At 46.0% G+C, this 72,089-nt stretch overlaps 1 protein-coding gene and 2 long non-coding RNA genes across 3 annotated transcripts; 2 read left to right on the forward strand and 1 right to left on the reverse strand.

The window, feature by feature from the left end:
* Positions 1–2,340: 2,340 nt before the first annotated feature.
* Snm1 (DNA cross-link repair protein snm1) lies at positions 2,341–11,930 on the reverse strand. Its single transcript, XM_065452568.1, has one exon. It carries the CDS (start codon positions 11,829–11,831, stop codon positions 10,599–10,601), a length of 1,233 nt encoding a protein of 410 aa, XP_065308640.1. The 5' UTR covers positions 11,832–11,930; the 3' UTR covers positions 2,341–10,598.
* A 386-nt stretch (positions 11,931–12,316) lies between these two features.
* LOC135918868 (uncharacterized) lies at positions 12,317–30,760 on the forward strand. The gene is made up of 3 exons (XR_010569807.2): positions 12,317–12,601; positions 19,468–19,587; positions 30,601–30,760. It is a non-coding gene; the product is annotated as an uncharacterized lncRNA (long non-coding RNA).
* A 9,811-nt stretch (positions 30,761–40,571) lies between these two features.
* LOC135918861 (uncharacterized) lies at positions 40,572–42,108 on the forward strand. Its single transcript, XR_010569804.2, has 2 exons — positions 40,572–40,730; positions 40,795–42,108. It is a non-coding gene; the product is annotated as an uncharacterized lncRNA (long non-coding RNA).
* The last annotated feature ends 29,981 nt before the right edge of the window (positions 42,109–72,089 follow it).

A 72,089-nucleotide genomic window follows, 5' to 3' on the forward strand; every position in this document is an offset into this window, starting at 1 on the left:
CTCCAGATCGACCAGTGAAAAACGCCATAGACTAACATCAGCAGGCTACCCGACAAGCGTTTTGTGCAGTGCTGCTGGTGACCTTATAAAAGAGTTAACGAACGCCGGAAAGCAAACTTTGCAGTCACCGCCTTCCAGATCTAGGCTTGCCGTCATTCCTTATGTACACCGTGTTTCCCATATAGCATTATGAAAATTGCGGCGAAGGCAGGAGTGAGGGTGGTGTGCAATACCGCTAATAAACTGAGCGGGTTCTGCAAAATAGTCAATAGGGAGGATACTGTCGCGTGCAAAAGCTGCTAAAAGAATCATGTTCGCGGCTTTATTAACTGTGCAACCCAGGTCTATAAAATGCCGCTTGATTGTGAACATTGCTATATCAGGCAAACGGGGAGATGCATTAATGATCGCCTGCATGAGCATGCCGCTTCATTAAAAGGAAACCCGTACAGTCATCTAGCTGCGCACTATAAGACGTGTGGTTGCACCCGATCTTTAACAAGTGCGAAATAATCGGCAGATATAGTGAAAAGGGCGCGCGGGAAATCTTTGAAGCATTTCGCATATTCAAAAGTGGCGACGCGTGCGTCAGCTCTGCGTCCCTCACAATCTCAACAAAAGAAATTGATTATCTTCGTGGCTGGCACTTATCCTTCTTATCCTTATTTTTTATTCTTTATGTCACCTTCATGATGTATGTATATGCTGCTTCTGCAAATAAAGCATTTGGTTGCAAGTCAGCGCTCTGTCCTGTTTAGTCGCTCGTCCTGTGTTGCGCTGTTCCCGTTTTTATTCTAAATATGTAAATTGTATAGGTTGTGTAAAAGCTTCCGTCGCTGTGTTTCAAAGTGTGGACATGTTATAAGGATGTGTATTACTGTAAGAGGTTCATTGCATTTTTCGCATGTCGACGGGTTTTCTTTTCGGAGGAGAAAGTTGTGTGTTAAATGTGTGTGTCCAATCTGAAGTCGACACAGGATCACGTCAAAAAACTGTTGCTGGTGAGTGCACGTTTTCCACTCACTAATTATGGGTTTAGTAAGATGTAGCTTGTTGCTTATACAATGGTCCCATTCTTGTTGCCATTTTGATATCAAGGCCTTTCTAATCGCAGCGATACTATCCTTATATGGAAGCGTTGTGTTTGTTATGTATTTGGGCGCTGCCATTGATGCACACCTATCAGCTGCTTCATTACCCGGTATACCAACATGGCTTGGTACCCAGCAAAACCTAACTGACCTGCCATATCTGTTTAATGTTATTATGTTTAAAATATCCCCTATCAGGGGTTCACATTCGGATTTCATGTGAAGAGCCTTAAGCGTGCTTAATGAATCAGTGTATATATGATTGTATCTTCGTGTTTTTCAGTGATCTTTTTAACGACAGTCCATATTGCATAGACTTCAGCTGTGTAGACAAAGGCATGCTGTGGCAAACAAATACTTCTTTCCCAATGTTCCGTTGCGGCCCCCACACCCACGTGTACTTTTGTTTTAGAGCCATCAGTGTAAAATTCCATGTAATTTTTATGTTTGTCCTGAAGAGCACGGAATTCTTGTATAATGTGTTTGTGTGGGGTGTCTTTCTTCTTTAAATGTGTCAATGTCCAGTCACATAACAGTGCGAAGTCATACCATGGGGGCAACCGTTGTGGTTTTTTGGCAATCTGGAGGACTTCGTGAGGAATGTCATAGTCACGACAATATTGCTCATACTGCAGGACAAGTGGCCTAATCATGTTTGGTTTATTTGTATAGTGTAAGCGTGAGTTGCACTGTGTGAGGATGTTGTGGCATATGTGTTGCAATAATGACTGAATCTTGAGTGCGTAAGAAAAAGTGAGTAACGCTCTGCGCTGCTGTAAGGAGGATTCATTACACTCAGCGTATAAACTTTGAATAGGTAGTGTTCTGTAGACACCACTTGCCAGTCGCAGTCCCAGGTTATGTACTGGATCAAGTCGTTTGATGTAGGACTGTCCGGCTGAGCCATAAACCACGGAGCCGTAGTCTAAAAGGCTACACAAAAGAGACAGGTAAACTCATAAAAGACACGTTCGGTCGAAACCCCAGTGCTTACGAGATAAAACTTTGAGGATATTCAATGCTTTATTTGCCTTAACCTTTAGCGTTTTAATGTGGGCAAGGGAGTTTAGCTTTTTGTCAAAGATTACTCCCAAGAATTTATATTCTTGTTTTCCCAGCAGTGCGACATCATTCAATTTTAAATCCAGGTCTAAGTACAACCCTCGTTTTTGCGAGAACATCACTATAACAGTTTTTTTACTTGATAAGCAGAAGCCATTTTTCTCAGCCCACTCCATTAGTTTATTTATGTAATCAGGAGCTGCCTTTCACATGTTGGTAAGGTTGAGGCGCGGCACGCAATTTGCAGATCATCGACGTATATGGCATGCACAACAGAGGTGGGAATGACTTTGTTGATGGAGTTCATTTTTACTATAAAGAGTGTTGTGCTAAGTACGCAACCTTGTGGCACGCCGTTTTCTTGGATAAATGTGCGCAAGAGCACAGTGCCTAGACGGGTTTGGAATGTTCTGTTGGACATAAAATCAGCGAGACAGTTTAGCATTTTGCCATGGATTCCTAACACAGCGAGGTCACATAAGATTATAATCTCCACATGGTGTCATACGCTTTATTTAGATCGAAGAACACTGCCAGGCAGTGCTGTTTGTGTAAGAATGCTTCACGTATTTCGTGTTCAAGTCGGACGAGGTGGTCCGTCGTTGAACACCCTTTTTTATAGCCGCACTGGTAAAAATCGATGGAGTTCCGTATATCAAGCATGAAAGTTAATCTCCCATTTACGACACTTTCGTACGATTTCGCCAAACAGCTTGTAAGGCAATGGGTCGAAAGATGCTTCGGGATGTAGGGGATTTACCTTTTTTTAAAAAAGGCACAACTATTACGTTTTTCCAACCTTTTGGTATGATTCCTGATTCAAATACATTGTTGAAAAATTTAAGGAGAGAATCTACGGATGCTGGGGAGAGGTGTGCAAGCATGGAATAATGGACCCGTCAGGACCTACTGCAGTTTTTTTGCCAGCACAGAGAACCCCGTTAAGTTCTTGTAACGTAAATGGAGCCTTGTATTTGTCCCTTGACATACAAGCAGTTGGTAGTTTCTCCTTTTCTTCCAACAGTTTGTATTTTAAGAATGTGTTTCAATAATTAGCCGAGCTAGATACATTATAGATATGTTCCCCAAGTATTGTCGCTTGTTCTTGTAGTGTTGTCTGAGTGCCTGAAGGTGTAAGTATGGGTATCGTGTATGACGAGTAGTCCGCCTTAAACTTCCTGACTCGTTCCCACATCCTTTTGGATGTGACGGTGCTATTAACTGTAGATATATATTTCTGCCATGACAATTTTTCTGCCTGTCTCCGAATATATCGAGCTCTCGCTTTGGCCTATTTTAAATTGAGAAAGTTGTTATGTGTTGAGTATCTGCGTAAGATTCCCCAGGCCTTATTTTGCTGCTTTTTTGCTACGGTGCGTTCATGTGTCCACCAAGGATTCAGCTTTTTCCGAACAACGCCAGAAGATTGCGGAATGGCCTTTTCAGGGGCAGAAATAATGCAGTTAATAAATTTTTCACTAGTTTCATCAATGCTTAGATCTGTTAAAATAAGCTCCTCCAGGCTGGCACTTTCTGTGAGAAAAGACAAGTCTGCCATTTGTAACTTCCAGTGGCATGCTTTGTGGAATATAATGGGTAGTGCTGATGTAAGGTGGGTTATAGCAGGATCACTGACATATGAAGTCTCCAGTACGTCCCATTTAAAACCGGTAAAAATATCGCGAGAGTAAAATGCTAAATCGAGGCAGCTAAAATTAAGTGAACTCGGTGAAAAATGTGTTGCCGTGCCTGAATTCAAAAGACAGATGTCTGTCAAAATAAAACCTTCTATATAAGTTGTCATTTTTGGTCATTCTTATCGCTGCCCCAAAGAGTGCAATGAGCATTAAAATCTCCTAAAACAAAAGGCTCCGGCAGCTGGCCAATTGCATTTTCCATGTCTCGAGTTGTGAAATGGCTATGGGGAGGGATGTACAACGAACAGATGGTGACAGTCTTGAAAGATAAAACGGCGACAGCTACTGCCTTGTACGGAGTATTTAATGAAATGTTCCGTGTGGGGATGCAGACTTTGACGACAATAGCGCCACCTCCTAATAGACGGCTGGAGTGCTCGCAGTCCTTTCTTATGACAGTAAAACGTTTAAGAAAATGTGTATGTTTGGGTCCTAGGTTCGTTTCTTGAAGGCAGAATGTTACTGGTGATAACTTATTTATAATGTCTTTGATGTCACCTAGATTGTGAATTAGGCCTCTGCAATTCCAATGAATGATGAGAGCCATCTTAATGGAATAGAAAAAAAAATACTTATGTGTGTGAGCTTACAAGTTGTAGGTGACATGTATTTAAAAGCTGATTACTCTTATGAAAGGCCATAACCATTCAGGGAGATGGCAATTCAAGACAATGAGCAAAATGAGAATAAGGTAAAGCAGGAGCCAACGTTTCGACAGGTGTACTTGTATTTTTCAAGGTATGATATAGCTTCCTCGACACAGTATATATACAGGTAAGGTTCTTCTGAAGGGGAAGGGGTAAACGATTCAATGGCATAAACATTTCAAAGGGGGCTCTGGAATCTATTTGATATGCCAAATTTCAAACTATAGGCAGCAGCACTTAGTTATATTTCAGTTGGTTTTTTATTGTTTTCTTTTGTTGCCTTGTTGTTCTTTTATTTATATATTTATTCCATTTGTTATTTTTTCCACGAGCACCATTTTCTGCTGCTTCATTTATTCTCTCTTGCAGAGAGATAATAGTTCACTGACCTTCAGCAGATAATCCCCCCCCCCCTTGTAGTTCAGTCCCCTTCCACGAACAAAGGAACCTACAGCGACACACGGCGCTGTAGGTTCCGTGTAGGTTCCGACACACGGTGCTGACACACGGCGCTACTTCACATTTCTACATTGATGTTAAACAGCACACCTTTCTTTTCAATTCTACAACCTCGCCGCTAACACACCCTCGGTCGTTGCCTCGCCCATCCACGTTACCCGTCTCCCCTTTAGAACCCTACCTCTACATATTGTGTCAAGGAAAGCGGCGCATGTTCCCTTGAAAAAGACATCGAAACATTGGCTCCTGCTTTTACCTTCTTTTGTTTTGCTCATCATATATGCCAGGAAGCAGCGCCACTATCTTTCTCACCGTACTACAAGCACTACTCACTCATGCAGACGCAAGTCCTTTTCTTGGAGGTTAGCGCTAAAATGCTAGAGGATTAGTCTATCTTCTTTTTATCCTCGAGAAAAGCTGTGCATCATGAAGGGTCAGCAAGACAAGCATTCCTTACTTAGTAGTGGTTCGTGGACTTGGCCACAAAGATTTATTCCATTCCTTATTAGGCCAGTCACTAGTTTTGCAGCCAACTACTGCACTCATATTCCCTTAACCGTTCTACATTCTGCAGCATGAGTGGAGCACAGCACGTTAGCAAACACCCAGTTGTATTTCCGACAATTGCACAGCAACAGGGCAGAAGCAGTTTCATATTTGTCTGCTTTCATTGAGGCAATGTACAGTGCGCTGCCGAAAGTGCCACCTTGTACCTTTAGGGCAAGCTACTTCATAAAAAGGGTCAGTACTTGGTTGCAGCTTAGGAGGATTTCATAAACGATATTTCTTGTGCACTGCATGTACTGCACTGCATGTTTCTGAGAGCAAGGGTGCGATTTCGTTTTGGTCACCATCGAGTATATCTTGGCTAATTTACACGGCGCACAGAAGACATTACTAACACTATGCCTTTGTGCGACCTTCTTGAGGTTGTGCGAATATGGGATCAGATGTAGGTACTTTCCTCTTATCACCCGATCTTTCTTTCTTAACTCCCTCCCTTATTTGTTTAAGCTTTTGGAAAAGCTTATCACAAAAGCTAGAAACTAAAGATGATGGAAAACCGGCTTTGCTCAGCCTTCTAACCTGGATATTAAACATGGTTTATACTTGAAGAAAAGAGAGCTACGAAGACGCAGAGTAGAAGAAGTTGTACAATGGACAGGCGCTGTTCATCGTACATGTTCTTCTTTTAGTCCACGTCCTTGTAGCGCTCTTTTCTTTCCTTCAAGTAGGTCAAACCAACTCGCCCACATCAAGCTTCTGCTGCTTCAGATGGTTTCTACTTAGTGAACACAAGATTTATTTAGTGCTTCTTTTAGACATGTCATAGCTACACCACTTTTACGAATTTAGAGTGGGCACTGTCACACGTAATCAGATGCTTGCTCACCCATGACTGGTCCTCCCAACATCCATGCGTGCTCAATAATGTGAGCTTCAAATCCAAGAAACGGATGCAATTGTCACTTGGCCACTCGCACATGAATTTTAAAACGTTCGACACATTTCTAAAGGTGTTAATTACCATTTCTACTGTGTCGTCTACTAGTCTCAACTGTAGTACTTCATTAACGACTACTAGGTAGTCATCTATGTACCCAGTACAGTCCTAATCATCATCATCAGCCTGGCTACGCCCACTGCAGGGCAAAGGCCTCTCCCATACTTCTCCAACTACCCCCGATCTTGTGCTAATTGTGGCCATGTTGTCCCTGCAAACTTCTTAATTCATCCGCCTACCTAACTTTCTGCCACCGCCTGCTACGCTTCCCTTCTCTTAGAATCCAGTCCATAACCCTTAATGAGCATTGGTTACCTTCCCTCCTAATTACATGACCTCATTTCTTTTTCTCGATTTCAACTAAGATGTCATTAACTCGCATTTGTTCCCTCACCGAATCTGCTCTCTTCTCATCCCTTAATGTTATGCCCATCATTCTTCTTTTCATAGCCCGTTGTGCCGTCCTCAATTTAAGTAGAACCCTCTTCACAAACCTCCAGGTTTCTGCCCCGTCGGCAAGTACTGGTAATACACAGCCATTATACACTTTTCTCTTGAGGGATAACGGCAACCTGCTGTTCATGATCTGAGAATACCTGCCAAACGCACCTCTGCCCATTCTTATTATTCTGATTATTTCAGTCTCATGATCCGGATCCGCAGTCGCTACGTGCCCTAGGTAGGTGTATTCTCTTACCACTTCCAGTGCCTCGCTACCTATCGTAAACTGCTGTTCTCTTCCGAGACTGTTAAACATTACTTTAGTTTTCTGCAGGTTAATTTTTAGACCCACCCTTCTGCTTTGCCTCTCCAGGTCAGTGAGCATGCAATGCAATTGGTCCCCTGAGTTACTAAGCAAGGCAATATCATCAGCGAATCGCAAGTCACTAAGGTATTCTCCATTAACTCTTATCCCCAATTCTTCCCAATCCAGGTATCTGAATACCTCCTGTAAACACGCTGTGAATAGCATTGGAGAAGTTTTATCTCGCTGCCTGACGCCTTTCTATATTAGGATTTTGTTGCTTTTCTTATGGAGGACTACGGCGGCTGTGGAGCCGCTATAGATATATTTCACTATTTTTACATACGGCTCGTCTACACCCTGAATTCGTAATGCCTCCATGACTGCTGAGGTTTCAACTGAATCAAACGCTTTCTCCTAATCAATGAAAGCTATATAAATGTACATAAGGGTTGTTTATATTCCCCACATTTTTCTATCACCTGGCTGATTGTGCGAATATGGTCTATTGTTGAGTAGCCTTTACGAAATCCTGCCTGGTCTCTTGGCTGACAGAAATCTAAGCTGTTCCCAATTCTATTTCCGATTACCTTAGTAAATACTTTGGAGGCAATGGGCAGTAAGCTGTTCGGTCCATAATTTTTAGTCTTTGGCGTTCCCTCTCTTATGGATTATGTTGGCATTCTTCCAAGATTCTAGTATGTTTGAGATCATGACCATCCGTCAACAAATCCACTGTTACCTGGTCCTCCCCAGCTGCCTTCCCCCTTTGAATAGCTCCGAAGGCTTTCTTTACTTCTTCCGGCGTTACTTGTCGGATGTCAAATTGCTCTAGACTATTTTCTCTTCCGTTAACGTAGTGGGTGCCACTAGTACTGTATAAATCTCTATAGAACTCCTCAGCCACTTGAACTATCTTATCAATATCAGTAATATTGCCGGCTTTGTCTTTTAACACATACATCTGATTCTTGCCGATTCCTAGTTTCTTCACTGCTTTTAGGCTTCCTCCATTCCTGAGAGCATGCTTAATTCTATACATATTAGATATGTACTTCCTTATGTCAGCTATCTAACGCTTGTTGAATAACTTCGAAAGTTCTGCCAGTTCTATTCTAGCTGTAGGATTAGAGGCTTTCACACATTGGCATTTCTTAATCAGATCTTTCGTCTCCTGCGATAGCTTACCGGTCGGTATCCTGTCTAACGAAGTTACCACAGACTCCTATTGCACACTCCTTAATGATTCCCCTAAGGTTTTCGTTTGTTGCTTTAACACTAAGGTCCTCTTCCTGAGTTAAAGCTACCTGTTCTGTAGCTTGATCTGGAATTCCTCTATTTTCCCTCTTACTGTTAACTCATTGATCAGCTTGTTATGTACCAGTTTCTTCCGTTCCCTCCTCAAGACTAGGCTAATTCGAGATCTTACCATCCTATGGTCACTACAGCACACCAGGCATGGTAAAAGCACACAACTTATCAAGAATGCTGTTTACAGGTTTTCAAAAGTGCTAAGATAACCATCCGATAGAATGGTGTGATCAAAGATTCCTTGCATTGCACATAATGCTGGTTTTCTAAACTAACGACGGTGGACTGAAGGCAAAATTCAATAGTTCTAAAAACTCCTCAATATTTACTCTAGTCGCAAAAATTAACTTAACCTCACTCTAGTTTCTAACATTTGTGATAAGCTTCTCTAAAAGCTCAAACAGATAAGGAAGGGAGTTAGCAAAGAAAAAAGTTAGAGCCATTCCACTCTGTGAAGATGATCAGCGGTGTTGTATATAACTATAAAGAAAATAAAATAAAGCAACAAAACAATATAACACAAATATGCATGTTGTTATGTTTGTTTGCATTTACGTTTATCTCTTTACCACAGTAATTAGCTTTATGGTCGCTATAATAAATGGTTATGGGTGCTGTGATGACAGTGGAAATGTTCTTAGTGAATGTTAGGTCTATGCACAACTGTTGGTACGTCATGGAGACATTGGTCTTGGTGTAACTTTGAAGGCCAAACCTTTCCGTGAGAAACGCCAAGAACCACTTTCCGTCAGGACACGACAAATTGAAGAAGTCACCTACAATGATGACGGGATTGTGGTCCACCAAGAGGATCCACTCAAATGTGTTGATCATAAAGTATTCAAGGTCCCTCCTCTTTGACATTTCGGGATGAACGTATATGGTGACAATTTTGTCCCCAGTGTGTACGGCGCATGCATCGCCATACTCTGCGGCAAGGCTTGTGCCCATTGTAATGCATAGGGTGCAACGGCCGCGCTGTCATTGCTTGCATAGGTCGCAACACATCAAACGATCATCCATCACCGATTTTGACACATCTGGCCTCAAATGGAGCTGGGACACATATGCTGCTACGATTCTGCCTTATGCTTAGGCTATTTTAGCTCTATAAACGCCGCCATAACTTTCGCCTAAGCACATCCCGAAATGCTAGAAACAAGCCTAAGACAGCTCCGCTGTAAAACCAAGTGATAGAAGGAAGGTACATGCGATACCGTATTGGCACAACCTCAAGAAAGTTGTGCAAAGGCATAATATTAACATTGTCTCCAGTGAGCTGTGTAAATTGGCCAAGATATGCCCCATAGTGACCAAAGCAAAATCAGACCCTTGCTCTAAGAAACATGCAGTGCAGTACATGCAGTACAGAAGAAAGGTTGTCTATGAAATTCTCCTAAGCTGCAACCAGGTATATATTGGGCAAATGGCGTTCTTACAATGAAGGGGCACGAAAGCCCAAAAGGGTCGTAAGTAATATGCAAGTGGGCATTTGGCTGATCATTGCAAGCATTGCAAATTCCGTCCAAACCTCAATCATACTGAGTTTCTGGCATCTTTTGGAGATGGACTAGAAAGGGAGATACTGGGTACTTTTTATACTGCGAGGGTCAACGGCACATGCATTAGCTGCCCATCAGTGGCAAGTGCCAACAAAGAGATCGCCTTTCTGATGTGATAGAGAGTTCATGATGTAATGTTGGCACAATTTGTTTTTCATGTATAAAAAGAAACTTTGTTTCTTCCAATAAAGATTTGGAAGTTTGGAATAAAGGTTTGAAAGCACTCGCCCGTTGTACCCGTCTTCTTTTTCTCTCTTCTATTTTGTGCTGTTTCTCTTTACATATGTTATACCAACTTGCCCACATTAAACTCCTGCTGCAACCAGCTGAAACAAAAGCTCTGCTAGAACAATGCAGATAACAGTACAAGCATCACTGACAGCGCGTACATAGACAGAGGGACCAAAATAACGACGAAGACAAGCCCTATCTATGTACGCGCCGTAAGTGATGTTTGCAAAGGAATACCAACTAGCCCGTACCCAGACGGTACAAGAACGACTGACGGACCACATGAACACTACAGCAATGCATCGATCATACTCGACACTGGATACGGCGCTGGTCGAACAGCCGTCCGTGGCCAACGACTGAGCACCGTCGTCGTACGAGAAGGAAGTTTATCTGCGGCGTCCGTGATTCCAGAAGGTTCGTCGTCATCCGGGCCCCAGAAGTTCCATGCGGGCTCTTGGGCTCGGCTGCCACTGGCGACACCCAGGAGGGTTGCGACGTCCACACCACGCAGGCAAACGTTAGCCCGCACCGTACGCGGCTGCAAATAGCGCACGAAATCGCGCACCTCGGCAAGTGACGCGTGCGTCGAGTAACAAAGTCGATGGACGCCGTCGGCAACTCTTTCGATCAGACGACTCGGTGCCACACGATGAGCGAACCACATAGCCGACGGCTTGACCGTTACGCAGTTTGGCCCCACGTCGCACTTGCAGTCCGCGTGGATCCGGGTCGTCTCCGCATCAAGAGTCAGAGATTCCACCACGTCGACGATACCGGCGTAGCGAGACATCTGACCCCTCGATACATGAACCTTCATGCCGAACGCTAATGCGAGCGACGTGAACAACGTCTCGTAGCCCAGCTTAGCGCCGGGCAGCGCCAGTCGTAGGGCTCCGCCTAACCTGAACTTTGGTTCAAAGAAATCCACCAAGGCTCGCTCGCTATCTTGCCGGGTGGGGACGTAGGCTGCGTCGGGGCGACACAGCGTCGTGTCAACGTAGGCCGCGTCGATGGGCTTCAAGCGGCCGGCGTCGCAGTGGAGCGACGCCAGGTTCGATGCGCTGCCGACGTCGAGCCTGAAGTCGCCTGTGTAGAGGACGGTCCCGCGTTCGCCTTCCAAGAGGAACATCACAGAGCCGGCGCAGTGATTTGCGGGAATGGCGGTGACGACGACTGTGTAGCTGCCCGCGCCGTCGGCCGGCACAGTTAGCGTCGTAGGTGCATCCAGCGGCAGCGCTGTCAGTCGGCGGCGTAGCCAGGCGTACTTGAGTTCGTTGAGCAGCAGTCGACACGACACCGCGGACGCGTACAGCTTCAGATCGCCTCTGCTCCGCAGTCGTTTTCGGAACGCGCCGCCGTCAATACCCTGCATGTGATCGCGGTGGCAGTGTGACAGCAAGAAGGCGGTCGAGTTGACGTTGTGTCCATCAAAACGATCGATGGACAGTCGTTCGTATTCCACCAACGTCCCACTAAACGTGCTCATGTTTCTTAGCAAGGCAAACACCGCCTGCGGCATCCACAATTTCGCGCAAGTCCTTTCAAGCCCGTTTCACATTATTTATATAGGTGTTCTGGAGTGCGCATGGCGAAATCAGAGTTTCCTACTTTTGTAGGAATCTCTATGAGCGAAAGGGTGGATGAGTGGATGGATGTTATGAACGCTTCCTTTGGAACGGGACGGCGGGCTGCGCCACCAAGCGCTTGCTGCTGTAGGTTAAAAAAGAAAAAAAACATGATGAACTTTCACAATTAAATTTGCTGATCCCCTATTGCGAACTTTGCTTTTGTACGTCTTCATTTTTTGTCGTTTCCCTACTTTTCTTCCACCAATCTTCCAATCGCTTTACTTTTCCTCTGCTCTCACTGAACCGATGTTGAATAATGCTAAACCCATAGAGTTTCTCACTGAAGTGAGAAACTCTATGGCTGAACCACGGCTGCTGGATTAATGCTATAAAAAAAAAAATAGGAGGGGGAGTAAAAGGCTAGGTGACGCCAGCTGCCGCCCGTTACAAAGGGTGTAACCGCCATCCATCAATCCATCCAGTTGTTTGGAAGTTGCGCGGTTTCGAACATAGAAAAGTAGTTCTTTATTCTATGGTGTTACTATTGGTTTCGAACGCTCAAGACGCGAATGTAGTACATACCAGCCGTTCCCCGTACTGCATATAAAGTATGGTACCGTGGCAGCACGGAAACGCCTCCTGCGTGATGCCAGTTATCCGAGAGGCATACGAAGCCAAATGTACGATGACATGCGGAGTGTCCGAGGAAGCTGCCGTGTGGGTAAGTCGTCGGAAATCCACTTTTGCGCCCGATTTCCTATTCGATAAACGTAAATTGGCCGTGTGATCTGCGTGGATAATTAAGCAACTCGCGTTGCCCCGGTATTATAGCGGCTGCACTGCAGCGTCCCCAAGCCAAAGTTTAAGTGGTTCCAGTCGGAATGGCTTACGAAACACATTAGCTGGGTGGACAAAGTTGAGACTGCGGTCCCGGTAGCCATAAGCTCTACGTTGTAGCGATTCAATTTTCTTCCATTTCTAGGTGCTCGGAAGCTCACAGAGTGTCTAAAGGTACGTCGGACGTGCCTGCTTTGCCTCCGGTTTGCTAGCTCCGTGGCACCCGCCTACCGATTTTTGCAAGGACATTTAGTCAATTCCTAGGGGAGCATTAATGCTTTTGAAAAGCAACGGAGAGCAGCGTACGAAAAGCATGGCACGAGCGACGATACTGCTCCAGGAGAGCAGGCCCGGTCTTTGCTACGGCCCCTCCTGCTCCCCCGGGAAAATCAGTGATGCTATTTTGAAGGTATAGCCTGTGGTAGAGCGCCGTAATGCGCGACAGAGGTATAATCCGGCATGACCAACTCAGCACGAGCGCCGCAAACGCGGGAAAGTTAATTCTTGACGTCCGACGTACCTTTAGGCACAACTTTTTTTTATATATACAGCAGAGATTTACCGGTATCAGTGAATCCCCGCACCAGTATTCTATGATGATTCATCTGTATCGGCCGGTCGTGTATGATAAGAGAGAGAAAAAATTAGCGAGCGAGCCAGAATTCGCCGCTGCATGCATTAACAGAGCTGATGGCAAATGGCTCACGCTGGTACTTGTCCGCTAAACCAAAACTGTTCAGTACCTTATTTACGTACTGAAGCTTGCGAAGACGTACTTGCATTAAAAAATGCATTTCCGTGGCGCAGCACTGTAACTTAAGCACTGCACCAGCAGAGATGAACGAGCTTGCTCAACACTGATACCTGTAGGAAAAGCATTCGGCTGAAAGCTCTGGCCAAACTTGGCCAAACTTTACTCCTGTACACTTCATCATGCAATGCCATATTGAAGCAGCAATGACGAGCATTCACAGAAACTGTCTCCGGCTACCACCACTCCTCCCCCCCCCCCTCTCTCTCTCTCTCTCTCTCTCTCTCTGTATATATATATTGCATAGATTGTACCCAAACACTCCTAACACTCCCTGGAGGAGCATGCTTTATCAATGACGATGCACATTTTTACATTTCCAAAACGCTATGCTTAACTTCTGACAAAAGTGTTTCATTGTTTCAGCATGCAGCCAGTTCAAAATATGCTATCACCGTTATGCTCTTTTTTCCCATAAGCAGTAGCCAATATCCCTGTACAGCCTGTCCTATCATATAAGTGCTTACGTGTCACCTTGTCTAATGATTATCCTGGGCCACACACAATACTAATGTAATTTTGCCTGCTAATAAGACGCTTGGATTCTTCTGTCATCACCTCCGCCATGCCCCTCAACACGTAAAATTACTAGCATACAAAACTTGTTATATCGAAGTTAGAATATGCATCACCCATTTGGAACCTGCATCATGCCTATGTTATTAATGCGCTTTAATCACTTCAAAATGGAGCAGCCAGATTTATTAACTCTTCATATTCATATGACCTCAGTGTATCATCCTTGAAAGCAGAATCGGGTTTATTGCAACTTTCACTCCATCGCCATATTGCCAGTCTGATTTCACAAGTTTTTCCACAGTTCACTATGCTATGCACCCTACATTCTCCCGCCAGCCCGCATATTTCACTGCACACATCATCCATTTCAAATTTCTCGGCCAGGTGTCCGCACTGTCACTTCTTCCGCCTCATTTTTTTCCTGTGTTGCAGCATATTGGAATGACCTATGCAATAACATCGCTGCCATTACTCCCTCATCCATTTTTTTGGAAATAATTACAAACCACTTTTCATTGTATTGAACACTAAGTCATCCGAGTGTTTGTTCCCATCTCTTATGTAACGCCCCTCGTGGGTCTTTAAGGTAATTAAATTAAATGAAAAGACAACAAACTTGTACTTTTGCAGATGGTTATAAAAATCTGCCAACTATCCGCTTTCCATGAAAGGAAAAAGGACTGCCATTTTCTTCAGCCATTACTTGATGCAGATAAAGTAATGAAAAAGAAAAGGCCTTGGAAAGAAAGGCAAAGGAAAAAAGAGACCTGTTGCAGCCCAGGTATAACAATGGAGATGAGCATTGTTTTCCAACCAGATCTTCTAGTGAGTGGTTGAGCCATGGCTATGTATGGAAGAGGGCAGCCACTACTTTGCAAGTCTCCTATTACTTACTCCTCCTGCACTATGCCCATGCTATATTCTTCTGCATTTAAAACACAGGAATGAGCCTCTGTGCTAGAGCTTCGATAGTATAGGATGCAAGTTTCATTCACTTTCGGTGACCTGCTGTTTGACTTGTTTGAAAAGATGTTTTGAGGGAACTTGAGATTATGGCCTTTTGGTCTTTATCACGCAACAAATATTGTTATTTGATTACACTCAGGAATCAAGGAGGCAGACACTCCATAGCCGGACTTCTTTCTGTGTTCGAAGCTTTCGCCAAAATTACAGCATCCGTAGTTCACTGTAAAATAAGGGTTAGCAGCTCCGAGAGATATTAAAGTGTTCCATCTCCTGACAACCAGCTGTTTTGAAGACTACAAAGATGTTTCATTAGTATGGGCTCTCAGCAGCAATCAGCACATGTTATGACAGGGTAGGTTAACCACGGCTAGGTGACTGGCCACAGCCACCTAGTCTCGAGGAATCGGGCAGTGATAAGACACTCTTCTTGCTTCCCTAATTATTTGCCACCTTTGTTTTTGGTGCCCCCCTCCTCGTATCCCTTATCTCACTCCCCTCTTCAAAATTCTCTTCCGTCCATCACTGTCATACTCTTCAACATTCACCTGGTTGTTGAATGGAACGGCGGTCCCTAACATTCCTATGTTTAAATTTTCAAGGCGGCACCACAGCATGAACATCACGATTTCCCCTTCTACCTGTTTGTTGTGGTTGTTTCTTGGCTTCCCTGGCCCTGTACCCCCCTCTTTAATATATCTTGCCATGTGCACATCAGTTATGTCTTTCTTTCTTGCCCCGCTTTTTGCGCTGTTCTCATTCTGAACATGTACCAACTATCCCAACAGCTAGCTTTCCTTAAGGTTATTTACATAATGAAAGTCAGGCACGAGGGAAAGAAAGTAACAATGGGGGGCGGGGGGGGAGGGGTGCTCATACATTTCCTAGAAAGGCAAGTCACAATATTATTGAAAAGCTTTTATTCTGCATCAACAATGTGTGCGTGATCGACGATTTGGACACTGCCAGAAATGAGTTCTTCGATGACATGAAGGCCTGGCAGGGAGCAACAATGCCCCAAGTTTTAAGCAGGCGCTTGTCCCATTTTTCTACTTGTGTGTCTAACTTTTAGCGCTGGTTCCCTCTGAATAGTTGTGGTTAACACGATCCACAATAAGCTAGAGGTGAACCTTGGGTGAGGCTGCAGCGTTTTACCTGCTACGGGTGCTGGACAGCACCTTTCTCCTACTTTTCTCTTCGGAAGTGGCACACTCCTTGTGCCCATTTGGCACAGAGACAGTGGTCGTAAACAAAGCGGTCCTAAACATTGGATTCAGGGGAAGAAACATTGTATAGGAGAAAAAAATTTTTTCGTCACCTGCCTGTTTATACCTCAAATATGTTTGCAAGCAGCAAGGTCGTGGTGTCAGGCTGCACATCTCTTATCCACAGAGGATCTCACTTGAGGTACACTTTGTGTGTGCAACTGGTGATAGGCACAAAGCAAAGGCTGGTTGTTCTCCAGAAAATAGTGATCATTCTTTCAACAAAGGAAAATATGTAGTTGCTTCAGACAGCGTTTTGCTTGCTTGTCAATTTTCCTTCCAATAAAGTGTTTCTCTCTATCCACTCTCGTGATCGCTATGTGCCCGTCATAGGCAGACGTGCCTTGAGGGAATGGCGACGCTGAAGAACTTAGGTGTTCATTTTGAAAATGCCTAGACACTGGCCGTGAACAACACTATGTCCCCCGAAAATTTCGGGGATCTTCTACATACAATGGCTCATCAGCAAAAAAGGGGTCAGGCATGCAGACAGGACACAAGAGTAGAGAAGTGGTCAACATGAATGCCACGTCTGCACGCCTCACCTCTTTTTGCATAATGAATCCTTACCAACTAGCTCAGCTATCTGTCGTTCTTAGGCCCATCAGCTTGTGCCTTTTGAAATGCGCAGTCTTAATTGTCTGCTTGCCTTAGTCATGCCCACTAGCTGGTGTGTCTCCTACCGGCGAGGCGAAATGTTGTAGTAAATTGCTCTAATATTCACTATTGTCAACATTGTGATTATTGGAAATAGGCCCTCTGTACTTTTTTGCACCCCATTATGTGCTTTCTCTAATTCTGTTCTCTCTTTATTGCACCGCTCCCCCCCCCCCTTTATGTCCAATGTTCAGGTGTCGGCCATAGCCAGTGTGACCAGCGCCTCGGTTTTCCTTCTTTATTCCAACAAGCACAAATTTAGTTAATTTTTTTTCCACAATCAGGCGCAGGCAGGTAGTAAGTTGCACCTTTAGCCATTTTTTTTTCATAGCTCGACAGCAAAGACATTTTGTGCGTGTGCATTGGAAAGAAAATTGCCCCCACTCCCTTTTGACCGCCACTATTCCTTGATTTGCTTTCACATTCAACCTTTCCCATACATCCATGTCGGTTTTTCTGAGCCCACCTCTTAAAACATTTCATTCTGTGAGAAAAGGAAGGGGGGCCAGAGTTGTCTGAAAATTTCAGGTTGGGGGTTGATGTCCCCCGCCCCTAGCTAAACCAATGGTGTTGATACATTATTATACCTTTCAGGGTCGATTTTTTTCGCCATATGCGACCGCCGAGGGTCGATTTTTTTTTATTGCAGATTCCAATTTTCCTGAGGGGCCTATTTAAAAAAAAATTTACTGTAATTTTTCTAGGGTGACCATAAAGTGAGAAAAAAACATTTTTTCGTTGCTCTTTATTCATGAATAACAATAAAAAAAGGAAATAAACTTTTAAGAATTAAAAATTTGATGCATTCTTATAGTTCAAAGCTTAGAACATGGGCACACGAAAATATTTTGCAAGTCGCAAACGTTCCTTCTCTTGCAGTAATATTTACGTCCATAGCACAATCGAACTGCATAGGTGAGTGCACTGAAGAAAACTGTATAGTTGTACGCCTGTCAAAAAAAGCAAAGCATGTGACAAACTTCCGCTTATCTTCATCTTATCGCCAACCAGAGGCAATTATATTCGCGAGTCTGCCTCCCCCCCCCAAAAAAAAAGAAAAGGAAACACATGCATGGTGGCATCCTTCCTATGCTCACTCCTGTGAGCACTAAACGAGCGAGAAACAGGCGACTGCTTTTTGAGCGATTAGTAACGAGGTAGCCATCAGTTTGTGAGCGCAAGAAGCTGAAACCGCCGGCGGAACAAACCCCAAACCGCTGCCCGCCTGCACGTGCGCCAATGCGCGAGCAGTAGTATAGAGATGCACTGGAGCAAACTAGCTCTAGAACAAATCATACAACGAAAACCGAGAGAAGGAGGTGCGAGAAAAAAATTCCCTGTATTCCCAAATAGTAGCAGCACATGCTAGGAAAGAAAAAAATTGACGCGCCTTTTAAACGTACAAATGACGCCATAAATATACGGCATTGACCATTTTGGACTTCTTCGCAGCGCCGTATAATTACGCCATTGACCCTGAAAGGGCTAATTACAGTACGACAGGAAGACAACGGACAGAAACGAAGTGAGCACACAAAGCGCTGATTTTTGACTGAAATTTATTTGAAGGAACAAGAGGATGAAATAATATGCATGCAGAGACTTGCATGTTCACCTACTATGCTACCTGGAGACACCAGACCTGCCTAGGTCAACAGCCTTGCTACACAATAAATGACAATAAGGGAACCAAGGGGCCCTGTTTTTGTTAATCACAACCATATGTAGCCACACATTTATACATCTTCGTACACATAATCTCCAATTGACGTGCCGCATGGCAGAGTTGCAAAACAAGACCAAGATAGGCATACCACTTCTCAATAAAAGAATAAACGTATTTTAGGAAAGTGTACCACTCTCTGTGAATTCAAAATGTGCCAACTTCTTGTCAGACGATGCAACTGAGGGTTTAACTGCACAGTCACTCTTGCCTAAAGCATGCCCTTAATTATCCTTGTATGATCACTAGCATTTTTTGCAGCGACTGCAGCCTGCATCAAAACACCAGAACACAGCTACGTAGTCAAATAAAATCTTAGTTGGAAGTCGGTGTTTCTATCCCTCTCATCTCCAAGTCTTTTTGTTTTTCAGTGCACTGTTTTAATGGATTACTGACTAGCACCAGCAAGGTGGCAATTTGGGATAGCATAATGAATTCGTACTGAATTTTGGTTCAAACGCAACAAGAGAGGCAACCATGTTAAAACGAGAAAGTGACAGCAGAAGCGCTTGTCCCGTCACTTTCTCATTTTAACCTACCTGTCTCTGCTGTTGCACTTCTAACGAAATTCAGTGTAACTAGCCCTGTCACCTCGATTGTTTTGTCCAGCTCGGACCATTTGGTTACCAGATTGAACAAGATTGTACCATTTGGTTACCAGATTGAACCTTTAGCTGAACCAATCGAAACCAGTTAATTACTTTCCACTAAGGTCTTTGCACAGTTTGTGGCTAACAACTTATGCTACCTGATGCTAAGTGGCGCTCACTGTGTCCCAGTATGTTTTACTTCTCGGCTTGCATGCATTCCAGATAGAACTGGCTCGGCAGATTTTCTTGAAGGACATTGCTGAGAAGTGCTGCAAAATGGTTAACAAGGGGCCGAAGAAGAAAAGGACCCTGGAAAAAAAAGGTGTTGTGAAAGCTTACAAGGTAATTAGTCTACTAACAGTGCATTTATGTCTCAGCATAGCGAGATTGTTTGCATTTGTGAAAAATGCTCACTTCTGGTTGTAGCTATCGTGAAGGATAACAGCCTACTGTTGGCCGTAGAGCTTCTGGTTAGATGCAAACTGGCAGTGTATGACTATTTGCTCTTTTAATTTCCTTGAACTCAAATATGAATGAATACATCAAAAAGTGAGTTTCATTCAGTCTTGACCATTCTCTTTTGATCTGCAGCTGGTGTATTGCTCTTTCTCTTTCCCATAAGTCCAAGATGAATGAAAAAAATTGCCACGTTAGCTTTATTCAGTCTCAGTCATTCGCTTTTGCCGTGTGGCTTTATCACATTTCTGCTGACCTCTTTGGATGAGCTTGCGACATCAGACAATGCATGATTCTCGAATATCATCGTCGCTCTTTCCAGAAAGACCGGGGGCTCCCTGTCATCTATCTGTTGGTGCACTAATGGAGGATTGTGGGAAATATTAAAATTTACCTTGTTGCTATGATTGATCCTACACGCTAGAGCTATACTATGCCCGCGCAACCTTGAGCGATCGGAAAGCGCGTTTTCCCCTCTTGGCCGGCGGAGAGGGGAGGCTTCGTTCCGGCCGCGAAGCTCTCCACATCTCAGTAAGGTGCCTGGTGGTGGTCTCGTGCTGACGATGCCCTCTTGGTGAGCGCATAGATTGCAGTAAAAGTTTTTCATAAAGTGCAACCTTCAAGCCTCCCCGTGCCTTAATTCACCAATCATTCCTGTCATCTTTAACTCTTTACATACTTATTAACCCTTTGTGGGACAAAATGCGTGAGCGCATGTTGCATGTAATTGGAACCTCATACTGGAATCAGTAGCACCTTTTGCACCTAAAACACAAAAAAGATGAGCATTTTACATTGTCGCATTGTCGTAATAAAAGTGGGACATTTTTGTCCCATCGACCCCACAACTCCCACCAAAATGTGGGACATAGCTATGGTCCCACTGACCCAATCGACTACATGAATTTTTTTAACAAGAATAAATTTCGTTCACTTTGCAGAGTCGCATGCACAATTGTTTCAATATTTTTATGTCAGGTAAATTTAGGCTGAAAACTGAAAAAACGTTGAGTGGTAAAAATATAAATATTGTCATTCAGAATGGGATGCCCCTTGTCCCATGAGCTACAAGCAAGGACAGGGCATGTCCTCTAATTTGCTCAGAAGACAGGGATATATTTGAACATGTAGTGCAAACACAGTTAAGAAACGTATTAGTTTTGATCATGGAACGGGAAAAAACAAGATGCAGAAAGGTGCAGTGGCACTTCACACTCTCGACACACAAATGATGTTCTTACTTCTTTTTCTTAAAAAAAAAAAATTAAATTATGGGGTTTTACGTGCCAAAACCACTTTCTGATTATGACGCACGCCGTAGTGGAGGACTCCGGAAATTTCGACCACCAGGGGTCCTTTAACGTGCACCTAAATCTAAGTACACGGGTGTTTTCGCATTTCGCCCCCATCGAAATGCGGCCGCCATGGCCGAGATTCGATCCCGCGACCTCGTGCTCAGCAGCCTAACACCACAGCCACTGAGCAACCGCGGTGGGTATCATTTTTCTTTAGTTGAACACCATCTGTACCTTCTCCTACTAGAAATCTTTTGTAGCGTTCCTATTTAAAGGACACAGTAGACGTAAAGCATTGCTGTGGAACTGGCGTCCATCTTGTCTACATTTTTATTCCCACTTCATTCTTCTCTTCTCCTGTCTCCTGGTTCTCGCGCTTCTTCATCTTCTATTCGAAGGCTCATACCGCTTCACCCTTCCAGGTGTCTTTTGCTAACCCCTCCTGGGGTAATACTTGAAAACGTTTCCAATCGAAGCACATTCAACTGCGCCCCGTTCACCAATGTACCACACAGTCTTCAATATTCCTTTCTGAGTGGCTGTCTTTGTCACAGAGTAAGGACCATAAAATTTGGCACTGGATTCTCTTACTCCTTTCCTAACTAGAATGAGGTCGGTGACTTGAATGTCTGGGATATCTAAGCAATGTCTCTTGTCAAAATTTTGTTTCAATCGTTTACGGTACCTCTCCTCTTGCGATTTTTGTTTCCTCTCCTCGATGATCTTGAGATTTTCTAACAGCCCCAATTCACGGTCCGCCTGAAGAATAGGGGTCTCTCCTGAAGAAGCGAACTGCGGGCTACATCCCAAGCCACTGGTGTAGGAGCGATTGTGATGTCGTACAGCTGCTTCTAAAGAGCATTTCCAACCACCAGGGAAACTATCGTACATCCTGATGTATTGTTTTACATCTCGTATAGCACGCTCTGCAAGCCCATTCGCTGCGGGATGGTATGGCGCACAGAATTTGATCGATATATTATGGTCTCGAGCCCATCTTGCTAGCTTTTCACTCTTGAACGCTGGACCGTTGTCACATACAATCGTCCTGGTTGTCCTAAACATTTCCCGTTCGAGAAGGGCGATGACACTATTCGCATCTTCTTTTCCTGCCCGTGCCACGACCATCCTGGTGCATTCATCTATGGCCAGAAGAAAAGCTTGCGTTTTTCGGACTCCTTCTCGTTTCTTATTCAGCTCGGCAAAATCAAGGTGTATAACTTCAAAAGGCACGTTCGAGTGGCAAGGTATTATCATGGCGTCCGTAGGCTGCTTATATTTCACTTTGTTGACTTGACAAAGGTGGCATGAACGAACGTATTGCTTGACGTCTTCTTTCATGTGAGGCCACGTAAATCTCTTGACTAGCTTGTTGTAGGTGCGCCAAAATCCGTCGTGTCCTCCAGATTCTGGGCTATCGTGGTACAAATAAAGAACCTTTGAAATCAGCGTTGGCGGGACTTGATAGCGACCTTCCATAAACATCAATTGTGCCTTCCCACAATTTTACTTCATTGATTTCTTCAGATTGTTTGGCCTGTATCATCAGTCTAGACAATGCATCTGCATCGGTCAAAAGGGGTCCAGGTCTGTGGGAGATGGTGAAATCAAATTGCTGCAAATAGTTCACCCATCTGGCAATACGTCCCTTAGGTTGGGTCATATTCAAGAGATGAGTGAGGGCCTGGTGATCGGTGAACAAAGTAAACTTCGCACCTTCTAGGTACGTACGGAAGTACTGAATTGCTTTAAGGACTGCAAGCGCTTCCTTTTCAGTAGTGGTGTAGTTGACTTCAGGTGGCTTGAGGGTGTAGCTGTAGTAGCCTACTACGTGTCGCTTTTCTCGGCCGGATGCTCCTGGACATTTCTGGTACAAGACTGCACCTGTTCCATAATGTGAGGCGTCGGTATTCAGTTCAAAGGGTAAAGTGAAATCTGGTATGCGTAGAATAGGGTCAGCAGAGATTCTGTGCACCAGATCACGGTAGACTCTCTCACATTCCTCATCCCACACAAATGGAACTGCTTTCTGCGTTAGGCGTGTGAGGCATCTTGTTTTTATGGCAAAGTCTTTTATGAAAGGTCTGAAATGTCCTGCTAATCCCAAAAACACACGCAATGAGTGGACGTCATATGGTTTTACCAGTTGGGATATCCTCTCAACGGACTCTTGTTTCGTGCTTTTGGTAGTCCCATCAAAGACTCTTCCAAGAAACACAACTTTTCTTTGAAAGAACGCACTTTTCTTAAAATTAACCTTGAGGTGTGCCAAGCTCAAGGCATTTAATACCTGGGTCAGGTGTTCCTGATGCTCTGCCTCTGTTTTGGAGAAGACGATAATATCGTCGATGTACACGTTACAAAAGACACCTAGGAAAGGCTTCAGGACTTCGTTCATTATCTTCTGGAACCATGCTGGTGAGTTTTTCCAGCCGAAAGGAAGCCGGTTATACTCGTACAGGTCGAAGGGCGTGATAAAAGCAGTGTACATTTTTGTTTCTTCGGTTAGCGGGATCTGCCAGAAACCTTTGCACAAGTCAATACGTGAAAAACATCGGCAACCACCTGTCTCATCTATAATCGTGTCTATCTTCGGCATGGGAAATGGTATAAGCTCTGTCTGGCGGTTGAGAACCCTGTAATCTGTGCACAGTCTGAAAGTTCCATCTTCTTTCGGGCGAAGGGTGACACCGAAGGCCGGATTATATTCGCGTCTAGCATCTCCTGCAATTCCTTCTTCAACCATATCTTGTGCTCTCTTGACATGTTATAAGGCGATTTTCGGATGACAGTCTTGTCGGTTAGTTCGAAAGGCACCTTGCGTGACGTCATCGCTGGTGGGTAGCTTCCTATGCATACCAGTTCAGGATAGGTCGTTGCAATATCCCTCGCGCACTTGACAACTCGCAGGTTATCTTTTCTATCAGGCTGTGTCTCTTGCCTTGATAGTCCTTCCACTAAAACAGCATCGTCCCAGTAAACGTTGATTTTTAGTTTCTTTATATCTGGTCTGGATAGCAGAAAGTCATACGTCACCCCCTCAATCACCAGTACTTCACTCTCTATTTGATGACCTTAGAACTCGGATGTTTACTGAGGCCCATTGATTATGCATTGTGACTTTTCCGTCGTAGCCTTGCACCCGTAGTACTCTTCCACTATGCAGGTGACTTGCATCTACCAGCTTGGCATTAATTATAGACACAGAGGCACCGCTGTCAACCAAAGCCATCATATGTCTGTTTCCCACTTTGACAGGGATGTGAAGTAGGCTAGAGCAAGTTAAATAAACAGTCTCAGTTATGGTCATCGGGTCGGACTGATCACCCTTGTTTATCAGTTTTGTTGTCGTCGGAGCCTCTTCAGCGTCCGAAAGGAGGGGAACGGGGTCGCTGTCGACGTTATGCACCCGACCTCTGGGAGCGCGCCAACCCAAGTTCTCTGTGCCGCCTGCAAGGCGGCGCAGTTCTCGCTGATTACGGCTTGACCAATCCGCGCCGGACCGTGTGAAGCGACCGCTTGCGCTAGCGTTTATATTTTCTTCTGAAGTAAATGATATGTCGTGAAGGCACTCCAGGAGCCCGTCCATAGTTTTAGGTGACCGTATTTGCACTTGCTTCAGGACTTGCGCGTGCAGTCCGTGCATTATTAGTACTACTACGGCAGACGGAGGAAGCAGAGGCTCGGCCAGCTTTAAAAGGCGGCATTTGTCAAAGAAATACTCGACGAGGGAGCCTTGCTTGAATTTGAAATTAAGCGCGGCGTCCCACCTTTGCACTGGGTTGCTTCAGAATGTCGTCAAGAATTTTTCTTTCCACTGATTCCAAGAGTTGCCAGCCTCTTCAATAATGTGCAAATCATACCACTTCCGTGCAACACCGCTTAAGTAACTACGCATGTTAGTAATCTTGTCCTCATTAGAGTGCCAGTTGTTCTTCCCAGCAGCATAGTCATAGAATTCAAGCCAACCTTCTGGACTTGATGACATGCCGTCGAATGCATCGGGTTCTACAAATTTAGTCACCGACTTCTCAGCGTTTAAAGAACTTATAAGCGATGTCACCAGCTGGTTTTGTTGCGAAATCTGTTCTTGTAGTAGCCGAAGTGCTTTCAAAACGAGGCTCACCTCTTCCGTCGACGACTGTGATCCAGAGTCCTGTCGACGCATCGGTTGAAGAACTAATTCGTCGAAGATCACCAGAGGCAAGTTCACGTTCACAGCACCCTTCCGACGTAGTTCATCAGGGTCCATGGAAGCCTTCTCTAAAACCAGGTTCATGAGTTCTGCCGAGTTGAGTTCGCGAGGTAGTTCCACCGCTGGTTCATCTTCAGCTTGGTATCTCGAAAAGATGATCTTGTCCGCGGAGGTCTCCTCAAGGAAAAATCTCACCCACATGTTGGAGTTCGCTGTCGGCTGCGCCAAAATAATGTAGCGTTCCTATTTAAAGGACACAGTAGACGTAAAGCATTGCTGTGGAACTGGCGTCCATCTTGTCTACATTTTTATTCCCACTTCATTCTTCTCTTCTCCTGTCTCCTGGTTCTCGCGCTTCTTCATCTTCTATTCGAAGGCTCATACCGCTTCATCTTTATGGGATGATGTTCGTTCCCGTAGAACAATGGTTCATGGAGATCATTACAAGACTCATCGCTACATGGACGCACCAGCGCTGGGACGAACTCTTCATTACTGCTTATTTCTACATCTCTTTGCAGCGGGTCGTCCGGAAGGCTGAACAGTAGTTCCACGGCCTCCTCAACTGAAAGTGACTTCCCTGTAGAAATTATTATTGCAAATGTCAAGAAACCCATGTCCCTGAAATCTATGACAAGCGCTATGCTCCAGGGAACCCAGCCCGCACTTTAGGCTTAGAAATATATACTCTAAAAAACACACTGCACTGCGCATCGCTCAAATTTTCAACTAAACAGCGGGAGCATGGCACAGTAAAGCTAACTAGAATAACTCTTCCATCTACAAAGGCCTACATAAGAAGACCAGCGAGCTATCAACACTTTAGTGGGCATGTCGGCCGGCCATCTGTCAACATCATGACAAACCCCCTTGCGTTTTTCACGCAGGTTAGTAATACGTATTCAACTATCAAACCTAGCAACCGATTTTTGGTCCAGCTGACGTGCCCCAACTGTGTTTGCTGCTTTCTGTTGTGTATACGAAACATTGCACTGTCCTTACTTATGCTCTGTGCAGACATGGAATCTAATTCTGGTCCGAGCACTGAACAGCTTTTGCAACAGCTACTTAACGGTAAAAAAAACATGCAGCAGAGGTTTGATGCAATAGAGGGAAAACTTGATATCGAGACATCTCTGGCTGTAGTGAAATAATTTCGCGAGAAAATGACAGATATGGAAAGAACAGTCCAAAATTTGGAAAGAAAGTTAGTTGACGTCGAGGACCGAGGTAGAAGGAATAATCTAATCATATTTGGTATTCCTGAAACCACTCGGGAAATGCCTTAATTTCTCGCAGAAAGTGTGGTTGACAATCTATTCCGGAACAAACTGGGCTTACAAGTAGTATCCATTGAAAGAATTCAGATTGGGAACGAGGGAATTGGATAGACCACGACCTACGATACTGAAGTTGTTCGACCATCGCGAAAAAATGATGGTGCTCAAAAATTGCTTTAAGCTAAAAGGAAGCAGTGTATCGATTTCTGAAGATTTTTCAGCCGCAACCAGACAGCTTAGGAAACACCTTTGGGATAATGCTGCTGACGCGAGACGTAATGGCAGAAAAGTGAGGTTGGTTCACGATAAAGTTAAAATTGACAACGAAATGTTTGAATGGAACACTGCCGAAATGAAAATCGTCTCTCTTCATAAACACAGAAAAGCGAGTGCACAGCCGAAATGACAAGGAAGCTGCACGGAATGAACACTTTGTTGTGTGAACATAAATGCCCGCAGCATTCTCAATAAAACGGTGGACCTTGAAACTATTGGGATCACTCATAACCTGGGTATATTAGTTATCACTGAAACATGGCTGCAGTGCGACATTAATGACTCGGAAACTACACCAGTCGGGTATAGAATTTACAGGAAAGATAGGGGCTCCCAGGGCGGTGGTGTAGCAGTTATGTTTCGCGAATCTCCGACTGCCACGAGGTTACCCGATATTGCGGACGTAGAATGTGTTATAGTAAAATGTGTTTCAAGGGATTTCCACCTTCTGGTTGGGGCATTTTATCGCCCATCAAGTTCACCCAGTGTTTTCTTTCAGAAACTTAATGAATTCCTGTGTGTACATAGAAACAGTAAGAGCAATTTATTATTAATCGGAGATTTCAACATTCCAGATGTCAGTTGGGCAGACGAGTTCCCTGATGCATTTTCCGCTTCCGCTGAACCTCTCGTTGACATCGTCCTCCTCCATGCTTTAACCCAGCTTGTAGAACTACCAACATGCGTCAATGGAAATAGCGCCTCAGTTTTAAATTTATTTCTTGTTAACGATACACTACTCAAACGAAACCTGACAGTGCATCTTTTTGAGGGAATATCGGATCGCAAAATGACTTGTCTCACAATCCCAGTTAATGTCGTGCCTGAAAAAAAGAGAAAAGAGAGGCTAATTCCCTTGTTTGCACAAGCCAGCGGTATCAACATACTAGATACATTAGATTGTTAATTTTCTATTTTTGTGTCGCGGTACGAATCAAGCAACATATCTGTTGACAGCTTGTGCCGTTTTTTTCAAAGAAATGGTCTGGCAATGCATAAACAATTTTGTACCTTGGAAGCAGAGACAGCGGCGTACTACGAATCCTTGGATAACAAAAGATATTGTTCGACTGGGAAGAACAGTAAAAGAAGCAAGTAGGCAGCACCGGCGATGCCCCTCTGCTCATAGTGCCCATAATTTATTTGAACTGCGAACTCGACTAAAGTGCGACATCAAGAGGCCAAGGGACTATTATCAATATGTGTCCTTAAAATGTTTTCTTTCTACATCCCTGGAAAAATTCTGCCGACACCTATTTTCTAAGGAAAATTCGCGAGTCTCCTAATTAACGGTACGGCTAGAACTGATAAGAAGGAAATGGCTGATGCGCTTAACAACTACTTCTGCTCAGTGTTCACTGATGACGATGGTATCGTTCCACACTTTTTGACGCTTGAAGAGGTACCACCCACAGATGACATCACTATCAGTGAAGAGGGAATGCTATCAATTTTACTTAAACTAGTGTTCAAAAAGTCATCTGGGATAGACTGAATCCCTACCGCTTGCCTACACCGATATGCTGAGTGGTGCGCAAAATTCTTATGTTTGATATTTAGGAAATCACTGTCACACGCCGAAATTCCCAGCAATTGGAAATGCGCCAGAATAACTCCGATACCCAAAAAAGGTGGTCCATCCATTGTTACCTCTTATAGGCCAATTTTCCTTCTCTGCACTTGTGCCAAAGTATACGAACACATTATTTTTAAACACATTTCCAGCTTCATTGAAGATAATAAAATAATCAATAGTCGCCAGCATGGTTTCCGAGGAGTTTCTACAAAAACGCAACTACTAAAGAGCATTCACAACTTTGCCGCAGCGTTGGATAAATCTCGTCGGGTTGACATCATATTCCTCGACTTCGAGAAAGCTTTTGACCATGTATCTCATCCTAAACTTCTTTTGAAACTAAGACCTCTACTTAAAAACGATTCCCTCCTTGCATGGATCGCAGCATACTTGTCTTTTAGGCAGCAATCAGTGTCCATCGAAGTCAGTTCAGATTCTGCCTACATTCATTCAGGTATCCCCCAAGGTTCTGTTCTTGGGCTGTTATTCCTTTTGATCTCCACAATCAACATTGCTGAAGACATATCGGTAAAAATCTGCTTATTTGCAGACGGTTGCATCCTGTATAACAAAATCCACAGTTCTGATGACCAGGTTTCTCTTAACAAATCTTTAGCCCAGGTTTCAAATTGGTGTACTTCGTGGCAGATGCAAATAAACCACAGCAAAAGGGTAGCAATGAGACTTACGCGCAAGATGAATCCACTCACTTTCACTTATAGTATCAACGGTAGCAATCTGTCTGTAGTTTCAAGTTACAAATACCTAGGGGTAGCTAATACATCTGATCTTTGATGAAATGATCACATCAAATACAGACACAAGAAAGGCATGAGGCAACTAGGCTACTTACGGCGAACACTTCCGATGTAAAACTTTTGGCCTATAAAATGTATATAAGGCCAACACTCGAATACGCTGTGGCAGTATGGGATCCGCACACAAATACAAATATAAGGAAACTAGAAAACATTCAGCGGAAGGCAGCTAGATTCATTTTTAATTCATACAGCAGCAAAACATCGCCAACTGCTCTATTAATTTCTGCAAATCTGGGATCTCTACAAACAAGACGGTACCGAGAAAGGCTAGAAGCATTCTACATGATATACAACGATAACCTTGGAATCGACAAAAGCACGTACTTGAAGCCTCTTACGCAGCATCCCACTCATTCTATTGCAGAACTAACTCAATCTATTGCAGAACTAACTTACATGAATTCCTTCTTCCCCCGTACCATCCGTGATTGGAATAGTTTGTCCAGAGAAGTAATCGAGAGCTCTTCTGTTGCTGCTTTCACTGCACTTCAATATGTGAAATGATAATGTCTCATCACCAATGGTATAGTAACGTTTCATGAAAGCATCACACTTACATCCTGCTTTTCTTTATTTTGATGGTTTTACAGTAATGTTTTCTTTATATTGTGCATCGCATTGACAAGTCTAACGTATTGAACCAAATACTTTTTTCTTGTTTTCTTCACATTGCCAATTGTTGAGCAATGCTCTTGTCTAATATGTCTTGATGTGTGTTCATATATCTACTATTTTATCATTGAAATTGTATAATTCAGTGCCTTACTTGACACACCAGTCGCTTTTCTCCAGTTCATTTTGTTTGTATGTGTGCTCTTTTTGTTTTTCAGGTACATTTGTACCGAAGTGTAACCCACTCCTGCTTAAGGCCTGGAATTCAGGCCAGCAGTACTTAATAAATAAATAAATAAATAAATAAATAAATAAATAATAAAGTTTTGGCACTCACCGTTCATTCAGAAGTTGTGCATTGAAGGGACAAAATCTACCGAAAAAGGCATGCTGAGTGCACGTTTGGAACGCTTTGAACAAAACAAATTTTTATGCTGCCATCTCCTGAGCAATAAACAAGTTATGCAAAAATAGCTTTGTAAACAAGCCGAGAGATAGCACAAAAAGTCGGAGTGCAGTGAGTACTGCGAAATATGAGCCGCAAGGGTTTTTTCAAGTTACGAGAAAGTGGGGCGTTATTGTCCCTCCGTCCCACAAAGGGTTAAGGAGAAGGCACATTCACCAATGACCGGGTGCATAATCTGGCTGTAATACTTCGTGCAATCTTCCTTTAAAATATTTTTCCTTGTAATCATTGATGTACTAGTCAAGTGCTTGATGGGATGTTCAGTCAGGTTAGACCTTTATTGAGACATATTTTTTTTTTTTACTGCTGGCATTCTTCCTCATTTCATAAGCTGTGTGTTAATAGTACGTGCATTTTCTTTCCCTTGTGTCTATACAGAACAGGTTCACCATGGTGTGACAAAGAACGAGACACAAGGGAGACAGTGGTTGCTGACACTACCACAATGCTTTCTTCGACCGTAATGACACATCTTACACTGTGTAGTTAGTGATTCATCGACCTGGTTTCCTGTAAAGGCGTCAGCTGTTGTCAGTGATTGTGCTGCATTGTTTTATTCTCTTTTACATTATACAGGAAGCAGTGTTTGCAGGTTTATTCCAAATAGTCCTTGGAGGACGGAAAAAACGGGATGGAGCCTCATGCGACATTCTTCAAGCCTAGTGATAGAAAATTTTGTCTAGTTGCCTACTACGCTGCTCAGAAATCGTAATGAATAGCTCATTGTGTGGACGCTTTGGATCTAGCTTTGCCGTTGTGATGGCAACAATGCTTTCCAGTATTGAGGCTGAGAACCAGACTTAAATATAATGAGCAGAAAGTAAATGGCATAGGCTGGAGAAATCACTGGCAACTTTGAGGGCCAGTGGTACTCAAGCCTACCACATACCAAGCTATATATAGTGTGCTGTTCCCAGTAGTCAATGCATGAAGTGTGCATTTGGAAAGCACAAGCAGGAAGAGAACAGTGCCACAGGCGGTTATCTTGCCAAGGCCTGACATCATGCTGCCTCATAGATATCAATGCCATTAGCACTTTTGTGGAACTTCACCCACTTTGCAGTATGTACACGTGTATGTGTGTGCATGTGTTTGTGGAATACAACCATATCTAACTTCTTTCATGCCACTCTTCAGTGAAAATGAAATCCCTTAAGAGTTCTCTGAGGCTGGGCAAAATTAAATGAGTGTCACAGGGATTCCTCAAGCACAGCAGCAGTTGATTCTCAGCAATTATCTCAACGATTGTCAGTGTTTGCATGTACAGGCGTGCCACACATGCCGGACGCCAGGCACGGACTTCGCAGTAGCAGCGAGCGCTAGATGGCGCAGCATGACCAAAGGGAAGTGCGAGAGAGGAGCCCAGCTGCCAGGCACGCATCCAAGGCCCCCCCCCCCCCCCCCCCGAAATTAAGACTCATACCCCGCCCACGCCACCACTTCCCAAACACATTCCCAAAGCACTGCCAAATCAATGTTGAAATTTGACAGCTATTTGGCGGTCAACATTTTGCTGCCTTTTTCACTCCTTTTGCTTGGTGGCATCTCGACATCACCTGGGGTGTGAAGGCCAGTTTCCTCATCAATTCGGTGCCCATGCGATTAACTCAAGATGCATTGAATTGTCACCGTCTTTTCGACGGTCACGTGCATCACTGTTGCTTCGTTAGTTCAGCCTTCTTTGTTTAAACTTATCCAGGGGCTAGAAAAGGGATTCGATTCGTGGTCAGCTGGTCTGTATGCAGGTGGAACAAGTTGCGGCCAGAGAAAATGCCAATTGCGTTTTTCTCCTTTTGTTTTATTATTTCCCCGAATAACGGCTCGCTGCGACACTGACAGATTCTCGGAACCATATACCCGTGATATGAGTTAAAGTGGAAAATAAAATAATACGAGACAGCATCCATCATTAGATCTTGCAATAACCCTTAAACTCATAGGCAATATGACTGTCACCTGTTAACTCCTCTGGTTTTTTCCTAATTGTAGAGCTCTTATCATGCAAAATTGCCAACTGGAAACAAGAGTCGCAAGGAGTAGAGAAATGAGGCGATCTACTAAGGGAGAGAGCCAATTAAGGCAGCAGCCAAACAGGAAGGAAAAGCGAAAATTAACAAGTAAAACTTGTTTATGAAAATATTTATGGATCGGCATCTCTTTATTTAAAAAGGAAGTAGAACAGAAAAAAGAAGTGGAGAACAATTCCGTGTGCTCTGAATGATGCTTCTACAGTTATCATTCGAGCCACCAAACATAGCCACTTCTCTGCTCTGCTTATGTAGGTGTTTTTCTAACCTTCTGCAGTGGGCGCAGTACATCTATAATCACGGCGTCCTGCACCCTACGCAGTTTTACGGGACTGGCAGCCACGCATCGTTAACTTCCCAAATAACAATAGGAGTCGGTTGTGGCACTTAACTTGGTAGAGCATAAATGAGGGATCCAAAGTAACTGTGGTTGTTCCGCCAATATATATTTCTCTAATTCTTCCAGATCTAATTAAAAAAAATTGCTGCTGTAGTCGGATACAAATTAAGTCTGCAGTGAAGTCCCGCCCACGCCCTCATAACCTCCAGCCACTGTTCCTCTGCGAGGCTGCAAGTAATCCGTACTTCAAACTTCTCCTGTTACCCAAATAAGGTGGTGATCACAAAAATAAAATTAGCGCGTAATTTTGTACGTTTTGCCTCGCCTAATATAGTGAAATTGCCAAAGCCTAATTCTTTATTGAACTGAAATAACATGCTTGCTTTGCTGCAACTATTTATTGTCAAGTTTCACTTCAGTTGGCAGTGAAGTTTCATGAGTAAAACGGGTTCAGCTGTGAAATAAACAGCACTGCGGACATTTGAAGAGTGAAATACTCCATACACTTTGTCCATGTCTGTTGCACACCTCATTGCTTCCGCCGATGAAAAGACTCTTCAAGAATAGCAGACGCTCCGGAGGTATCGAGTACAACGCCATTTTGGAAAGACCACATGACGACGATTTTGCTTGCTTCTGTGATTGGCGGGTGAAGTAACACAACTTCGTTCCGTTTGTGTGCCTTGGTTGCCAATTGCTGTTTCTTTTAAGTTGTATTCTACTAATCTTTATTTTACACTATGGCTTCTTTACTTGTTCTTGGAAGTGTTCTTGCACTTTCTTGTGCAAGTTCATTTGACGTAGTTCCTTGTTTGCCAAGTAAAGGAAACGTATATCGCGCAGGCGTACCTGTAAAATATGCCTCAATTTCTCTTTTGTGGGTTTACACGTTTTTATGGCTAATGGTGGACGTTATTCACATCTGTGCTAGTAAAGTACCCCCCCCCCTCATTTGCGTAGAAGTTACCTTGGGTTGCCCCCCCCCCCTCTTTCCGAGAGAAAAAAACCAAAAAGATCCTGGGTACGTGCCTGCCAGCCGCACTACATGCTTCATACACACGACGCATGTTTTGGCAGCGGCAATACGGCGTGTTGCTACATTGCTTTAAAGCTAATCATATTAACATCGACATTCATTGTGAAACAGGTTCTGCCGTAAGTTTTTTCTTTCTTCCTGACAAGCTTTATTATAAGAAATGTAGTTTTATTGAACGCTTGATGTGTGATGTGTACCAGCAAGTACAGGTGCACAGAAAGTGCGAATTCAATACATTTTAATGCAATTAGCATTCTTATTCTACTAACCCCACTTTGGTGTACTTCTATCTAGCTACTGTCGCACAACTTCAAAAGAAAAATTTGGTACAGCGCATCCCCAATGTGTGTCCATGTAAGCAACGGTTTATTTTTTAGTTTTGGAGAATGGTGCATTAAAACTACATATTGTATGTACCATATGCAGGTTTCTTTACATATTATGACATGTCCATGGATTTACATATTACATTCCATGGTTTTGGGTTGTTTCTTTTCTTGTTCCACAGCTGTCTGGATCTTCTAAGGGGGCACCATTCTCAGCAGCGAGAAGGGATAGTCTCCAGTCTCGTTTATATATATATATGTTGGATGATGTCATTTGCCTCTTTATTATTGATTGGCAGTTCAGAGTGCCCTTTTCCAGTTATTTACAAACCGTAACTGCTACTCGTGATACTGCTGAAAGCCCCGTGTTAAAGATTTCCGCACATGTAAATTGCTTGCTCCTATGTGCATCTGTCGTAAATCATGCAAGTGAACTAAAAACGAGTGTAGTGCCCAAACTTTAGTCAGATGCCACAGTCGACTGGGGCGGATTAGATATTCATGGGAGTTAAGGGTGCAATATGTATTAGGTACTATATATGTAAATACAAGACTATTTGACCTTGCTTTGCACCTGCGCAGTCAGTACAGGTTGGAAGAAACCAGCACCAAAGTGTGGGAGTGGTGTCAAGAAAGCTTTTAAAACATTTCTGATGGTTGGTTTCTGACCTTCTGCCCTCGGCTTAGTACTACGATGGTCTATCCGTTATCCCATGAAGCTGCGCTTGGAAATCCCACACAACATCCTCACCCGCTTCAACTGTGCAAGCCAGTACTTTTGAGATGCTTGGCATGTGAATTGCGTCGCATGGCAAATTTACTGACAATAGTGAAAATGTGTGCTCGGTTTAAATTAAAGTTTTAAACGCTAAAAAGAAGCCTACGCAATCGCTCCATATTTCAGACATTTGCCGAATTTCAATTCTACAATGCCAGCAGGACAGAACGCCGCGGTAGGGAGGCTATGCATAGTGAAGCTCCCTTTGTGGCATTCGAAGGTGTACAAGATTGCACTAAATACAATTAATCATAACATTCTTTTTACTAAGCTAGAAGGCCTGGGAATTACCGATCCAGTACTAAACCTCCTAAAAAGTTACCTATGGTACATGACAGAGAACAAACAGATCTTTTTTGGAGGTGCTTATTCCGATAATGAAATTATTAACCAAGGTGTACCATAAGGCTCCATATTAGGTCCCTTACTATTCTCTATTTATATTAATGATTTACCCACATGTCTTGAGTTGGCACATTGTGTACTATATGCAGACGATACTACTATCTCGATGTGTGACAATTCTTTAACTACCTTAATTCTTAAACTAAACAATGAGCTTGACCATATTGTTGCCTGGTGTTCGTCCAATAAATTATCAATCCTTCAAAAACTCAATTTATGATTTTCCGTTCTAGCCAAAGAATACTACCTGGCTTGCCTGAGATAACTCTAGATGCTCATCACATTCCTGTCTCTGCATATCATTTTTAGGCATCAAATTAGATTCTAACCTTAAAGGGCACCTGAAACGGTTCGGACAAATTTTGTAGGCGCGTAGGGTACAGCTTAAGTAGAACATTCGCACCATAATTTAAGTGAAGCGTTACGTATTAATGGAGCTGCAAGCAATTAGAAGTTACCCTCCTCCCTAGCTATGCTTTTCCTCCTCAACTCGCTCGCCCAGCGAGCGGCGCTAAGCTCCGCCTTCACTGGTTCAGCGTCACGATGTGACGTCACATCGCTCACTTCCGGTTGTTTAGGAGCACGCCCCCTCCCGCGCGAGACCTCTCCAATAGCCGCTTGGCCGTCGACCGAGAGCTATCGAAGCAGCGTGCGTTGTGAGCTTTCTGTCGTAGCGCCGAACGTGTCCGGTACTCCGCTAAAACAGGCAAGCTGGTCATTTCGGCAAATGACTGGAGGCATAAACTCAAGCTGATGAAGGAACTTTAGCGTAGACGTACGTGAGCAGCCTGATCGGTCTGCACGGTCCAGACACTTGCTGGCGCAGCGCTTAACCAGTCAAACAAAGCGCTAATATTGCTCTAACCAAGTGTAAAGCATTTTAAACATTTATAAATCAACGTGTTGATGAATACACTCCTGCGAAAAATACACACCAGCAGCAAAGAATACACTTCGTTGCTGCTACTGTGTATGGTTGAGCTCTGTGCCACCAGGTGGCTGCACCGTGCAGACCGTTCACATTTGCCCTTCTGCTCATCTCGTGGCTCATCCCGGCACAGTCAAGCGGCCAGACCCTGTCCCCTCGCGCTTGCGTTTGCCCTAATACTGGACTCGCGGTTTGCAGGTCGCTAGGTTTGCAGTCCACAAGGCAACAAAGTCGAATCATAGTGCTCGCAAAAAGACTGAGACCAACTCTGACCGCGGAGCTCTCGTCAAAATGGAGTATGTTGTAACACAAGCAGACGACACTTGCTGTGTGCCGGAAGTGCTGAAGTGTACTAAAAAACTATTCTTGTGTATTCTCTTTAAGTTATTTTCTTTTTACAGAAACAAAGTAACTAACATTCCAACTATTACGAGCATCATTTGTTCACCATAAAGTTGGAAAAATTATCGACCACGCGCCCTGGTCAGCCAATCAGATAGCTCGCCCATGTGACGTAATATGGGTTATTTGCATCATATGGGTAGGGGCGGCTTAAAATTCCGCCGAGCAGTGCGCTGCGATCGGCAGCGATGTGTATTTTTACCTTATAATAAATGACACGCTTTACGCAGAGCACTTAGATGCATCAATTAATGATCAGAAGAACCTACTCTAACGACTCAGTACGTTTGTAGAAAATCACCAAAATCGTTTCAGGGTCCCTTTAAGTTTACTCAACACATTGGCTTCATTAAGCAAAAGTATGCCTTCGGTATTAGAGCATTAATCAAGTCAAGAACATATTTCTATAAAGACGCATTACTAGCATTATACTTTGCTTTCATTCACAGTCACATTAATTATGGTATTGTTTCCTGGGGAAACACATGTGCACCGCAACTGTCATATCTCGTCTATTCAGCACTTGCAAAACCAAGCAATACGCATTATCACTAACAGTGGGTTTTTCACGAGTACTACTCTACTACGTAAAAATAGCATTCTTGTAACAAAATTGATCAACTATCATCTAATAATTATATTTTATAAATTACTTACTAAACAGCTCTCGTACCAATTCATCGATTCCAGCCACCTCCACCTCATCAATAACAATAATACCAGGTTTGCGCGTAACTCCAATTTTCTACTACCTATGGTTCATTCTAACTATGGAAAAATGACATCATCATTCGCTGCTATAAAACTGGAATGGTTTACCCATCAGCATTAAATCTTCATCTTTTCGTAGATTAAGTCATGCCATTAAGCTGTTTTATGGAGCACGTTACTCAACAAGGGACTGAGGCAGGGGTGCCCTTTGTCCCCACTGCTGATTATGATGTACATGGTGAGGATGGAGAGAGCGCTAGAAGGAAATAATATTGGGTTAAATCTCTCATACAAACAGGCAGGTACAGTAGTAGAGCAGCAACTCCCAGGTATATTTTATGCGGACAACATTGTGTTGCTAGCTAACAAGCAAAGTGATTTGAAATTTAGTGTTAGAAAATCGGGTGTTATGGTATTCAACGAAAACAGTGAACAGACTGGAGATACAGGGCCAGGAAATACCTCGGGTAACAAAATATAAATGCCTTGGTATATGGATAAACGAAGGCAATAGATATATGGAAACACAGGAAAAAATGACAGTGAGGGGGAAGAGGAATGCAGCCCTAATGAAGCACAGAGCACTATGGGGATACAATAAGTACGAGGTCCTCCGAGGTATGTGGAAAGGTGCAATAGTTCCAGGACTTACTTCTGGAAACGTGGTTGTTTGCTATAAATCGGGTACAATCAGGACTCGACGGGAATCAAAAGTCAGTGGGTCGCCTCGCATTGGGCGCTGACAGGAAGACTACAAATGAAGCTGTGCAGGGGGATATGGGCTGGACTAGTTTTGAAGTGAGGAAAGCTCGCAGTAAAATTGAGTATGAAGGACGGCTGAGGAATATGGAAGAAAGTAAATGGGCTGGGAGAGTGTTCAGGTATCTGTACAGGAAAAAACATTGATTCACAGTGGAGGAAAAGAACTAGGAATCTTACCAGCAACTATGCGGCCTGTAGGGTGGGCAACACAGCAACAAAGAAGGTCAAGCGGAAAGTCAAAGAGGCTGAAACAATTTCATGGGTGGCGGCAATGGAAAAGAAACCTGCCATGAGTAACTACTTAAAAGCAAAAAACGAAATCGGGAAAGAAACGATTTATGATTACTCAAAGAGAAGCTCATTACTTTTCGAAGCAAGATCGGGACGCCTTAGAACACACACCTATAAAGCGAGATATAAGAACGAAGAAGCATGTGCTTGCTACGGTAAAGCTAGGGAAACTGGAGCATGTTTTATTAGAATGGGAAGACGTCTACCCAGTGGTTGATTTAGGGCACATTCACACCGGCGACTTGAGGAGGTCGCGCGACCAAGCTGGTCGCTTTGCGACCAGTCGCAAATGGTCGCAAACGGCCGCCTTTCTCGAAAAGCGACCATTTTGGGCGAGTCGCTCTCTGCGCAATTTTTCAGTAGCGCGACCGTGGTCGCAAAACTGATAAACCAATCAGCGGCGCACCGGAAGTGATCTTTCGTGTGTCTACATCCGGCCTCCTCCGGCGTTGCATTTAAATTCCGCGTAGATTCCTAGGGTTCTCGCTGAGAATGATAATCTCCGGGATTGCGACTTGCGGGTCGCGCTCAGCCGGGCTTGCCGGTGTGAACATCAGTCGCCTTCGGTCGCTTTTTGATTGAGAGTCGCAAATCGTCGCGCGACCTACTCAAGTCGCCGGTGTGAATGTGCCCTTAGGCACCACTGGCCTCCTTGAAGCCCTTGGGTTCAGCGGGAGCAGTGGTAAAGCAAACATGTCTGCAATAGGCATTAGTAAGAGGCGATTGGAGGATTGGTGGAAGAAAAGTAGGGAAACGACAAAGGATGGAGTCGTACAAAAGCACAGTTCGCAATAGGGGATCAGAAAATTTGGGCGTGGTAGTTCATACTGTTTTTTTTTTCATTGTTTAACCTAGGAAGACATTAGGCAGTATAATAGGAAGAGCTTGGTGGCGCAACCCTCCGCCCCATTCCAAAGGGGATGTTCATAACATCCAGCCATGGTGACGCGCATGAAAAAACGGTTTATAAGAACATATTTCACATAGTTTTCTCTCAGCGATAGACTGCTATGGAAGAAACCGATTGGAGGCAATCAATCGCAACGACCGCATCCAAGATACTAAAATACTTACTAAAAAGATTACTAAAATACTTACTAAAAAGATTACTAAAAGGTAAAATACTTCTGCCATGTCGAGAGTACTTGCAGAAATGTCCAGCAGGGCTCCTGCATAGTGTCTTTATTTAGCGCCGATAGCCAAACCTATGCGGTGTGTTCCGTGTTATCCCTCAGATTACGCAAGTGAGGCGCTTCCGACAGATGCCCAAGTAACCACGGATATCCGTGGGACGTCCACCATAAGTCCCAACGTCCATCCATCCGGATATCCAACACGGACGTCCGTGGGACGTACATGAAAAGTCCATATCCTGTTTGGATGTTCGAAGGACATCCCACCGGGATGTCCATGGGACATCCCATTTTGAACGTCCGCTGGCTGTCCATAAATAGGCATGCCCAGGATATACACTAGTGAGTTATATATAAACTAGCATAAATATATTGCCGGAAATTTTAGTTTGTTCATATTATATCTGTTTATTTTTGTTCTCTATCGGACACAGTTCATTCTTTTTTTCAAAGCAAAATAAATATATTTCCAACTTGATATAAATTCTGCCCACTTTAACATCGCAGTATTAAAATACGATTTTTTTTTCTATCGGTGGGTCATACAAACAATTTGTAGTTTGCTTTAAAAAAATGCTTGTGGATGACTAGCAGAATATATAAGCGCCCATTTGAAGCCACTTATTCGACCTAGAGCCAAGCACTCAAGTTACCCCTCATTATGAAAATTTCCTGATCATAGAGTTTTGGTCCTGACCTCCTAACATGTAGGTTCAGGTTTATCATTGGAACAGGAAGTAAAACACGTTGTTGGGCTAGTTGGTGCATTGTATTAAGAAAAAAACCAGCAAAAAAAAAGACGGACACAGGAAACATACACAAGACAGGCCTCTTCCAGCTTCTTTCCTGTCTTCTCGTATGTTTCCTGTGTGCGCCTGTTTTTGGCTGGTTTCTTAAAACAGGAAGTTGTCTGCAGTGTTCAATTGCGCATACAATAATATCATTATAGGTAACAAAAACAAATCTCAAAGGCTACGCTTTTGGTGGCTGCATGCGTTGAAAGCGATTACGAAAGCTATAATGCGTCAGAGCCGCCATGCATTGACAGTAATCTCAAAGGCTATGTTATTCTGGCGCCGACAGCTTTAGCAGAAACTGAAAAAACTCGAAAATCAGATACCGAATATTCCCAGAATAAGTAAATATTTAACTGTGTAATAATAGATTATTTTAAAAACCTATTTATGTTTGCGTAGATGCACGTGGAAGTGTTAGAACCTTGGCAAAGCAGAACGCTGCAGTCATCCAATCCAATCCAAGCTCTAGCCATCGTCGCCACGCCATTTTTTCATTCTGCGATCGTTTTAGGGCAGCGGAGCAGCGTTTGTCACCTTCCGTGCCTGCCGAAGTCTCCTACTCAGCTACCAAGGTATGACAGCTACATCGATTTCTTTTTTAATTCGTTTGGGTATTGAAATGTGTTTTCTTCACAGGTGCCAGGATGCCTAGACTGCGGGAGAAGCCGCACGCGCGAAAAAAGAGCGTCGCTGGAAACAAAGACGATATTCGAGGACTTCGGATCTCGCACCGGCAGCCAGCAGTCAACAGCTCGAGAATTCGCAAGTCTAGAACTGTGCAGTGGCGCGTATACCCCGCACGCATGCATTAACATGTGCGGTCGGGCTGTCCCTGCAAACATTTGTACGCCTTGTGATGTTGGTCGCTGCACCGAGGCGACATCGGAAGTTCAGGACGGTGGTTGTGACACTACGCTCACTAAGGACAATGTGCCTTGTTTCCCTGATGGATATACTCTACGTGACGCTTCGGATGGTTCACTTCGCTGTGAGAACGGAACAGGATCCCTTAGGAGAGGTGTACGCACAAGTCAATGCGGGTTTTCTGGTAAGCAGGACCCCGGAGTCTACATTTTTCTTTAGCTACCGCGGACTCTTCATTGGCGCCCTTTTGATTCTCCTGGCAAAGAGCTTCTCCTGGCTAATGCGCTCATGATCAGAGCTGTAGCCGTCAGTAGCAGCAAGATCGCCTGCTGATCTCTACGAAAAATAAAAAGCTCCTTTTAAAAAAGTGAAGAATATATTAGTTGTTTTTATCTACAAGTTTGTTTAATATCGTGAGAATATGGTCACTACGGCCACGGCGGGGACATTGTAAACGAGAGTACGCATTCGATGGCCAAGTGAGTTTTAATCATTGTAAGAACGCACTACGCCACGAGAAAGAGCTATTGTTTAAAGAAAGTGAAGAATATATTGATTGTTCTTCACTAATAGTTCGTTTAGCTACGTCAGAATGTGGAGACATTGGGAACGAGAGTACGCATTTGACGGCAAGTTGACTTACGAGAACGCACTACGTCGCGAATAACACTTAAGCTGCAATACCATTAAGCATGTCCGTGTGGCACCCCGCGAATGACATTAAAGTTTAAGGCATTAGCCAGTTAATGTCATTTTTTGTGCCCGTGTCGCAGAGTGCTAGTGAAGTGATGTAGTCAAGATTAATTCCTTCATGTCATTTCTGTTGCTTTCGCTGCTTAATAATGCTAATTGATGTATTTTTGCTCTTTCTTTTTATTCCATGCTGCAAACACAAATGTCAATGCAGGGTGGGCAATAAGTATTTTTTGTTCTGCTGTTCTCTACCTTGTGTTGTGCTATTGAAATTGCAAGTTTTCTTCTTTATCCGTGTATTTATTTGTTCTTTGAACAGTACGCATATATCTGCTTATTGGTCTTTTTATGTATATGTATAAGGTGACAATAAACGTTTAATTGTATTTGGAAGTTGGTGTAAGTTCATTTCTCGTTTATTTAAAACAAGAATGCATTCAAGCATTAGACCTATGTAATATATGTATATATAATGGTCCGGTGCTTGAATGTGTCCCGGCCACTACTGTCGCTTCAAGGCATGTGTATATCTGGAATATCCCCGGGAAGACACACACACACACACACACACACACACACACACACATATATATATATATATATATATATATATATATATATATATATAAATACTGAACGTCCCCTGAATGTCCATGCTGGATGTCCGCGTCGGACGTACTACGGATGCCAAAGCGATTACCTTTGGATTCCCCAGGGACGTCCCTCGGACGTACGTCGTACATTCATGGATATCCCACGGACATCCCGAATATCCAGAAAGGACGTCCGTCGGACGTCGCCCGGATATCCGTGGTTACTTGGGTGGCGACTCCGCAAGTCCTCACCCCCAATACGACATGATGGCACTGTCGCTACAGTGTTGGTGTTGGTGGCCCCTACCACTGTAGTGCTGATGGTAAAGTGCCAGGCCCCGTCACTGTAGTGCAGATGTTAAAGTACCGGGCCCCGTCTCTGTAGTCACTACCAAAACTTAAATATGATCACCCTGTTTAATATGGGTTACGGAGCCTCTGTTGCAGTTAGGATGTGCCACCTAAGTCGGCCTTATCAGCTGCCATGCTAGAACAGATTCTTCATATTGCCACATCCTATATGGTCACCGTCGGTGTGTGCCAGGCGATGAGAACGACACTGAAGTAGCGCGCAAGTAGAACAGAGACAGCGACTTCGCGTTGAGGGATTGCCTCATGCTCGGCACCCCTTTGCTTGCGGAGCCATACCTCGAAAGCGGAATCACCTTCGTTCGTCGAAACTCCTGTTCACCGGTACAGTCGCCGCCTGCTAGGCCTGACGCCTGAGTTCAACCCTTTGCAGGACCCTGCAGAAACCCATCTACCTACTTCCGTCATGGCTACTGAAACTCCATCGCAGGTGACGCAGCAGAATCCTAAGATCCCAGAAAGTTTCCATGGTGACGCTTTTGAAGATGTCCAAGATTGGCTGGACCAATTTGAGCATGTCGCCAGTATAATGACTGGGGCTCCCAGCAAAAGCTGTCTAATGTCTATTTTGCACTTCAAGACAGTGCGCGGACGTGGTTTGTGAACCGGGAGAGAAGGTTTGACCACATGGGATGCCTTCCGCACCCAGCATGCTAGACACGTTCACTAGTAGCGACAGAAGAGACAACGTGCAGCGCCTACTCGAATCCCGTATTCAAAAACCAAACGAGAGCATTGCCATGTTTGCAAAAGATATGGCCCGCCTTTTCCGCAGAGCAGACCCTGAGATGGCCGAAGAAGTTACGCTATCTCTTGCGCGGAGTGAAAGAGGAACTGTTTGCCGGAGTCGTGAGGAACCCACCGACGACAGTTGCTGAATTCACCAAGGAGGCTACCGCTATATAACGAGCACCACAGCAACGGTACCACCAATTTGATCGCAAGAGCTCACAGGTGAATGCTTCAATTCTACCTGAGAGCTGTGGCACTTCCCTGCGTGCAGTCATCCGAGATTGTGCGAGAGGAGATCCGGCAGCTCAGGATTTCTCCTATGGCACCAGTGGTGGCTTCTGCCACTGATATCATTCAGGAGGAAGTTCGACAGACCTTTTCGTCGCCCGACTGGCAGGCGGTGCCGCGACGATTGACCTATCCGGAAGCCGTCTGTCGTGCACCTCCTGCCACTTCGATGCTGCTGACACCGTCAACCAGTACGACACAGCGATCACCGCCACCCCCAACGCCCTTATTTCGACAGTCACAGCCGCCGCCAGCTATGCCGTATTGCCGCCAGCTGATCACTGTGCCTCGGTCTTATGGCGAATTCCCTGCCGGCTACCCGCTTTGAAAGACCGATTTATGGCACACCGCTGACCGCCGGCCGCTATGCTTTCATTGCGGCGAGGCAGGACATGTTTACCGCGTGTGCCACTACTGCACAGCTGGGTATCCAAGGTTTCCCAACTGCAATTATCCTGTGTTTGATGCTGCACATACCTGCGCCGAAAATTCGGCAAACTTTCGGCCGGCAGGTTCAGCGACGCCTCGATTGCGTTCCCCTTCTCCGGCTCGTACACCCCACCGAGCCGTCACGATTTTTCTGACGCCTCTAGGGGCAGGTCTCCTAGTCCACGCCGGGGAAACTAGAGGCAGCAACCTCCGGGGGTGATGTTGCAAACCGTCTAGCTTTCCAAGAGCCCCCATCACCAACGACCGACGACTCTAAAACTCCGACTCCAACCACACCCCCTGTAACTGACGCCGTCAGCGCTGATCTTGTCGTTTGCATTGATGGCCACCAAGTGGCCGCTCTCGTCGGTACTGGTTCCCATTTTTCGATAATCAGTCAAAAGCTCGCCGACAGGCTCCGAAAAGTGAAGACACCGTGGACCGGGCCCAACATCAGAACTGCCAGCAGCCAGTTGATGACACCTATTGGAAAATGCACAGCCAGAATAGTAATCGTCGGTGCAACCTTCGACACCACCCTCGTCATTCTCTTTGAGTGTTGTAAGGAACTTATATTGGGGATAAATTTCTTGAGAGAGTATGGTGCAGTGATTAATGTCCGTGACCTCGTCGTCACATTTTCTACGAGCTTAGACGACGTCGACCCCACGAATCACCAGCGACCCTGCTTCTGTATCGCTGACGACGACGTCATGCTTCTGCCACGAAGCTGTTCCCTCGTAACTGTTATCATCGACAACTTGAACGCCGGGACTGGCGTCGCTGAACACATCGACGCACTGGTACCGAGTCAAGGCGTTTCCATCGCCAGGGCCATAATTGACATACACGACGGACGTGCTGAACTCCTGTTGACGAATTTTGCCAGGGAACATCGACACATCGTTAAAGGCACGGCTGTTGCTTACTTCGACGATTTTACTTCAATACAGAACTGCCTCTCAGTGGAGCACGCGACGTCCACCGTGGCTATGCCTGCCCCTGTGGTTGATATCAGTCCCACCTTATCGCCCATCAAACGCAACAGCGTTCTTGAGCTCATCGATGAGTTTAAGAGCTGCTTCTCATCCACGTCACGACTTAGCCAGACGCCACTCACTAAGCACCGCATTGTCACCGAAGCCAACGCCAGACCAATTCGGCAGAATCCTTATGTGTAGCACCGAAAGAGCGCGAGGCAATACAAACACAAGTGAAGACGATGCTTGAGGACGGAGTTATTCGGCCATCTAAGAGTCCTTGGGCATCGCCTGTCGTATTGGTGAAAAAGGACGATAGCCTGCGTTTCTGCGACTACTACTAAAAACTCAACCTGATCACAAAGAAAGGCGTTTATCTGCTACCGCGTATCGACGATTCACTGGACAGGCTACGAAACGCACGTTACTTTTCGTCGATGGACTTGAAAAGCGGCTTACTGGCAAATAGAAGTTGATGAGAGAGATGGTGAGAAGACCGCTTTTGTGACGCCCAATGGACTTTGTGAATTTCAGGTGTTCCCCTTGGGTTTGTGTTCTGCGCCAGCAACGTTTCAACGACTAATGGACACGTACTCTCAGGCCCTCAAATGGCAAACCTGTCTGGTCTACCTTGACAACGTGATTGTTTTCTCCGTCATGTTCCAGGAACACTTACGGAGACTAAAGATGGTCTTTGAAGCAATGCGCTCAGCTGGTCTAACTTTAAAACGTGAAAAGTGCCATTTTGGCTTTGAAGAACTTCAATTTCTCGGTCACGTTGTTAGTCGTGATGGTGTCTGACCTGACCCTGATAAAATCTCTGTCGTTACTAATTTCCCTATGCCATCAGATAAAAAGGCCGTGTGACGTTTTCTGGGCCTTTGCACCTACTACCGACGGTTTATTGCGGAATTTTCGTGCATCGCATGACCATTAACACCTCTCACCAGAGAAGATGACCCCTTCGTGTGGGGTGAAGACCAGCAACGGGCATTTCACGACCTACGGCAATGGCTGCAGGTGTCTCCCGTGCTCACACACTTTGATGAAGAAGCTCCTACGATTCCTCATACCGACGCTAGTAATGTTGGCCTTGGTTTGTGTCAGCTTGTACAGCGGCTGGACGGCACCGAAAGAGTGATTGTTTACATGAGCTGGACGCTATCAAGGGCGGAGGCTAACTACTCCACTACAGAAAAGGAATGTCTCACACTGGTGTGGGCCGTCCTGAAATTTTGGCCATATTTGTATGGTCGGTGTTTCACCATTGTCAGTGATCATCATGCACTTTGCTGGCTGACTAATTTAAAGGATCCAGCTGGTCAGCTTGTGCGCTGGAGTCTTCGGCTCCAAGAGTTCGACTTCACAGTTGTATACAAATCGGGGAAACGACACACCAACGCTGACTGCCTCTCTCGGTCTCGTGTTGAGACTGCAGTCCACGCTGATGATGACGCGGTTTTTCTAGGCATGCTAGATACTGTCGACGTAGCAGCCCTACCCGGCAAGCCAGATGGACTGCTACATTTTGTTCAGATACTGCAAGCACCGTTCGAACAAATTGGCATGGACCTTGTAAATCCGTTTCTACTGTCTACTGCCAGAAATAGATGGATAATCATCGTCACGTATTACGGCGTATCGGCGTATCGTCACGTATTACGGCGATACAATCTTCGGCACAGACTCGTCACATACAACGTCGGTGACCAGGTGTGGGTCTGGACTCCGATTTGTCGGCGGGGGCTGTCTGAGAAGCTCCTGTGAAGATACTTCGGCCCGTACACAGTTCTGCGCCGCATCAGTGATGTGAATTATGAAGCTGTCCCCGACAGCCATAACTGCTCCAAACGCCGGCGGCATCTGCCCGAGGTTGTGCACGTGCTTCGTATGATGCCATACTTTTCCTCATGACCTCAACTTTGCACCGCCTGTGCACAACCTTCGGAGGTTCGTGCATCGGGACGATGCCTTTTTTCCAGAGGAGGGCCAAATGCCACATCCTATATGGTCGCCACTGGTATGTGCCAGGCGATGAGAACGACATTGAAGTAGTGCGAGAGTAGAAAAACAGAGACAACGACATCGCGTTGACTGCTCTGATAAAGTGCTTTCATACACCCTCTACACCGGCTTTCCCGTCTCCTACGAGGCTGCGACAATATGTGCGATAGGTAATGAATGCAAGCAATGCAAATCTCAGATTGACGTCTACATATCTTAAATAAATGTAAATAAATATGTTAAGCAATGATGTTTGTACCTACATTGCTTGAATGCTAATCGCATTAATGTCAGCGTTCACTGTGAGATAAGCTCTGTTCTTTCTCTGAACCCTTCCTGTATGCAAAGCATTGTGCGTTATCCTATAAACTTACATTTATCCTGAACTAGTGTACGTATTAAACTCTGTTCGAGTTTACTGTCTTACTTGGCTTTTCTTTCATTATACTTTGTGCTACAACATTCTATACCCCGAGTTTTTCTTAATTTGTTTCAAACATAGATGAAAAAGTAAATATACAGACCCAGTGCAAATGTTGGGTCTGTGGAGCACAATGCCATCTGACCCATTGTTCCCTCTTGTGTGGTATGTGTGGTTTTTTGGGTCAAAAATTTAGTATAATAAATACCAACTTGCCCAGCAAAAAGTTCTCGTAACACATGTTGGAACTGATATCACGCGAAGTACAAGTAAAACTTAATGACATGGTTTACAATAGCGATGCATACAATCTTGTTTGGTTTCATCCTATGCACCATGTAATCTCGTGAAATGTTTGTTTTGCTCAGTGGCTATGGTGTTAGGCTGCTGAGCACGAGGTCGCGGGATCGAATCCCTGCCACGGCGGCCGCATTTCGATGGGGGCGAAATGCGAAAACACCTGTGTACTTAATTTAGGTGCACGTTAAAGAACCCCGGGTGGTCTGAATTTCCGGAGTCCTCCACTACGGCGTGCCTCATAATCAGAAAGTGGTTTTGGCACGTAAAACCCCATAATCTAATTTTTTTTTTTGAAATGTTTGTTTATCCACCAGAAAGGTCAACTTTGGGGTCATGCGATTCTTATTTCTATGCACTGCACCGTTCACAAGCTACACCAAAATGCGAACTCCAAATCAGGTGAAAGTACAATATGAGACGCAGACACATTGATGTCAGAAGAACAGAGTCTGTGTGTGATGCTTGTAGAGGGAAGAATTATGATGGCAGGTGTATGCTCGGGAAAGTATGACACAGGCAACATTTAGGGATTCTGTACCTCTTGTGTCACAGTGGGACATGTGGTGGGTTTGCCAAAAATGGGCATACCCCCAGTAACACAAACCGAATGACTAAACATAAAAAAAGTAAATTAAATCAGATTCTGTGAAATATAATTTATTATTCTATTGACTAGGGTGCGTGAATACTGAATAGTAGATTTCGAATCTAATATCGAATATCTGAGAATTCAACACATGGCTCTATGCTTGCAAACTTTGTAAAAAGGCAGTGCTTCAAATGCTCGGGGGGCTACTCTCATTACATCACATTTTTAAATGCTATTGCGTTCCACTCTTCAAGGCAAAGCTTGAGCATCTTCCAATTTTTTTTCAAAAATCCTGTCGTGCATACGTTGAACAAGTGACATTCGCACTGCACTCATTGCACATGTAAAAAATTTGGAGGACTCTTAAGATTCGCCTTTAAGAGTGGAACGTGATAAATTTCAAAAATCCCTGACTGACTGTCACGCTTCTCGGCAGCCGCAGCTTTCTTGCGGATGCGCGGAGCTGAGCGCGACGATAGTTTTTCAAAGAACTGAGTGGGCCATGCTGCTCGAAAAAGGGTTTTGTGTTTAAGTTTCCGCATAACAGAATTATGTTTGCCCATATATTCAAATTAAACTCCAACGCTATCATGTCTCTAGGTTGTGTCGTACTTTACGATTTTTCTGACGCATTTTATTTTGAGGAGTTCAGTTAGTTTACTAACGCATCTGCGCTACGCAAAGGGCCTGCGTGGTTGTGGTTCGGAATGATTTTTCGCCGAGACGTCCGACGTGCGTTCCTTTTACCAGTCGAGACGTCCGACGTGCGTTCCTTTAACCAGTCTTTCTCAGGTATACTTTGTGGCACAAAATACATTTCTTCAAAAGGGACAGAAAGGAAGACAGTGAAGCGCCAAACTACCAACTGTTTCATGACAGCCTCCACAAACGTATAGAAGAAAACAACTTCCGCTCATGCGCAGGGAGCCAAGGTGGGACAAAGCAACATGGTCATAATCTATACTTTGGATAAAGCACATTTCTGCGGAATATAATACGATAGACGTATCGTTGACACAATCAGACCCTTTCTTTTTAATATAAAACGCTTCCAACAACTACCTTGCAGTTTGGTCCCTACTTTTGCCAAGAATCAATACTTGTTCAAAGCATAGCGTACAACGACAAGCTTTACAGTGCGCAGGAAGATGCGTCTTGTCACGCTTGCTGATACTATTAGCGTGCTCCCTCAGTCTGTCATTAATACAACGTACCGTTTGTCCGACGTGTATGACTTTCCGCAATCTAGGGGTATATCGTAGACCACCCCTTCAACACAGTCCCTGAAATGTTTGGCGTGCTGCTTCTGGCAGCCCCGCGGTCCCTCGCATGTGGTCCGGGTTACTAAGACACAGCTGTCATACAATTTTTCTTTTGAGAGATAATGGCAACCTGCTGTTCATAATCTGAGAATGCCTGCCACACGCACCCCAGCTTATTCTTAGGCCCAAACAATCAAACGTTCCTTTCCTTCGAGCGCTTTCTAACCTTACGTGAGGCCTCCTTACAGCGAAGGACCAATGGACGGAGCAAGTGTACTCTGAAAGCTCCCTTCACCCGTCCTCACGTAAGGAGCGGTTGCCACATGCTTGGGTTCGAGGTTATCTCTTAAAATCTTTACGCGAATGCCATTATTCTATTAAAAAATGTTGTATCGTCGCCAAATCTCTAAATTGAAGAGCTAATATGGAGAAGTATGGACGCTTTCTTCTAGTTTCGTTTACTAAAGTTAAAAAAGTTGTGCATTACAGTGCACAACTCAATGTGCTCCATCAACGCTGGCACGCTGGCGTCGTGCAATGCCTAGCAACGCCTAGCAAAGCTTTCATGTCGCATGCGTGACTGAAACGAACATGCCTGGCAAGACGTACCATGTTTGCGCTTCTCCGTAGGTGGGCGACAGCGCGCATGCGCAAGCAAACGTCACGTGGTTAAGCAGTGAGGTGAAGCGCTCGTTCAGGGCCAGGAGCGGCGTACAGACGCATGAAGGTAGCTTTGGAGTTGCCTTTTTCTGAGGAAGCACCAAGAAAGCCTTCACCGAGGGCCCCTCAGTAAGGAAGCTTTCAGAGGGACATAAGGTAGCCTCACCGCAATGAAGGCTTCCTTACTGAGGTAAGGAGGATTTCATTGTTTGGCCCTTAGTCTTCTGATTATTTCAGTCTGATGATCCGGATCCGTGGTCACTACCTGCCCTAAGTAGACGTATTCCCTTACCACTTCCAGTGCCTCGCTACGTATCGCAAACTGCTGTTCTCTTCCGAGACTGTTAAATATTACTTTAGTTTTCTGCAGATTAATTTTTAGACCCACCATTTTACTTTGCCTCTTCAGGTCAGTAAGCATGCATTGCAGTTGATCCTCCGAGTTTCTAAGCAAGGCAATATCATCAGCGAATAGCAAGTTACTAAGGTATTCTCCATTAACTCTTATCCCCAATTCTTCCCAATCCAGGTCTCTGAGCACCTCCTGTAAACACGTGAATAGCATTGGAGAGGTCTTATCTCTCTGACTGATGCCTTTCTTTATTGGGATTTTGTTGCTTTCTTTATGGAGGACTACGGTGGCTGTGGAGCCGCTATAGATATCTTTCAGTATTTTTACATACAGCTCTTCTACACCCTGATTCCGCAATGCCTCCATGACTGCTGAGGTTTCGACAGAATCAAACGCTTTCTCGTAATCAATGAAAGCTATATATAAGGGTTGGTTATATTCCACACATTTCTCCATCACCTGATTGATAGTGTGGACATGGTCTATTGTTGAGTAGCCTTTACGGAATCCTGCCCGGTCCTTTGCTTGACAGAGGTCTAAGGTGTTCCTGATTCTATTTGCGATTACCTTAGTATATACATTGTAGGCAACGAACAGTAAGCTGATCAGTCTATAATTTTTTGTCTTTGGCGTCCCCTTTCTTATGGATTAGGATTATGTTAGCGTTCTTCCAAGATTCCGGTACGCTCGAGGTTATGAGGCATTGCGTATACAGGGTGTCCAGTTTTTCTAGAACAATCTGCCCAACATCCTTCAACAAATCTGCTGTTACCTGATCCTCCCCAGCTTCCTTCCCCCTTTGCATAGCTCCCAAGGCTTTCTTTACTATTATCTAGACTATTATCTCTTCCATTATCGTTGTGGGTGCCACTCGCACTGTATAAATCTCTATAGAACTCCTCAACCACTTGAACTATCTCATCCATATTAGTAATGATATTGCCGGCTTTGTCTCTTAACGCATACATCTGATTCTTGCCTATTCCTAGTTTTTTCTTCACTGGTTTTAGGCTTCCTCCATTCCTGATAGCATGCTCAATTCTATCCATACTATACTTCCTTACCGCGTCCCTGCGAAGAAGGATAAACATATAATTGCACGCTTCTGTTCCCGCACTAAAAAGGCTGATTTCGTAAATAAGGCCCGGAATGCACCACTAAACACTAGTACTCTCGGCTTCCCTCCGTCTGCAGAGGCCAAGGTCTTTATTGACGACCACTTAACACAAGACAACAAACATCTGTTTGCTCAAGCCCTCGAACTGAAAAAGCAGCACAACTGGAAATTTCTATGGACGGACAACTGCCGCATCAAAGCACAAAAGACAGAAGGAGGCCGCGTGTACGTTATTTCTAGCATACGCGACCTTTCGCTAATCGCCTCGTAGCTGTCCATGCCTTCCGTTTTTTTATCTAATCAAATACATATTCCAAACAATGTATTTTTCTTCAGAAAAAGTAAAATGTTCACTAAATAACAGCAGGCTCACCCATAAATACCTGATACCTTTCAACATGCGTAGCCTCTCAAAGAACTATGATAACACGATAGATTTCTTTTCTAATCTAAATAACCCTTTCACTATCATTTGCCTCTCAGAAGTATGGTTGAGAAATGCTGATAGCAAGCTATTTGGTATACCCGGATACGCAATGGAAGTATGCGTCCGTCGTAAGGATGTTCGTTATGGTGGTTCAGCAATTCTTGTCCAAGATAACCATCCATATCACTGTCGCCATGATCTGTCTTTCTCCTGCCCTAACGTTGAATCTGTATTTTTGGAATTCAATAAATCTTTTCTTTCAGCTAACAGTAGAAACACAATAATTGGATCAGTATACCGTTCCCCATCATCTTGCTCTGCAAGCTTTTGTTCTCAACTAGGTGCTATCTTGAAGATCATTGCAAACGAAAACAAGAATGTTATCATACTCCGTGACATAAACATAGATATTACTAACCCCAATGATAGTCGTTGCTCTAATTATACCAACTGCTATGCGGGATATGGCCTAGATTCATTAATAACCGTACCCACAAGATGTCCTCCGTCTGGATCTCACTCTTTAATAGATCTGTATTATCAAACTTACACCCAGAGCAATGTGCTGGCGTAGTCACTGTACCCATAATGGACCACTATCCCATATTCGTTCTACTAAAGTCTATTAACACACCGTACCAACGAAACATAAAAACGGCGAACTTTCACACCACTAAGTTCATTAGTCAAATTGCTGAAATCGACTGGAACCCGATTCTTTCTATAACAGACCCAGTCGTGGCATCTGAACAATTTAACAACAAAGTTAAAAGCGTGTACTCGAAGTGTACTAGCCTAACACAAAATACTCACTGGTTCTCCGCCCCTAGAAACCCATGGATAACAGGATCCCTCTTATAAAGTATTAACACACGTGATAACCTCCATAAAAATTTTAAACGCCAACCTTTTAATGTAACTTTAAAGTCGCGGTACATAGTTTATTCTAACACACTTACCACACTCTTGAAAGAAGCCAAGCGTTCCTACTTTGAGAAAACGATTGTTAAGCACAAAAATAACACCCGCAAAACCTGGGATACCATTAAGTCCTCTCTTCATCTGTCTTCACTAAACCATGTACTTAACCAACTTAATACAGGAACAAGGGTAGTAACGGAAGCCACTGATATCGCAGATGAATTCAATACTTTTTTCTGTCCATCACATGATCATTCACTAGACAGTATACCACAGCCAGTACTCAGGCAAACCCCTTATTCATTTTACTTGTTTCCTACATCACCCAAAGAAGTATCCGATTCAATCGCTAGTTTACGAACTACAGGTCCCAGCCTTGATAATTTTCAACCTTCTAAAATCAAATTAGTATCATCTCATATCGCCGATGTACTTGCGCACATTGTTAACTGCATGTTAATAATAAGCGTTTTCCCCGACGAATTAAAACACGGTAAAATAACTCCTATATTAAAAAAGGTAACAAAGAATTAATTTCGAACTACCGTTCTATCTGCATGCTATCTTTTTTTAGCAAAGTCATTGAGAAACTACTTGCAACCCGCTTAACAAACTACTTTCACAAATTTAATCTTCTTTCGCCTAAACAACATGGGTTTCGTAAAGGTTATTCGACTGAAACAGCGATAACATCATTCACTGACAAAATAAAACGCCCTTGACAACTCCAATATTGTTGGTTCAGTTTTCGTTGACTTCAGTAAAGCATTTTACACCATCTGTCATAATATCCTTTCTTACAAGTTAGAAGCTCTGGGTATTCGTGGCTCAGCTCTTACGCTCATCCGCAGTTATTTCACTAACAAAACCCAAGTTGTAAATTTTTGAGGTTCACTTTCACGTACTAAATCTGTCACTAAGGGTGTCCACTATTCTAGCTGTAGGGTTAGAGGCTTTCATACATTAGCGTTTCTTGATCAGATATTTCGTCTCCTGCGATAGCGTACTGGTATCCTGTCTAACAGAGTTACCGACTTCTATTGTACACTCCTTAAAGGGACACTAAAGGTTACCAGAAAGTCAAGGTAAAGTGATTAAGTAATGCTCTATAACGTCTAAGGCGTCAATATAATCGCGAACAGAGCTTTAGTAACCGAGATATTGAGGTAAATGCATGACACGATTTGAGACCCCCCCAGCGACATTCCGGTACTAGCCCGATGACGAAAGCACTCCTCGTCATAATTTGTCACTAGTACTCAACTACTCATATTAAAAAAATAATTTCATTAGATTATAAGACGGAAGAAAATGCTACTTGTCTACTTCTATTCGATTCTAAGAAAAAATAACATTATGACGTTACCCTTGAGAAGTATGGGTGACCGAGAGGTTTCGTTTTCGCTCGACTCTGCGCGCTCGACTTTGCGCCGCGCGCGCTTTGGAGTTTCAGTTGTTTCTTTATCGCGTCGTGCTGCGGTTGTCCTGCTGGCTCGCGAAACTTGCATTTGGAACAAGCAGCCAGAACGCCAAGCCCATGTGATGTCGTGGGATGCGCGAACGGTCCGCGGAACTTGGCCAAGGGCAGTTGCAGCGGCGAATCCAACGTTCTGATCACTGTGTTCCAAAGAGTGAACCTCTCCGTTCGAAGTGGTTAGGCGCCGTACCTCTGCCACAGCGCGCTGTCAAAGAGCCGAAAAATCACGTAGTGTGTTCCACTTTCCTCCAGAGGATTACGAGTTCAACGCCGACTTACTGAAGTCGCGTAAAGTGCCTTTCAAAGCAGGCCGTCGTCGTAGTAGTACGCAACGATGCCGGCAGCGCGAGCCCTCAACAGCAGGTCACGTTCATCAGTGCTTAAATCGCTGAACTCGAGCCCAGCATCGCGAGCTAATGTGTCGTTGTCAGGGTCATTCATTGCAACGAGCGTCGAAGTTGCCGTCAGAAAATAAAGAGCCAGCTTATCGTCGTGCGCTTTCCCTTCCTGTAGCCACCATAGTTACAGAGGCTAGAAGGTTTTCCTAGTGTCGTGAACGGCCGCCATTTCAAGGGGCCCCTGTTAAACCAGTTTGGATACAGAGGCTATAGCCTCTGTACCATAGTTCCGCTTTCGCGCTACTAGACAGTTTTAGTTTAGCGTCCGCAACTATAGCGTACGCTATACGCTATAATTTAGCGTACGCAAAGCAGCGCACGTTTTCTACAATTTTAGTTGGCCGGCGATATCTGCGCGTCTCAGAAGCCATATGCCGTCGTTGCGGCTATTTCGCGCCTTTAGCGACAGGTGGCGCTGACATCTCGAACGTTTCTTTCGTTAGGCTTCGATTCGTTCGAAACGAGAAGCGATCTCGAAAACACCACGAGGTTATCCATAATACTCTGTCGTCGAAGCGGCCTGAGACTAAGCGAAAGCCGTTCACACAGTCATTTGCTTCGAACGAAGTGCATTTTACAATAGTGTAGCAGTTTGGGCGAGTTGGTATGTCATGACTGTTTTAGGTTTGTAGCGCAGCTCGGAAGAGCAAAAAAGGAATAAGGTAGGGGTAATCAAAGGGAGCGGGAAACAGAGTGAGCGCTAACTCTGTTTCCCGCTCCCTTTGATTACCCCTACCTTATTCGTTTTTTGCTCTTCCGAGCTGCGCTACAAACCTAAAACAGGCATTTTACAATAGCAACGCCAAATTCAATTCGAAGCGGGCAGCCGGGACCGCCGCCATGTATCCCGCAAGCTCCGCAAACCCCGCAAAAACGCTAACGCTAACTCGTTTGCGTTTCGTACGCCCGCTATGGGCTCCCTGCAATGGTCAGGCGGCGCGGCGATCGGTTCAGCCGTCAGCGCCACCGTGTCAGTTGCGCGAAACACTGAGGCGGCCGCTGCTGCGGAGGCATGCTTTTGAGGCGCTCGTTTGAAGCATTTCGAACGTTTTAAATTCTGGTTTTAAGGCAATCCAAAACGTCGAGGCCCATTTTTTACCACCGACGCTTGAGAAAGGACGTCAAATTTACGACTGCAACCACGTATACCGTGTCAAAGAAGTAAACAGCACGGACATTACAGTGAGGTGCTTAAATTGTGTTTTAGGTGCGAAATCCACGATCTGATTAGGAGGCACGCCGTGGCGGGAGACTCCGGAATAATTTGGACCACCTGGGGTTCTTTAACGTGGACCTAAATCTAATTACACGGGTGTTTTGGTATTTCGACCCCATCGAAATTCGGCCGCCGTGGCCGGGATTTACTCCCGCGACCTCGCGCTCAGCAGCACAACACCGTAGCCACTAAGCAACCGCCGCAGGTCGCGAAGTATTTATCAGAACAAAGTAAGTATGCTTACGACGTCGATCTCAAAGTGCGTTATCAAATCAATATTTTATGCCACTTAAGTGAGCAGATACGGCCGTGGACGTCATTGAACTGTAATCCGTCGCTTCCTTACTTGGAGCGTGCCTTGCACCTCACATTGTAGAGGTTCTGGCGAATTGGCCGGTAAGTGCTTTTTTCACCGTCGACAAAGTGCCTAGAGCATTGTCTGGTGTTGTCGTTTGGGCTCGAATGTGAGAGACAGGCATTACCGTTGAAGCATCATAGATAACAATCAGCTGAGATTCAACAACGTGAAGACTTAACAAATATGCGCTTGCGTGTGCGAGGGAAATGCTAATTTTCGAATATTCGACGTGTTCTGCAGTGTACTCCAACCTTAGTTCAGTTGTTCTAAGCGCGAGTAAACATCGGCACGAATGAGCTCGGTTCCAGCATTTGCGTCTTGATCTTGGCGCATGCAGGAAGAAGCACAGCGCATACAAAGCTCCAGCACGGAGCGCTTACGAAACTAGATTTGACACCTAACAACCACTGCGCGTTTATTTTGGAGCAAGACGAGCTAAACAACTATCAAAACTGATTTACAACAGCCGGAATGAATTCACGCGTTTTTATGCAGCTGACGCTTTATTGCGTGTTTTTATAGATGCCGCTGCTGGCTCTTTTTCATTTCTTTTTCTTGTTGTTGCACTTACGTCTTCGTTCGTTTAACAGAAATTCGCAAGACCGACACGAACTGCGACGATCCACTTCAGCCGCCGGGTTGCTTCCCCTGGTTTTGAAGGGAAGCGGTACAATTTGATGCCGACATCCGCTTCGCGGTTGTGACAGTCCTTAACGCAGCAGTATCTGCTCTTGTTCTTTTTGTTCACGCTTCTCCCGAAGGAGCTGCGAAGAGGCCGCGGGGAATCCATTGGAAAATTGGAAAAGCAGGCTTGCAGGCGGGCCTGAGCGCACCACGGGCAATGGTGAAATGACGGTGAGGGCCTACCCGCGGGTGCTCACCGCCGCTGCCAGGTGGCGCGACATGTACAGGCAAACTGCATTGCAGGGTGCCTATACCCGCTATTTTGTTTAGCGTTCAGCGCATGCGCAGTGGTGATCCGCTATTTTTTAGCGTACGCTGCCAAGACAGAGCCGACAGTAGACAGGTTTAGTATAGCGTACGCAATGGTATAGCGTACGCTATACTAAAACTGTCTACTGTCGGCTCTGTCTGGCCGCGCATTTGCGTTTTGTGCAGAAACGCCGTAGCGCAGTCTGTGGGAGCCGTTTTACTCACTGACGGCGCAACGTCACAATGAGACCATGACGTCAATACTCCTCGATCGGAGGGCGGGTCATTTGAACTGCGCTAGAGGTACGCGGACGCTTCAGAACACATTTTCTCTTAAAATAAGTCTCTTCTTCGCACGAAACAAGCGTTTCGAGGTTTCTAGGATGGTATTTCAACAGTCCACGTTGACTTTATATTAACCTTTAGAGTCCCTTTAATGATGCCCGTAAGATTGTCGTTCATTGCTTCAACACTAAAGTCCTCTTCCTGACTTAAAGCCGAACACCTGTTCTGTAGCTTGATCCGGAATTCCTCGTACGGCCGTGGTTCGATTCCCACCCAGCCCATCTTGCAAGTTGTTTTCTATTGCGAAAGCAATACTGCTCGAGGTTTCCGCTCTTGGCCGTCGTCCCGGAGAATCCACCATTGACCTTTAGTGTGACCTATGTGTGACGTCATACCAGCTGGGAAAAAGCGGGGCCCCAACTCGGCTTGTCGCGATCGTCCCAGCGAATCCTCTATGCTGCAGCTGCGCGCTGCTGCCGGGAGGGGCGCTCGCTGTACGTGACATGCCAATCGACCATTGATTACTGTCTGATGACAGAAGGAATTCATGGTAAGTTGAGACAAATGGTCATCGATGAGGAAGGGTTTAACAGCATAGGGAGTGACCATAAACGCATCATTTTGAAAATGGGATGTGTAGTTGGGAAAGAGAGCAAGGAGAGCAAAATGGCCAGTCCAAATTCGAACGCTGAACAAATAGCAAATACAGTCACTAGATTGAGAAAGAACTTGGCAAATGGCCAAGTAAAGAGTGGGAATATGGTGAGCTTCTAAGTGTAATAACGACATAAATACGGAAAGAGAAAGAACATGTTCGTTGGAAAGGAAAAATGAAACCGAAAAGCTGGTTGAACTAGGAGATACGAGAAGCAATCGCCGAATGACAGAAAGCATCTCGAGAGCACGGGCAGGCAAAGAAGGCGCAGTTGCCACAGGATGAAGTAGCCAGTAAATGGGATACATACCGGGAGAAAAAGTCTATGGTTCAGGTACTGGTGCAAGCAAAATTGAAAGGTGAAATACGTGAGAAAAAAAAAGGCCGCACGTAGAATATTTTGGAACCACATAAAATAATTAGGAAGTCAGCAACAATAAACAACATATCCTAGACGAAGATGAAAACAGACTGGAAGGAGAAGCGGTAATAAATTACATCCGAAAAGCAACAGCTAAATCTTTCCAAGGCAATCAGGAGGTTGTACTTGATGAAAAAAAAGCATGAAAGAGACCCAAGTGGAAAAGGAGCTGGTGCTGACAAATTTAAACTGGAACAAAGCGGAAGAGAAAATTCCTAAGCGCACAGCCACAGGGCTAGACGAGGTTCCCGTTAGGCTGATAAATGAACTAGGACCAAAAAGTAAGGAAGCTCTGGTGAAAGCAGCGGGAAAAACTTTAAAAGATAGACGAATACCAGACAGTTGGTGACAAAGTAGAATGAGGGAGGGAAGACGACGAAGGCGCTTCTCTGCGCACGTATGCGAAACGGGGTCCGCTATCTTGTGCTGTTTCGCCAGGTTCCCTTGGTCCAAGGAAGGAACCGATTGCATCCTCACGTTCAACAAGTCAAGCGGCATCGACGGACACCACTCCCACCTCGGTACGTCGAATTTTGACCGCTTTCTCGCCTGAAAACCGCCGTTAGGCATAGCTCCTGTCTGAAGTGGTCGGGGCCGGACCGGCCCGCGACGCCACGCCAACATGGAAGTCGTCGTGGATGGGACGCCCATCACCCCCGAAGACCTCGCAGATAAAGGATGGCGCACGCTGCAGCGCGACAAACGTACCCAATGCACGTCGGCGACAAGTTCGCCCCGCGAGAAGGCGAGCACGGCCGGAGTCGTTGTTAGGCCTAACCCGGCGCGACGTCCCAAGCACCCGAGGGAGCCCCCTATCCCTCCGCACTACTTCAAAGTGGTGTTGCGAATCAGCGGTGGTTTTAATGTGTCCGGACAACGCCCATCAGCCGTCATGGAGGCATTGTGTGTTTCCACGGGACTGTCAAAGCAAGCTTGCGGCAAGGACATGGTACGTTTGGACGCTGTCGGCAACTTCGTTGTCGTGGGTACCGAGGATGGGGACCGAGCCGACAGTTACGCGAAGTTATCGACGCTAAAGGTGGGAAGTCAAACCTATCCGATTAATGCTTACTTCCCAACTGAAGATCAAGGGAAGGGCATTATTCGCCAAATTCCTCCGCACCACACCCAACAGCAAATTCAGGAGAATCTGTCCGAGAGCGGCATGAATCCCGACATAGTGGGGTTCCGCCGTCTAGGCGAGTCCGAAACCGTCCTGCTGGTCTTCAGGAGACAGGAAGTTCCTCATTACGTCATGTACGGCGGGGCATGGCACCGATGCAATTTATTTCGGCGCAGAGTACAAGCCTGCTTGATTTGCTACCAGACCGGGCATCGAGAAGACGTCTGTCCGAATCGAGGCACGACCAAGAAGTGTAGAGAATGCGGAGCACCCGACACGACCGACGGGCACGAGTGCACGCCACATTGTCTATTGTGCGGCAAGAGCCACGTCACGGGAAGCCGGGAGTGCCGGAAGAAGTTTGAGACCCCTTTCATCATCCGCCAGCGCCGACGCCAGCGCCGCGATCGGCAGGCTCGAGAGCGGGAAGAGCAGCTTCATCCACCACAGCCACGGGGTGACGACCACCGCAGCCGGTCTAGGGAGAAGCGCTCGTCGTCAGTCTCCTTCGCGGACGGGGAGTCGACCGGTGACGGCGGCACCACGGCCGGAAGACGTCGGTCAAGCAGCCGGGGTCGGAGCCGGAGCCGAGGTCGGAGCCGGAGCCGCTGCGGCCGGTCGAGATCGCGGAGCGCCCCGAGGCAGCAGCCGGGGAGCCAAGCCAACCGTGGAGGCCGGGGCCAACAGCAGCATCAGCAACGAAACCAACAAGGAGCCCAATCACAGGTGACGTCCCAAAGAAACTGGGCCAGCATAGTGGCAGGGAGGGGGAGCGAGGTGCATCCCGAAATAGTTACACTTGACACAGTTAAGAGTCTACAGCAAACCATCCAAAACATGCAGACAAAGATCGCACAACAGGATACAAAGATCCGCGCCTACGAGAGGGGTTGCTTCCCACAACCAGTGGACAGGGACCGACACCCTAGCACGGCAACTAGCGCCCTATCAGTTCCCTCACCGACTTCGGTGCCTATTAGCATACCAACAACTACCGAAAGTGAAGAGTCCGATATGGACTCCCAGGGTCCACCGAACAAACGAAAAGCCAGCCTCATTCACAGGGCTCCCACTACAGCCCCAATTGAGGACGCAGACCTAATGAAACGCGTAGAGCAACACGTTGAACGCGCGGTCAAGGCGGCCATGGACGCCATCCTTCCTGCGATTTTTGAACGCTTCCAGCAGTTGGAGAACCGCATGACGGCACTCGAACAGAACCACAACACGCTAGCCGCACAGGTCGCACAAATCGCACAATACATCCCAAAATTAGCGCCCGTCCAGCCGGAGCAGACTCTCCCTCACCCCGCGGTCGTTCCTCAGGTGGCACCCGTCAGCGCAGCGGCGGTCCTCCGCCCATCCCGCCTGGACCTGGCCGTCCACACACTCCCCAACAATCAACATGGCTGTAACAACCAATAGCACCTATCACGTTTGGCAGTGGAACTGCCGCGGATTCAAAAAGAAGAAGGCTAACCTTCACCAGCATGTTAATAACACGGCACAGCAAGAATCATACAAACCTGATATCATAGCGCTACAAGAAGTCAACATGGAAGCCGGCCTCTCCTCTTACAGGGCTTTCCATTGCCGTAACAACTCCAAGAAAGTCACTACGCTCGTTCGCCGAGAACAGGTGACGGCGATCCACGACATCGAAACTTCTCCCCCCTCGGGCATCCCCCACGTTTTCGTGGAGATCATCCCAACGCGCACGTCAGATCCCAGCCTATTCATCCTCAACGTATACGTCGCCCCGCATGCAGACCCGAAGCTCGATGCGATTTTTCGCTCGGCCCTCAAAGTCAGCCGCGACTGCCCCCTGCTCATCGTTGGGGACTTCAACGCCGGTCATACTCTGTGGGGATACCTGGGCGACACCCGCAAGGGTAGACATCTAGCAGAAGCCGCGCAAGAGCTGGGCCTCACGCTAATCAACGATACTACCACCCGCACCAGAATCGGCAGCCGAGGTCAGGTAAACACTAACCCTGACCTGACGTTCGTCGTCCACTCGCAAGACTACGCATGGACGAACACCGGCGAAACTCTGGGAAGCGACCACTGCATCCTTCACACGGAAATCTATGCACGTGGCAAGCGTCGGCGGCAGCATCGCTTCTCGGTTACTAACTGGGACAAATTCCGCGAGTCCAGAAGAATGCGAGCCAATGAGGGGTCCATCGCCAATATCTCATCCTGGACGAGCCAACTGCTGGCCGACGTGGAAGAGCATACGGAACATCTTGACCCGGAGGACGCCCCGGAAACCACCAACGTCGACAGCAGGCTGCTCCACATGTGGCAGGCAAGATCGAGCATGCTCCGGCGTTGGCAACAGCAGGGGAAAGATAACCAAGCCCTAAAAGAAAGAATCACTCGACTCGACGCAGAGATCTCCGATCACGCGACCGAGGTCACCCGGCAGCAATGGTACCAAATATGTGATCGCATGAGGGGACGCCTCAGCTCAGCCCGGACGTGGCAACTCCTACGCCACCTCCTGGATCCGGACACCACCAGGGTCGAAGGCAGAAGAAACATGGCCAAGTTAATCCACAGGCATGCTCAGGACCCGGGGACGTTCCTGGCAGAGATGCGAGACAAGTACATCGGCCCGCAACTCAAGACACCGTTACCTGCGGCCTACCAGGGCCGGCCGAACGCGCACATAGACGAAGACATTACGTTCGCTGAGGTGTCGGCAGCCGCCTACAAGCTGCGGACGAACTCGGCGCCGGGTTCGGACCGCGTTACCAACAAGATGCTACGCAACCTGGACGAGGCCGCAATGGAGCAGCTCACAGAGTTCATGAACGAATGCTGGAAGACGGGCGCCATGCCGGAAGAGTGGAAGACGTCAACGATCGTCTTTATACCAAAACCAGGCAAACCACTCAATGCGGACAACCTCAGGCCGATTTCACTGACATCATGCGTCGGCAAACTGATGGAGCACGTGGTCCTAGACCGTCTCAATGAACACGTAGAAGATGGGGACGAGTTACCCCACTCTATGTTTGGTTTCAGGCCACACCTGTCCTCCCAAGATGTGCTCCTTCAGGTAAAAAGGCAGGTGATGCAACCCGAAAGTCCGGCGGACGCTCGCCGATTCCGGTGCCTCCTGGGCCTCGACCTGAAGAAGGCCTTCGACAATGTCGCCCACGCAGCGGTGCTCGAGGGCCTGACCCAACTGGGTGTCGGAAACCGTGCGTACCAATACGTCCGAGACTTTCTCACCGACCGGAAGTGCCGGATCAAAGTCGGCGAACATGAAACTGAATTTATAGAGCTGGGGAGCCGAGGCACGCCGCAGGGATCAGTCATCTCCCCTTTTCTCTTTAACGCGGCGATGCGCGGGCTCCCGGAACTGCTGTGCTCTATCCCTGGGCTTCACCACAGCCTTTACGCTGACGACGTGACGTTATGGGCAGCGGCGGATGATCCACAAGCTCTTCAAGAGATCATGCAACGCGGCATCGACGTCGTACAAGCTTATGCGGAGTCAAGGGGCCTGACGTGCTCACCGGAAAAATCCGAATACCTCCTGATCAAGCCCAGCAGGAGTAGCTGTCCCAGGGGATTACCACGGAGGAGGCGCTTCCTTGAGCTTAAAGTCGGAGAACTTACCATCCCGGAGCGCCCCAGTATCAAAATATTGGGGCTAGACTTTCAGAACACGCTGCGCTGCGGGCTCATGTTAAAGAAACTCCAGAGGGCGACCAACTACACACTACAGCTCATTCGCCGGGTGGCTAATCGGCACCACGGCATGGGCGAGGGCGATCTGCTTCGACTTGTGCAGGCATACATAACCAGCAGAACCATGTACTCGACACCATATGTCAAACTCGCAGTCACTGATTTAGCCAAATTAAACACCATGATCCGACGAAGCACAAAGGCAGCCTTGGGCCTTCCGGACCACGCGGCCACCGCAAGGCTAGAGGCCTTAGGCATGCATAACACGATCGAGGAGCTCTTGGACGCTCACCACACAGCCCAAGTCCATCGTCTCTCGCTAACCCCGGCTGGCCGCACAGTCCTCCGGAAGCTCAGTCTCGAGGCTATCCCCGAAATTACAGAGTACGTTACGATTCCGCGAAAGGTGAGGGGGCATATTTATGCCCCACCTCTACCCCGCAACATGGACCCCGAGTTCCATCAGGGCCGTCGGCAGGCCCGTAGTGAAGCCATTTGTCGACGCTATGGCTCGCAAGATGGAGTGGTCTACACAGACGCAGCCAGACACCCTCGCGGCGACCTCATGACTGCGGTGGTAGCTGATCACAACGGAGGACTGCTAGAACATACAACAATCACGGCTGGCCGAGTGGTGGAAGCGGAGGAAACCGCGATTGCCATGGCCATGCATGCGGACGCAAATACCGTCATCAGCGACAGCAAGCAGGCCATCGGCAATTTCGTCCGTGGTAGAATTTGCAAACAGGCGTACCATGTCCTCACACGACGCCCCCTAAGCGGCTTGAAAACCCTCGTGTGGACCCCCGCTCACGCGGCTGTGCCCGGCAACGCGTCGGCTCACAGTTTGGCTCGAGATCTCGCGCGCCGAGCCTCGTCCGCGGATGCGGACGGCGTGAATGAGGAGGAGACACACGAGGAACCCTGCGAGACTTATTATGAAATAGCCCATCGGTATCGCTTGAGGCGTCGCGCGCTCCCACCACCGGTCAAGCAACTCGACAAAACGCAAGCGGTCGCGTTTCGGCGACTTCAGACAAATACATACCCACACCCAAAATACATTAACAAAATCACAGGGGGCAGGGAAAGCGACAAATGTAGGCTCTGTTCAGAAACAGGAACACTCACACACATAATGTGGGAATGCACCTCGCTCCCGTTCTCTCATCCCCCCGTCAGCAGCGAGACTGACTGGACAGCCTGGCTCAGTTCCGGGGACGTCGACCGACAATTGGAACTGGTGGACTGGGCGGAAAAGGCCAAGCAGGCCCAGGGCCTTACTTGAGCCCTAACGCTCAGCCACGTCCCTCTTTACCCTTCCCCCTTTCAATAAAGTTTATCACCACCACCAGTAGAATGAATTTAATTTATAAAGGTAAGGGGGAGAAAGAATTCACTCGCATAGACCGTTGCCCATTACATCGGTAATATACAGGCTAGCAGTGCAGGCAATCAAATTAAAGCTTCAAGCATGGGCAGAGAATAATGGCATTTTGGGAGAGCTTTAGAATGGCTTCAGAATAGGTAGGCGTTTGCATGATAACTTGTTTGTTCTTACTCAGTGTATTGAAATATCAAAAGCAGAAAGCAGACCGTTGTATTTGGCCTTTTTAGACATTACAGGAGCCTACGACAACGTAGACCATAACATTTTGTGGGATATTCTGGAAGGGGAAGGCTTATGTAATGATTGTATACAGCTTTTGAGAGAGATTTACCTAGAAAATACCGCTTGCGTTGAATGGGAAGGGATGAGGAGCGAGGAGAAAGTTCATATCAACAAGGGACTGAGGCAGGGGTGCCCTTTATCCCTGCTGCTGTTTATGATGTACATGGTGAGTATGGAGAGGGCGCTAGAAGGAAGTAATATCGGGTTTAATCTCTCATGCAAACAGGCGGGTACAGTAATAGAGCAGCAACTCCCAGGTTTATTTTATGCGGACGACATTGTTTTGCTAGCTAACAAGCAAAGTGATTTGCAACGTCTCCCTAATATCTGTGGACAGGAAGGCAACAATTTAGGTTTAAAATTTAGTGTTTGAAAATCAGGTGTTATGGTATTCAATGAAAACTGTGAACAGACAGTGGAGATACAGGGCCAAGAAATAGCTCGGGTAACAGAATATAAATGCCTTGGTATATGGATGAACGAAGGCAATGGATATATGGAAACACAGGAAAAAACCATAACGGTAAAGGGGAAGAGAAATGCAGCCATAACGAAGCACAGAGCGCTATGGAGATACAATAGGTACGAGGTCCTCCAAGGTATGTGGAAAGGTGTAATGGTTCCAGGACTTACTTTTGGAAATGCGATTGTTTGCTATAAATCAGCGGTACAATCAGGACTGGATGGGAACCAAAGGCCAATGGGTCGCCTCGCATTGGGCGCTCACGGGAATACTACAAATGAAGCTGTGCAGGGTGATATGGGTTGGACTAGTTTTGAAGTGAGGGAAGCTCGCAGTAAAATTGAGTATGAAGAACGGCTGAGGAATGTGGAAGAAAGTAAATGGGCCGGGAGAGTGTTCAGGTATCTGTACAGGAAAAACATTGATTCACAGTGGAGGAAAAGAACTAGGAAGCTTACCAGCAAGTATGCGGCCTGTAGGGTGGGCAACACAGCAACAAAGAAGGTCAAGCGGAAAGTCAGAGAGGCTGAATTAATCTCATGGGTGGCGGCAATGGAAAAGAAACCTGCCATGAGTAACTACTTAAGAGGAAAAAACGAAATCAGGAAAGAAACTATTTATGATAACTCAAAGGGAAGCTCATTACTTTTCGAAGCGAGATCGGGATGCCTTAGAACATGCACCTATAAAGCGAGATATAAGAAAGAAGAAGAAGCATGTGCTTGCTGCGGTAAAGCTGGGGAACTACGGAGCATGTTATATTAGAATGTGAAGGCGTTCCAGCGGTCGATTTAGGCACCACTGGCCACCTTGAAGCCCTTGGGTTCAGAGGGAGCAGTGGTAAAGCAAACGTGTCCGCAATAGACATTAGTAAGAGGCGACTGGAGGATTGGTGGAAGAAAAGTAGGGAAACGACAAAAGACGGAGACGTACAAAAGCACAGTTCGCAATAGGGGATCAGAAAATTTAGGCGTGGTAGTTCAGAGTGGTTTTTTTTTCTGTTTTCATTGTTTAACCTAGGTAGGATATTAGGCAATATAGTAGCAAGAGCTTGGTGGCGCAACCCACCGCCCCTTTCCAGAGGGGACGCTCATAATATCCATCCATATCCATACATCCATCCCGTCTTGCCAGCTGTGGAAAAGCGCCCCCCCCCCCCCCCCCCAGTTCGGCTCGTCGCGATTCCTCCACGCGCCCCTGCCGTGGGGGAGGCGCTCGCTCTACGTGACGTCATGCCATCTGTGGAAAAGCGGCCCCCAACTCGGCTCGTCGCAGCTAGTCTTCGCAGCTAGTCGTCCCAGCGAATCCTCCACGGTATATCGTATACATTGATGCGTATAAGGTGAAGCTGCAACGATGTGCTGCAGCTAAGAAGCGGCGGCGTGCGGAAGAAACGGATAAAGAGCGGGAACAACGTTTAGCGAAACGGCGTGCATATTATGCAGCCAGGCGAATGCGTTCAACATCTCTTGATCTGGGTGCATCTACAAGTATCATGCATGCTGTCAATGCTGACGCGACTTTGGCGACACCTGATCGTTCGACAGCAGCAAGCCTTATGGATGCTTTAAATGGCGACGAGACTGCATCCGCACGTTCGATTAGCAGTATAGAACTCTACACTGAACAGAAGAATGCTTTCGCAATCCACTAGGCTTAGCCAAGCTAGGCCTCTGCCAATTTTTTTTTTGTAAAGCTTGAGAAGCACAATCAGCGATTTAGCGTCGTACTGGACTGCATACAAACATTGGACTGATTTCAAACTCAAAGAATTGTCACTTCGGTGAGCGCCAGACCCTCGTGCTCGTTTTTCTCGTCGACAAAGATGGTATTTGGTCTGACCCTGAAAAGAGTGCTGCAGTGCGCGATTATAGCCCACTAAAGACAGCAAAAGACCTCCATAGTTTCCTTGGATTGTGTTCGTACTTCCGCCGGTTTATTAGGAACTTCGCCCAACTTGCTCATCCACTCACGTGCCTCCTTCAGAAAAACAATCCCTACGTATAGACTACAGGTTGCGAGGACGCATTCCGCCAGCTGAAATATCTGCTAACTTCTGGGCCTCTCTTGTGCCATTTCGATCCCGAGGCCACGACGGGCGTTGGCGCCGTCATCGTTCAACTTCATCATGGGCCCAGCACGTCGTTGCATACGCAATTAAGTCGGGAACTGACGAGAGTGGAGCGAAATCAAACTGTCACCGAATGCCCGGCAGTAGTCTTCGCCATCTAGAAGTTTCGGCCATGTCTGTACGGTCGCCATTTCAAGATAGTGACGAATCATCATTCCCTTTGCTGGCTTGTTGGAGTGCGGGATCCTTATGGACGGCTGGCGCATTGGGCGTTACGCCTTCAAGAATATAGGTTTTCTGTTGGCTACAAGAGCGTTCAGTGTCATACCGATGCCGACTGCTCGTCTCGTCTCCCGACGCCGCATTGCACCGCTAACGATGGCGACTTTGACGACTACCTTGCCAGCATTACCGAGTTCCCTGACCTCAGCACCTTTAAATGTGAACAACGTCGTGATCCTACACTCACCCCTATTGGAGGCTGCCCGCACGTCAGGTCAGACAACGCCTTTCACGCTGTCTAACGGCCTGCTTTACAAAAATAATTGCTCTGCCGAAGGCGCTTCCTTGCTGCTAGTCGTTCTCGAACGCCTGTGTACGGCTATTCTTCGCGCCATGCATGATGACATCACATCGGGTCACCTTGGCTTTGCTCGCACGCTTAATCGATTACGCCAGCGCTTTTATGCTTTTATTGGCCGAATCTGTGGAAGAGCATAGGACAGTACATTGCAAGTTGCACAGGTTACCAATGTCACAAGGACCCGGCGACGCCTCCTGCAGCCTTTTTTCAACCAGTGAAACCTTGCCATTTGAAAAAGTTGGTATCGATTTGCTCGGCAACGTTCCTAAAAGCTCTACCGGCCGTCGCTGGATTGTTGTGTGAGTCGACTACTTGATGCACTATACTGAGGCTGCGGCTCTTACCTCTGCTACCGCCGCCATAGTGTCGTGCTTTCTGTTTCATTCTGTCATCCTGCGTCACGGCACTCCACGTGTTGTTGTAAGTTACCGTGGACAGCAATTCACCGCCGACGTTGAAGAAATGCTGCACATTTACGGTTCTACTTATCGCCATTCAACACCGTACCACCCACAAGCAAATGGCCTCACTGAACGCACGAATCGTACGCTTACCAACATGTTGTCACTGTACGTCTCAGCTGATCACAGGAATTGGGATGCCGTGTAGCCCTTTGTCACGTAAGCATACAATACAGCCAACCACGAAATAACCGGTATGCGCACTTCTATCTGCTGTACGCTCGCAGGCTCTAAACGTTTTTGTACAAAATTTTTCCATTGCCACTGAACGCCTTGAAAGACCTCTTCAATATCATTATAAACGTTTACAAGACACATTCAAGAAGTCTTGGCAAGATATTTAGGGCTTCTTGAAGACATCTTACCAAAACTTTGTCGGATGTCTTAAAACGTCTTGGAGCCGTCGTGAAGACCGTCTAATGCACCACCAAAGAAGGGATATAAGACGTTTTGCAAGGCATCTTGCGGCCGTTTATAAAATAATTGTGAGACGTTGTGCGAGACGTTTTGTAACCGTTTTACAAACGGCTATGAGATGCCTGGCAAAACGTCTTATAGCCGTTTTAAAAACGGCCGTAAGAAATTTTGCGAAACGTTGTGTAACCGTCCTAAAAATGTTTTTCTCAACTGTTGTAAAAATGTGGTATCAAACCGCCGCGTCATGTGCGCGCTGTCAATGCGCAGGCGCCAAGTTTTTTTTTCTATGTTCACTCCTCCTTTTCCCTTTTAGTTTATATATACGTGCATTAAACACTTGTGGGTTGTTCTCGGCTAACCACTGGTTCGTCAACGTCTCCCTTCTTACATGACGGCAGCTACGCTGCCGCTGCTATGTTACAGTGGCGACGAGCCAGGAAGGCACCCACGCAGTCAAGGTAGAACCCAACGCTAAGTACCCGGAGGCAGCCGTACCGCCGACCACGATGGCCTCCTACATGCTTCCGAACTTCGACGACGTCGCAGATAAGTGGAAGCCTTACCTGATCAAAGTGGAAGCGTATTTTGAAGCTAATGCCATTTCGGATTCTACTAAGAAGAGGGCACTTCTAGTGGCTGCACTTAGCACGTCGACGGTCCAAATGCTAGTGGGAAGGATAGCACCTGCAAAGCCCAATGCCCTAAGCTATGACGAAGTAGTCAGGGTGGTAAATGACCACTATGACCCAAAGCGCAACCAAATCGCTGAAAGTTTCCAGTTTTCCAACCGCTGTCAGCATGCGAATGAATCTATTCATGATTTTTTCGTTGCGATTCGGCGCATAGCAGACAATTGCAATTTTGGTGACTCGCTGAGCAGGCTACTTCGAGACAGAATTGTCTGTGGCGTGCGTTCAAAGGCTGTGCAAAAGCAACTTCTGTCAAAGAAGGAATTAACGCTGGAGGAAGCGGAGTCGATAGCAATAGCCGCTGAAACTGCCGAAAAAGACGCCAGGACAATGTCCATAGACTTACCGCCTGTGCTTAAAGTGGAAGCACATCGCAAGCTACCATCGAGATCAAGCACGGAAAGCGCAGGGCGACTGGAGTGTGGAAGGTGTGGTAGTTTTAGACATGACAGCAACAGCTGTCGATGGGCTAAAGCCCTATGTTACTCTTGTGATCAGAGGGGTTACTTGGCAAAATGTGTCGCAGCCGCAATTAATGGTAACGGTGTTCCCAGCAATCGGCGAGTCCATCACGCGAAAGCCTTGGCGGTGGAAGACGCCGTTTCAGAAAAGGACAACAGCGATAGTGCGCAAATCTGGATGTTGGCGTCAGCACGAAAGAATGCTCTTGAACCACCAATTTGACGATAATTTAGTTGGGGAGGCGTGTATTTATCCATGGAAGTCGATACCGGTTCCCCGGTGTGCGTAATATCGCGACAGCTTTTTGATAAACATCGCAAATGCTGGCCGAGCTTGAAACCTTCACATGTGAAGCTATCCTGCTACAATGGAAGATTACCGGTGGTGGGCGAGCTTCAATTTTGTGTGAAATACCGCGATATTTCTGTTAACTGTGCCCTTGTAGTGCTGGACTGCCCCGGACCAAGTTTGTGCGGCCGAGACCTGCCAATGCTCCTGGAACAAGCGGGCGTTCCGGTACTACAAGTGCCGGGTGAAGGTGAGGCCACGGCGAATCAAGTGGACTGTCACAAGATCCATGCCATTCGCGACACATACCAGGACGTTTTCTCGGAAACCTTGGGGTTGATCAAGGGACCACCAGCCAGCCTCCTGCTGAAGGGCGACGCTGTTCCCAATTTCTGTAAGGCGAGACCTATTTCATATGCTCTACGTGACAAGGTATCGCAAGAACTCGGCCGGTTAGTGTCGCTGGGTGTATTATCACCAGTCAAGCATTCGAATTGGGCGACGCCCATTGTACCCGTTCTGAAGAAAGATGGCTAAATCCTGCTTGCGCCACGGAGCAGTACCCACTTCCGGTAATTCAAGATATCCTTGCGTCATTAGGAGGAGGCCAATTGTTCAGTACGCTCGACTTGCGGGATGCTTATTACCAGGTGCTTTTGGACGAGGACTCTCGGAAGCTTTGCGTTATTAACATTCGCAAAGGACTGTTTTGTTACAATAGTCTTCTGTTCGGCATTTCCTCGGCTCCCGCAATTTTCCAAAGAAAACTTGATACCATACTGTCTGGGTTACCTGGCGTTCAGGCTTACTTGGATGACGTTCTAGTCGCAGAAAGGGTTGAAGACTGCGGAGCTCGATTGCTAATTGTGTTAGAACGGTTCAGAGAACACGGCGTGAAGCTCAGATACGATAAGTGTAAATTTAGCCAGCCATCTGTCGCTTAACATGGGCATCGTATTGATCGTACCGGCCTTCACCCAACTGAGAAGAATGTAGATGCTATCATGAATGCCCCTAGTCCCAAAAACCTAAGTGAGCTGCGTTCGTTCCTTGGGATGATCTCGTTCTATTCAAAGTTTTTGACGAATATGTCAGATAAATTGTTCCCATTGTACCAGTTGCTAGAAAAAACGCGCGCTGGCAGTAGAAGTTATCACAGGAATCTGCATTTCGGAAGGCAAAGCAGCATCTCAAGGACGCCGAGGACCTTGTGCATTTTGATCCATCAAGGCAACTGAAGTTGGAATGTGACG

Source organism: Dermacentor albipictus, chromosome 9 (genome assembly GCF_038994185.2).
Source record: "Dermacentor albipictus isolate Rhodes 1998 colony chromosome 9, USDA_Dalb.pri_finalv2, whole genome shotgun sequence".
Lineage (NCBI taxonomy): Eukaryota > Metazoa > Arthropoda > Arachnida > Ixodida > Ixodidae > Dermacentor > Dermacentor albipictus.

What these genes read in the sequence shown, in the direction of transcription:
- Snm1 (XM_065452568.1), bottom strand. Translation starts at nt 11,831, where the DNA reads ATGCCGCAGGCGGTGTTTGCCTTGCTAAGAAACATGAGCACGTTTAGT.